Source organism: Ipomoea nil, unplaced genomic scaffold (assembly GCF_001879475.1).
Source record: "Ipomoea nil cultivar Tokyo-kokei standard unplaced genomic scaffold, Asagao_1.1 scaffold2387, whole genome shotgun sequence".
In the NCBI taxonomy this organism is placed as follows: domain Eukaryota; kingdom Viridiplantae; phylum Streptophyta; class Magnoliopsida; order Solanales; family Convolvulaceae; genus Ipomoea; species Ipomoea nil.
Window position 1 is genome coordinate 483,259 of NW_017618815.1, and position 72,089 is coordinate 555,347.

Genomic DNA, 72,089 nt, shown 5'->3' on the forward strand with positions numbered 1-72,089 from the left:
GTAATCTTTGTTTCACTGAGCCAGAAGATGATGAAGAATCTCGATCCCTATTTTGTTTCCTCCCTTGTAACGACAATCTTCGTGGAGAACTTTTGGCAATGGCCAGTGGGGCAAAGCTAGGGCTAAGGATATGGTTGCTCTGTAATCGAACTAGAGAAAAAAAAAGGGGATGATTCCGCGACAAAAAGCTAAAAAAGAGGTATTAGAACATAGATTGACGTGTTTACCCTTCAAATTAACAGTATTTGGATGACTTTTGTAACATATGACTAAATTAAGTGTGATTTTATCAGTCAGATAACTAAATTGAATAATTTTTAAAATCTAAGACTAAATTACAAAATACTTAATAGGCTAGTGACCAAAATGGACCGTTCGGGCAAGTGATCGCTGTCAAATTATCATGCCACGACCACTGATGATACTGCTGACATGAGTGAGGGCGCAAAAACAAGAAAGCAGCTTCTCCTAACCCTACGCCTAAACGTAGCAATTGTAGTTCATCCAACTACATTGAAAAATATCAAGATTTTTAGCCAATATTCACTACTAGAAATTATGAAATTTCCGACCACTTGAAAATGATCTTAAATCAAGTTAAAAGCCTTGTTCTGACCATTTTTGGTATTCAGAAAAACCTTTGTTACTATTTTCGATCACATTTTACTTTCAACTTGATTTAAGATCATTTTCAGGTGATCAGAAATTTCATAATTTCCAGCAGTGATTAATGGTCTCTGATAAGAGATTGAAGCTGAGGCACATGTTTGTTCGGCTGTCAATTTCATAAAATATGACATGATGACAAAGACAACATTATTGTATAGTGTTAATTACCAAAATAGTCCTTTGATTATAGTGAAATTATTAATTTGGTCCTCGATTATTTTTTTTTACCAATTAAGTCCCCAACTTTAAAAATCTTAACAAATTTGGTCCTCCGTTAGTTTTGTCGTTAGACTTCCGTTAACTCGGGACCAAATTGGTAATTTTTCCATAGTCAAGGGACCATTTCAATAAATAAGTTTAGGTGTGGGCAATTCGGTTCGGTTTTTCCGAACTAAACCGTACCGAACATTAAAATAATTAACCGTACCGAACGATTCGGTTAAAAATTGATTGAAAATACTGTTTAATTTTATTTAAAATATAATAATAATAATAATAATAATAATAATAATAATAATAATAATAATAATAATAATAATAATAAAGCAAATCCAAGTCCCTTAATGCCTCCTTTATCGTTATTGGTAATTAACTCTTATTTGTATATATGTACTAGTTTTTTACGCGCTTTGCGCGAATGGGATAATGCCCAATGATTATTTTTAAATAAGTATTTCAAAGTATAAGGGATTCATCATGCAATGAGATGAAAGTGTAAGAAGCTTTAGATTTGTCTTGCTGTTTATATGACTGAGATTTTACTTATAATATGAACTCTTTATCTTATAAACACCTATTGATATTTAGTAGTGGTAGTTTTTCCCCTACATGTTTCATGTGTTGTGAGATGTGTGTCGTAGGTTATCATGTGAAAGTATTGAACAAAATATTAATATTTATTATATTTGTATAAAATACTTGGTAAATACATATATATAACATGTTTTGTATTATAACTTTGATATTTAATTACAAGATAATGTAAAAAGAAGTGAATATAATAAATTAATAAATTTGAAGGTAAGGAATCTTTGAATTGTAGAAAATAGAGATAATATAACTAATGAAATGATATTTGTTTTAATTTTTTTTATAAATAAAGCATTATAATCTAATTCTAAATTAATTAAATGATATGTATTATTTTCTGTTGTAGCTACTAATTTTTTTTTTTTAATTTAATAAGAGTAATAAAGTGTCGTACATACTTTTCATCAACACTAATGAAATTAATGTTTTTTTTTTTTTTAATTTTCATTCCTTGTTGAGACAAATTGTTTTGAGAGTTTGTCAATGGCAATTGCTACAATTGCTGTCAATAGAGGATGATAATAAATAATTCAAAATATATGGTTACAATATATATTGTTATAATGATATAGTAAAAATTAACTTAATTTTTTTTTTAGAAGTTTTCATGTATTGATAAAATTATGATGTGTAAACTTGTTCAATTGGAGCTAGTAGGATGTTAACATTGTCAATTATTTGTATTTATGATCAACAATTTTGTAGTTAGGCCGCGCAGGTCTGACAATGATGTATGAACAATTTTGTCTGATAAAAAAAATAATAGTATAATATTTTTAAAGTAATGTACAATTGTACCATTATAAAAAATACAAAAAATATTAATATCATAATGACCTAAATCATTCCAATAATGCAAAAGCATAATTGAAATATTAAGTTTTGTTCTAAATAATCAAAAGATGATTAATTAAACATTAAAAAAAAAAAAACTTAACCTAAATTTGTTTTTTTTTTTTTTAAAGAAATTTCAAGATAATCAAATGATTTTTAAAGTTCCTAATTTATAATCTTTGATGCTCAACTTTGAATGCAATGTATTTAGTCGGGCTAATGTAAAGATTATGAATGATTATATTTATTGATGTAAAGCACAACCTATATATAGTACATAGAGGAGTGAAGATAGCAACAAGTTACAACCAAACACAACTAGTCTATAGGAGTACAAATAGGATAAATAACAACTAAAGAATACTAGCCACATATTGGCTTAACACGCCCCCGCAAGATGGAGGATCCGTCGTCGGAGACTCCAATCTTGGACCGAAGGCTTAACGAAACGGATTTGCGTCTCGTGGACTTCCAGGAAATGCGATTGTCGCCCAGATACACCAAATATCCGGTGGTAGAACGGCTATCGGTGGTGCAACCTCCCCAATCAGAGTCAGTGAACACTCGTAGAGACAACGGCTGACCCGCCCGTAGAAATAGGCCATGGCAAACCGTACCTTTGAGATAGCGAAGAAGCCATTTTGCAGCTTGCCAGTGATGATCCGTAAGCGGCCTGGGATTGGGACGATGCTCTCGGGTAGTCCGGCGTAAATCATTTTGCGTTTGGGAACCTCCGGAGGTGGTGACAGGCAAGGATCCAGACTGGTTGGTGTGACGACTATGTTCTGGAACAGCGGAAGACGAACAACCAGGGGGTGACAAACTAGACGCAGCTGAAGGTAAACCAGTGGGGATGTCCAAACCATTATCGCCGGATTGTGTTGAAACATGAGTTTGAACATCTACTGGTGCAGGTTGCGGGTAGTCGGCTACGCTAGAGAGAGACCTAGCCGGGGAAGACACAGAAGGTAGAGTAGGAGTCAGAGTGGGGATCGGAACAACTCCAGGCTGGGTGGACACAGGGGACGATGGTGTGACAGCAGTAGAAACTGGAATTGTGCAGTGTTGCAACACGAGTTGTAACACCATATTTGACGGATGCCCCAACCGGTGGTGCCATTCAGACACAGATGGCAGGTGCGTGGCATTCATTTGAGGCTCATAAGAGAGAGTATTGTGGTACACACCATTAATGTTCGGCCCCCGTAACAATGCCATCCCGGTTTGAAGATCGTTCACGACAAACTGAGACGCAAAGAGCTCAATAGACACACGATTAGCTTTACAAGGTTGTGAAACAGAAATTAAACTTTTGTGCAGCTGTGGAGCATGCAAGACATTTTCTAGACTAAGGGCAGAAGAAGGGGTGGGAATTGCAGCATGACCAATGTGAGACATGTGTAAAGAGTTACCGTCACCCAAGCGTATTTGGTCTGGACCATTGTACTCGGAGAATGACCGCAAAGGAGCAGTAGTAGGAGTGATATTGGCAGTAGCCAGCACGGTTTGGCGTGCTCGGTCATCGGCTTGTAACTGACGTTCATGATCAATGAGAACATCGGCTAGTTCCGCTAAGGAAATAGGCTTCTGTCGGACGCAAACAGCGGAGAAGATTGAATGATATTCATCCCCGAGCTGCGTTAGAATGTACATGACAAGGTCTTCATCAGAGACCAGGGACTGCGCCAACGCGAGTGCATCAGCGATGGATCGCATGTCATTCAAAAATACAGAAATCGACCGAGTACCTCTCGGATTTTGAGTGAGCTCGATTTTGAGGGAAAGTATACGAGCTCGGCTTTGAGACGCACTAGCGTAAGTAGTGGCTAGGCATTGCCAAGCATCATAGGTTGTCGAAGCCGAAGACACGAGAGGTCGAATCGAGTCAGAACAACTCTCTAAGAGTGGACTGACGATGACTTGGTCTTGACGGGCCCAATGTAAATAATCTGGGTTTGTGGCTGTTGGAGCCGAACCAGAAAACTTAGGCGGTTCTTGGACAGAACCATCAACATAGCCATGGAGGTTGAGGCCAATGAGTGTAGAGTGAACCTGGCGCCTCCAGATTGGGAAATTCGTAGGTGTGAGTTTGATAGGGAAGTGTGTAGTAGCGTGAAGCTGGATGACTTCAGTGGTGGCCGGAGTAGTTTGGGTGGTGGACGCCATTGAATAGGCAGGAAGCAAGGAAAAAAAAAAAATTCTTTCGTAGGAGATTTTAGGCTCTGGATACCATGTAAAGATTATGAATGGTTATATTTATTTATGTAAAGCACACCCTATATATAGTACATAGAAGAGTGAAGATAGCAACAAGTTACAACCAAACACAACTAGTCTATAGGAGTACAAATAAGATAAATAACAACTAAAGAATACTAGCCACATATTGGCTTAACAGCTAATTGTTTGATCAAAATTTATGTTAAATTTTATATTATCTATTTTTTAATACATTTTAACATATTCATAATATATGTTTAACAATTATGCCAACTCTAATTGGGATGAGGTCCGAACCTAAGACATTTCTTATATAAATTAATGAGTATGTTAAGAATAATAAATATTTAACGGAATATTATGTTACTAAAGTTTATATTAACAAAATTTAAGGTTATTTAAGAGAAGAAAATAATATAATAGAAGATAAATAAAAAAAATCATTAAAAAAATACTAAAATAAAAATGATATGAACGATTCATTTTAAGAAATAAGTACTACCAACATTTTTTTGTTTCAGTTATGAGCCTAACATAATTAGCTCTTATTAGATTTGTAGATTTGAAGCAATCTATAAAGATCTATAAGGTTCAAACTTGGATTCAAATTAAACCATGGATTTCACTGTGCCAGCTATTGTAGCAGCTTTGGTTGCCACTTTGCTATCATTCACCTTTCTCTACAACCTGTTATTTCACCAGGGATCAAACCAAAAACCACCGGAAGCCAGCGGCGCATGGCCTATAATCGGCCATCTCCACCTCCTCACTGGCCATCGTTCCCCCTTCAAAGTCTTGACCGACATGGCAGACAAATACGGGCCTATATTCCAATTAAGGCTCGGGGCACATCAAGTCTTGGTGGTTAGCGACTCCCAAATCGCCAAAGAATGCTTTACCAAAAGCGATAGACTGCTCGCTGGCTGGCCCAAGGCCATAGCTTCGGAGATCATGGGATACAACAACTCCATGTTTGGGCTGAGTCCGTACGGTCAGTATTGGCGCCATGTCCGCAAGGTTGTCATGCTCGAGCTGCTGGTCAACCGCCGTCTCGACGGGCTCAGGCGGGTTTGGGAGTCGGGAGTAAGATCATTTACCCAAGACATCCACCGATGTTGGCTGAGGGACAAGAACAATGAATCCGAGGATGTGAAGCTGGAGATGAAGGAGTGGTTTGGGAAACTAATCATGGGTGTCATGATGCAGATGCTTTTCGGGCAGCGGTACGAGGAAGAAGGGAACCGGACAGTAGTGACGACAGTGAGGAGATTCATTGATCTGTTGGGGGAGCCTGTTGTGGGTGATTATCTGCCATGGCTAAGATGGTTGGACATAGGAGGACATGAGAAGGCCATGAAGGAGACAGCCAAAGAAATGGACAGTTTAATGGAAGGTTGGCTACAAGAACATAAAAGGAAAAGAAATACGAAATCTAAAGAGGAAGAAGACTTCATGGACGGATTGCTTTCCAGTTTTCATGGTGATGGAGATGACAAAGATAGTCCTGACCATTTTGACGCCGACACAGTTGTGAAAGCTACTTGCATGGTATGTGGCTCTGATCTTTTGTTGTTACATCATTTCATTTCATTTTGATATGTGAACCAAATTCAATCTAAAAACATAATAAGTCTCAATCAAAGTTATATCTCTCATTTATGTCCATATTTTTAATGCTAATCATTTTGTATATTATGCTTTTAGAGTTGTACTATATAATTTTTTTTGGCCAAAAGTACACCTATCGTTATAACTTCCGTTATATTTTTCATCATTGTAATTTTTTTTTTTCAATTGGGTCTTAAATTTGGGAGCAGAATTGTAAAAAAATAAAAAATAAAAAATTGTATACTTATATACATGGTTGAAAAAATTGATAGGCACTTTTCGAGTGCTCGGGGGAGCCTAGTGCCTAGGGCGCCTAGACGGCGATTAATCGATTCCTAGGCGTCTGTGTATTTTTTATTTTATTTTTTAAAAATTTGTTTAAATTTTTAAAATTTTTTAAGACTTGATAATTATAAACTATTTAATACTTTAATAGTTAATACTAAAATATTAAATATTAACTTATAAAACATGTAGAGTTTGAACAATTTACGGTTATTTCGCTCAAAACGATGTCGTTTTTAGTGTAATAACCCATTTAAAAAAGAAAGGAATAATAGATAATTGACCAACTAGGCGATTTTGTCGGCACATTAGAGCCCTAGGCGGCCTAGTCAGTCGCCTAGACCACCGATTATGGTGATATTGCAAATATTTGTGGCAAAGTAAGGGATTCGATCATTTGGAGTGTGCAACATATTTATACAATTGAACAACTATTATTTATATATATGAAATAGGTGAAAATGGGTCCAAATTAATTAACGATGTCACACAATAGACCTTCATTTTTATTAGAACGGCCTGATTAGCTTTTATTATATGTGTATACATACATAGTGACACGATAATTATTGGAAACTCAATAGAACACATTATTTACACGAAATAATTATCTAAATTATGTGTTGTTATTTATTTTATTATGTAATCTTTATGGTAGGGGGTGCTATCAGCGGCCACAGATACAATTATAACAACGTTAACTTGGGCAGTATCTTTAGTATTGAACAATTATAGTGTGTTGAAGAATATTCGAGTAGAGCTAGACACTTATGTCGGAAAGGAAAGACACGTGAACCAATTCGATCTAAACAATTTGCTTTATCTTCGAGCAGTAGTGAAAGAAACTTTACGTTTATATCCTGCTGCTCCTCTCTTATTACCACATGAATCTACAGACGATTGTGTGGTGAATGGTTATAACATCCGAAAGGGTACACGAATATTGGTGAATGTTTCTAAGATTCATCGAGATCCAGAAATTTGGCCAGATCCCAATACATTTAGGCCAGAGAGATTCTTGATGAGTGAACACAAGGAGATTGATGTAAGGGGCAATCATTATGAACTTATTCCATTCGGCAGCGGAAGGAGAATATGTCCGGGAATTTCTTTAGCATTACAAGTTGTGGAATTGACCTTGGCTAGCCTTATTCATGGCTTTGATTTAAAAAGGATTTCGGATGAGCTTATTGACATGACAGAGAGTGGTGGAATAGTGAATATGAAGGCAACTCCACTCCATGTTTTCCTTAGTCCAAGCTTGCCTTCACATCTCTATAATTAAGCTGCAATAAACTAGTGATATACCAAAAGTGCGAGCATTAATGTATTGCCGTACGTGTTGGTGTGTGATGAATATTGTGCTTTCGCTATATGAATATTATATTGTTGTGGACATCAATTCAATTCAGTTCATTTCTATATGATAAAATAAACACAATATCCATGCTAGTAGATTAATTAACTACTAAGCTTTAATTTTGATAATACTAATTTCTGCAATAGATTAATAAGTGTAATATCTAAAACAAAAATTCATGTGATATTGTATGATTAGATGTGCCAGATGCCAAATGATGTGTAGATCAAAAGTAAAGTGAAACAAGTTCTTTACACAGGTCTTTTTAGTGCAATTTATATTTTTGGAGTTATTATATATTAACTTTTGTGTTTCTCACCTTTCTCTACAACCTGTTATTTCACAAAGGATCAACCCGAAAACCACCTGAAGCCGGTGGCGCATGGCCTATAATAGGCCATCTCCACCTCCTTGCTTGCCTGGGCCGCCCTTCAAAATCTTGGGCGACATGGCAGACAAATACGGGCCTATATTCTGAATAAGGCTCGGATCGGAGCACATCAAGTCATGGTGGTCAGCGACTCACGAATCGTGAACAAATGCTTTACCACCAATGACAGAGCGCTGGCTGGCCGGCCCAAGGCCTTAGCTACGGAGATCATGGGATACAACTACGCCATGTTTGGGCTGGTCCCGTACCGTCAGTACTGGCGCCATGTCCGCAAGGTTGTCATTCTCGAGCTGCGGTCAAACCGCCGTCTAGAGGGGTTTGGGAATCGGGAGTAAGATCGTTTACCCAAGACATCCACCGGAGCTGGCTGAGGGACAAGCTGGAGATGAAGGAGTAGTTTGGGAAACTAATCATGGGCGTCACGATGCAGATGCTTTTCGGGGAGCGCTACGAGGAAGAAGGGAGCAAGACAGCAGTGACAGTGAGGAGTTTCGTTGAACTGTTGGGGGTGTCTGTTGTGGGTGATTACCTGCCATGGCTAAGATGGTTGGACATAGGAGGACATGAGAAGGCCATGAAGGAAACAGCTAAAAAGATGGATAGTGTACTGGAATGTTGGCTTCAAGAGCATAAAAGGAAAAGAAATACGAAATCTAAACTAGAAGAAGACTTCATGGATGGATTGCTGTCCAGATTTCAGGATGAGAAAGATATTCCTAAAGATTTTGATGCTGAGACAATGTGAAAGCTACTTCCATGGTATGTGACTATTTTAGTCTATATATCCATTATATAAAGTTTAGATGATTCTTAGAAACACACAAAACTTTGGACCCAAATCAAGTACTCTATAATTATCTAAATTTAATTTTGTCTTCATTTGTGTTAGTGTACAATTTTTTTTCCAGGCTGTGTTATTAGCTACTACAGATACAACTACAATAACATTAACATGGGCAGTACTCTTGTGAATATTGAACAATTATGGAGTGCTAGAGAATATCCGAGCTGAGCTAGACATCAATGATGTTGGGAGGGAAAGGCATGTGAACCCATCTGACCTAAACAATTTGACTTATCTTCAAGCAGTTGCATGTGAAAGAAACTTCGTGTTTATATCCTTCTAGTCCTCTCTTACTGCCCCATAAATCTATAGACGATTGCATGGTCAATGGCTACAACATTCAAAAGGGTACACGCATATTGGTGAATGTCTCTAAGATTCATCGAGACGATCCAGATTTTTGGCCGAATCCTAATGTGTTTAGGCTAAAGAGATTCTTGAGTGAACACAAAGAGATTGATGTTAGGGGCAATCATTTCGAGCTAATTCCATTTGGTAGTGGAAGGAGAATGTGCCCAGGAATTTCTTTAGGACTACAAGTTGTGGAGTTAACATTGGCTAGCCTTATTCATAGCTTTGACTTAATTAAAAACGATTCAGATGAACCTATTGACATGACAGAGAAGATAGGGCTAACGAATATGAAGGCAACTCCACTCTATACTCTCTTTACAACATGCCTCCCTACACATCTCTATAATTGAGTTGCTTAATTGTGGAAATTAAACCTAAGTACTTTATTCCCTTTATGTAAACACAAATTTGGTTTCCTTTGAAAATATAGAATGAAATTGGTGCCAATCTAATGCCAATATGCCATTCCTAAGGTAAGGAAGAATGGTGTACTGTTGTCCATCCCATCATGAATATATCCATAAGAGATGGAGTAATATATAATCCTAAAACTTATGAGCTACTATACAGTTGGAGGTTATGTGATTTCTCTTCTTTTGAATCAATACTATGACAGAATATAATTATTGCAAACTCAATAGTAAATATTATGGTTTTCGCTTGAGTAACCAAATATTATATAAGTTGTCTTTGGCATTCATGGTATTTTTTTATGGCAGAATGTATTATTAGCTGCGATGGATACGACTACGTACGATAACTTTAACATGGGCACTCTCTTTAGTATTGAGTAATTATAGTGTGTTGGAGAAGATCAGAGCGGAGCTAGATATTCATGTTGGAATGGAAAGGCATGTCAACCAATCCGACCTAAGCAACTTCACTTATCTTCAAGCAGTTCTGAAAGAAACCTTAGGTTTATATCCTGCTAGTCCTCTTTTAGTGCCACATGAATCTATATATGATTGCATGGTCAATGGCTACACCATTCTAAAAGGTACACGCTTATTGGTCAATGTTGTTAAGATTCATCGAGATCCGAATTTTTGGTTAGATTCATCGGAACGGCGATAAACGGATTCCATTTCTTTTCATTAAATAAAAAGACGTCGTTTCGATACACGGTGCATAATCGATTATGCACCACGGTACACGATATAATTTGCCTATTCAATCTTGGTCGGCCGGCCGTCCGTCCATCACTATGCTATATATTCCTCTTTTTTTTTTTTCTTTCTTTTTTTTTTTTGGTCGACAGCCCCAACTTCATTGTTGTTGTTGCTTTTCTTCGATTCCGCGTAAGCTTTGCTCTATTTCTTCTTCTTCCCTCTTCTATTATTACGTTAACAAATATACACGTGTCTTGTTCTTGCATATGCCACCATCAGGGCCGTTCCAATAAAAAATGGGGTCATGTGCAATGTTGGGTAATAATGTGGAAAAATCTTAAAATAATAATTTTACGGAGAGATTATTATTATATGGGAAAACAGAAAAACTGGGATGGAAAATGTGAAATATTTGGGTAGAGGTTAGCACGAATTTGAACAAATTGTTTTTTTCCTTAAAACCTTATTTGTACGGGCAACACGAGCTCGGGATTGAATCAAGCCTTTTCGATCTCGTTTCTAGTTGGAATTCGAAACCCCCCACCCCCCGACGCGCGAGAGAGCCTCTATGCTATACAATTCTACAACCTCCAAAAGAGCTCTTGTATAAAAGGGGGGGGGGGGGGGTGCAAATCCTCTTTCTAAACCAATGTAGAACAAAAGCTCACTTTTTTCCTTCATTTTCCAACTCAAATGGGTCTACTTTGAGAATCAATATCTCATTCACCCATTATCCGTTTTGAGCGTACAATATATCAATCTCTTCGTCTCACTACGAAGAATCCGAATCCACTTTGACCCGACCCAAATCAGAAGTGGACCCCACTAATAATTGTACTACAAAATTGCCACTTAATATGTCATTTTATGTCATTTTAAGCTATTTTTTCTAACAATCCCCCACATGAATGAAAATTGATTTTCGGGGTATTTTAAAATCGGAAACAACTGTGTTCAACGGTTGATCCCTGCATAGGATAGGTAGGGTCACACCCTTTGACCCTTCCCTCGTGAAGATACATTTACTCTACTGGCTGTACGGTTGAACGCAATGTCTTTGAACCAACCGCCGTTTGTGTAGACGATGACATATCTCACACATAAACCTCCCAACCATGCTTTGTTCTCATGACTGTGCCCATTTTGGTCGTGGGTCACCATTCCTAGTTCTGCAAGAGTTTTTGAAGAATTGTGCCCATCAATTTTCCTTTGAAGCGAACCTTACTTCTCTCTCACACAGGTGATTCTTTTTCGAGTATCCCGCGTACTCACACATATCAACCGACATTCGAATCACTAAAGCATTTAACATGATAAACTTGTGCGAGAGCCACTGTTTCTAACGAGGAGTGGTAGGGAATCCGAGACCCCCACAGTGACACGCTCCGTTCCATAATTTAGTTGTCCCATTGAACCTAGGTGCTAGCTAGGTTAGGTGTCCACTATAGAACTTTATACCAAGGGCTTTAGACCCATTCCTCGTCTCAACTTCTCCACAGCTACTCTACATAACCCTTTGGTTAGCGGATCCGTTATATTGTCATTTGACTTTACGTAGTCAATCGAGACAACACCAGTTGTGAGAAGTTGTCTAATGGTATTATGTCTACGACGCACATGTCTAGACTTACCATTATACATATGATTCTGTACTCTTCCAATTGTGACTTGACTATCACAATGGACACACATTGGAGGTACAGGTCTTTCCCAATTAGGAATATCCTCTAAAAAATGGCATAGCCATTCAGCCTCTTCACAACATTTGTCCAAGGCTATCAGCTCAGATTCCATCGTGGATCTAGCTATCACGGTATGTTTAGAGGATTTCCATGCAACGGCTGCACTAGCTAGTGTAAACACGTAGCCACTCGTGGACTTGGAGTCCTTAATATCAGATATCCAGCTAACGTTGCTATACCCTTCAAGTACAACAGGATATCTCCCATAGTGCAGTCCAAGGTCTCGAGTATACCTTAAGTATCTCATAACCTTCATTATTGCTGTCCAGTGCATGGCACCGGGGTTACTCGTATATCTAGCTACTGAGTTTACTAACCGCAAAGGCAATATCTGGCCTAGTACAGCTCATAAGATACATCAAACTAACAATAACCTGAGCATATTCTACTTGAGAAATACACTCCCCGTGATTCTTGGTTAGATGAACGCTTCTATCTAATGGCGTCCTAGTCCTTTGATGATTATCCTTGTTAAATTTTTCAAGGATTTTATCAATATAATGTGATTGGCTCAACACAAGACCATGAGGTCTTCTAATGATTCTAATCCCGAGGATTAAATCAGCCAAACTCATATCTTTCATGTCAAATCTCGCATTTAACATGTTTTTGGTAGACTTGATCATCCGATCGTTACTACCAACGATGAGCATATCATTACGTATAAACAAAGAATGACATAGCCGTCTATCGTTTCCTTAACCTAGACACATTTGTCACTTTTGTTTATTTTAAACCCGTTAGTTAACATCGCATGGTCAAACTTTTCGTGCCATTGCTTAGGCGCTTGTTTTAAACCATATAGCGATTTAACCAACTTACACACTTTCCTTTCTTGGCCCGGAACCACGAACCCTTCAGGTTGTTCTATATAGATCTCCTCATCTAATTCGCCATTTAGGAAAGCGGTTTTAACGTCCATTGATGACCTTCCAGATTCCGCAACACGGCTATGGCAAGTATCATCCTATTGGAGTTTATTCTCATCACAGGAGAATATGTGTCGAAGTAATCAAGGCCCTCACGTTGCCTGATTCTCGATAGAACCATCGGGTTTCATCTCCCTTTTAAAGACCCACTTGGATCCTAAGGGTTTACTACCCGGAGGAAGATCAACAAGTTCTCAAATGTGATTCTGTAAAATAGAATCCACTTCACTTTTAATAGCCTCTTTCCACATTGGTTCTTCTGTAGAAATCACGACTTCTACATACGTTCGAGGCTCGTTCTGTAACACCCCGTGTTACGACCTTCAAATCCGAATTAATTATTAAATTAATCCCGCTAATTAAAATAATTAAAAGGAATTTAATCCAACTATAATACCCTTAATACTTGTCCTTCTTAATGATGCAGTGGGATATTTAGGCATTGCTCCTGAACTGGAAACATGCTCATTTTATCAACTTGCATAGAAGTTTTAACATATAACACAGCTCATCAGCGGACTCCAAAGCCACTTTTATCTTTCTCTTGAGTGATAAGTTTCCCTATTTCAATTCTAAGGACTAGACTTCATGGATTCTGCTGTCCAGTTTTCATGGTGCCGATAATGGGGATGGCAATGATATTCCAAAGGATTTTGGAGCCGACACAATTGTGAAAGCTATTTGCATATAGTATGCAATGTCACTCTTCTGTTGTTAAGTACAAATTAAGTACTCACTATATGTGTTAATATATATATTAAAATTTTATGTACATGTTGTATTTTTAAAATCTAGACTAGATTATATCACGACATTTTGTCATCAATTATGTTATTCTTTAATTTTTATGGCAGGTTATACTATCAGTCAGTACAGATACAACTACGATAACATTAATATGGACCCTATCTTTAGTATTGAACAATTATACTGTGTTAGAGAAGATCCAAGCTGAGCTAGACATCCATATCCGGAGGGAAAGGCACATCAACCATTCCGACTTAAACAACTTAACTTATCTTCAAGCAGTTGTGAAAGAAACTTTACGTTTATATCCCGCTGGTCCTCTAACATTGCCACACGAATCTATAGATGATAGCGTTATAAATGGCTACCAGATCCCAAAGGGCACACACATATTTGTGAAGGGTTAATTCCATCAGAGGTCCCTTATCTTTGGTGGCAATTCCAAATTTAGTTCCAGACTGTCGTTTTTTGGACACTTATAGTCCTTCTTATGACTTTTTCTATTTTTAGTAAGGGCGTTTTTGTCTCTTCATATTTTTCTTTTGTTATTTTTCCAGTTGTAACCGGTTTAATTGGTTTAGGACTTTACTAAAAATCAGTTGAAAAATATGGTTACTAAAAATCAGAGGTTACCTAAAGTTCTAAGAAACAATTAAACCGGTTGAAACCGGAAAAATAACAAAAGAAAAATATGAAGAGACAAAAAGGCCCTTACTAAAAATAGAGAAAGTCATGAGAAGGACTAAAAGTGTCCAAAAAAGAATAGTTTGCAATGCAAAATGGCAAAAACAATAGTATGTGACTAAATTTGGAATTGCCACCAAAGACAAGGGACCTCTAGTGGAATTAACTCTATTTGTGAATGTTTCTAAGGTACATCAAGATCCAGATTTTTGGTCGGAGCTGAGTGCTTTTATGCCAGAGAGATTCTTGAGTGAGCATAAGGCCGGAGGTCGATGTTAAGTGCAATGATTTTGAGTTAATTCCATTTAGTAGTGGAAGGAGAATGTGTCCCTGAGCTTCTTTAGCACTACAAGATGTGGAGTTTGTTTTACCTAGTGTTATTCAAGGTTTTGATTTAAAAAGGATTCTCATAAGCCTATTGACATGACAAATGGTGTGGGAATAATGAATATGAAAGCAACCCCACTCTTTGCTTCTCTAACCCCATGCCTGCCTTCACACCTTTATAATTGACTTGCTTACTATATAGGTTCTCTCATTTTATTTATGTAAGCACAAGTTTAGTATTCTTGAGAGGATGTAAAATACCGTGGCTCAAAAGTTTAGCAGACATGATCAAATATCGATACGCAGAAGAAATCTGTCTAGTATATATATGGTTGTTGTTGTGGCTTTGAATTCAGTAGTGTTGAGTTATCTTTTTCTCCTAGAGAGCATATTCGCCAAGGTGGAGATTTGTTGTGTTTGTCTCATATAAGGATTAGGAATATGAGTTTGTCTCATATAAGGAATAGGAGTGAAAGGGAGATTATATGCCGTTGTGTTTGTCTCATATAAGGATTAGGAATATGAGTTTGTCTCATATAAGGAATAGGAGTGAAAGGGAGATTATATGCCTATAAATATAATCAATGTATCTCATCACCTTGTACACCATCACAAATAATAAGAGAATACTTTCACTCCCGTGGATGTAGGCACATTGCCGAACCACGTAAATCTTGTCTTCTTTATCCTTTACTGCCATTATTATTTTTCTTGTTCTTATTAATCTCAACAAATTGGTATCAGAGCACTGTTGAGATGACCAGTTCAAGCACAAAATTCGAGGTATCAAAATTTGATGGTACAGGAAATTTTGGGTTATGGCAATCTAGGGTAAAGGATTTGTTGGCACAACAGGGTCTTCTGAAAACTTTGAAGGCGGATAAGCCAGCTAATCTGGAAGAGGATGATTGGGAAGATTTGAAGGAGCGTGCGGCAGGAACCATTCGGTTATGCCTAGACGATGGAATTGTGTATCACGTTATGGCCCTGGAAGCCCCAAAAGAAATTTGGGATAAATTGGAAACTCAGTTCATGGAAAAATCTCTAACGAACAAACTGTATCTAAAGCAAAGGCTTTATGGGCTTAAGATGCAGGAGGGTTCAGACTTGGTGCATCATATTAATGTCTTCAATCAGATAATTTCAGATCTGGCCAGGCTTGATGTCAAGATTGAAGATGAAGACAAGGCGATGATCTTGCTATGTTCATTACCTTTTTCCTTTGAACATCTGGTGACTACTCTAACATACGGGAAAAGCACGGTTAAATACAGCGAGATCTCTGCGGCCCTGCAGGCTCATAATAAGCGCTTGCAGAGTGTAGGAGATGGATCGTCTGTTGGTGAAAGTTTGTATGCTAAAGAGGGTCAGGATCGTGGAAGGAAACAAGAGAAGGGTAATTCTGGGAGGAGAAACTCTAGGTCTAAGTCCAGAAATAGCAGGAAAATCCGGTGCTACAAGTGTTATGAGATTGGGCACATAAAGAGATATTGTCCAAAGTTGAAAAAACAACAAGAGGCGGTGAACGTGGTGCATGCTGATGACTCAGATTATAGTGAAGGTGATGTTCTAGCAGTTTCATCGAGTAAGTTGTCAGATGCTTGGATTCTAGACTCAGGATGCTCTTATCATATTACACCTAACAGGGAGTGGTTCACAACCTATAAGTCAGGTACTTTCGGTTCTGTTTTTCTGGGTGATGATAGATGTCATAATATCATAGGTATTGGTGATGTTAACATCCAGATGTATGATGGTATTGTCAGAACTTTGCATGATGTCAGACATATACCGGGATTAACTAAGAACCTGATTTCTCTTGGCAGTTTGCATGCTAATGGTTTTATTCATAAGTCTGAGAGTGATAAGGAAACCATTAAAATTAGTAAGGGTGCTTTAACTGTGATGAAAGGGAAAAGGACCGCAGGGAACATTTATAGGTTGTTGGGTAGTACTGTTGTAGGTGGAGCACATTCTGTTGAGTCTAGTGATGATACTACTAGGTTGTGGCATTTACGTTTGGGTCACCTTGGTGAACGTGGTCTGTTTGATTTGCACAAAAGGAATTTGTTAAAAGGAGTTAAATGTTGTAAGCTAGATTTCTGTGAGTTCTGTGTCCTTGGGAAACAGACTAGAGTCAGTTTTTCTACTGGGCAGCATAAAACTAAAGGGATTCTGGATTATGTGCATTCTGATGTTTGGGGACCTACCAGGGAACCTTCAATGGGTGGCTCTCGATATTATGTTACATTTACTGACGATTTTTCTAGGAAAGTCTGGGTGTATTTCTTGAAACATAAATCTGAAGTGTTTGAGAAATTTAAGTTGTGGAAAGCCGAGGTTGAGAACCAGACTGGAAAAAAAATCAAGTACATGAGGTCTGACAACGGGACAGAATATACTGAGAAAGAATTTCAGAAATTCTGTGCAGAACATGGAATTCAAAGGCACTATACAGTGCGTAAGACACCACAACAGAATGGTGTTGCTGAGCGGCTGAATAGAACCATTGCTGAGAGAGCAAGGTGTCTCAGATTGAATGCTGGGCTCTCTAAGTGTTTTTGGGCAGAAGCAGTGAACATGGCATGTTACTTGATCAATAGATCACCACGGACATCACTTGGTGGCAAGGTTCCTGAGGAGGTTTGGTTAGGTAATCCTGTAAGTTTTGATCACTTACGAGTTTTTGGTTGTCCTAGCTATGTTCTTATTCCAGGTGATGAGAGATCAAAGTTAGATCCCAAGTCGAAGAAGTGCATCTTTTTGGGTTATAAGAAAGGTGTAAAAGGATATAAGTTTTGGGATCCTGTAACCAAAAATGTGGTGATTAGCAGAGATGTAGTGTTTGATGAGAATTTCATGTTCCAGTCAAAGAAAGAAGATATACTAGTTGATGGTTCTAGCACAGTAGAAGTGGATATGGATCGTGTACCTTTGAGTGAGAAAGTAGTTAATCCACCTACGGTTGAGACTCAAGAAGTTGCAGATTCTACATCTGCAGCAGGTTCGGGTTCAGAAAATTTACAAGATTACCGTTTGGCTAGAGATAGACCGAGACGCACCAATGTCAAACCACCTAGTAGGTATGGGTTTGAGGATATGGTTTCTTTTTCACTTCTTGTTTCTAATAATGATCCAGTTACCTTTCAAGAGGCTATTTCTAGCCAGGAGAAAGATAAATGGATGACAGGTATGATTGAGGAGATGGAGTCTTTACATCATAATCATACTTGGGAGTTAGCTCAACTTCCTCAAGGAAAGAAGGCTATAGGGTGCAAGTGGGTCTATAGGAAGAAGCCACCAGTATCAGAAAAAGAAGGGGAAAGGTTTAAGGCTAGGTTAGTTGCGAAGGGGTTTTCTCAACAGAAGGGGATAGATTATGATGAGGTTTTCTCTCATGTTGTTAGACATACTTCTATCAGATTAGTACTTGCTTTGGTAGCCATTTGGGATTTGCATTTGGAACAAATGGATGTGAAAACTGCTTTTCTACATGGTGATCTAGATGAGCAAATTTACATGAAGCAACCTGAAGGGTTTGTTAAAACCGGAGGTGAGCATCTGGTTTGTCGACTCAAGAGGTCTTTGTATGGGCTGAAACAGGCTCCACGGCAGTGGTACAAGCGGTTCGATGCTTACATGATTCAAATTGGCTATACTCGTGAGTATGATTGTTGTGTCTATGTTAAAAGCCTTGGTGATGGTTCTTTTATTTTTCTGTTACTGTATGTGGATGATATGTTGATTGCTGCTAAGAGTATGAATGATATTACTGCATTGAAAGTGTTGTTGGGTCAGGAATTTGATATGAAAGACTTAGGAGTTGCACAGAAAATTCTTGGCATGGAAATTCACAGGGATAGAGGTGCAAGAAAGTTGTGGCTAACTCAACAGAGTTATATAGAGAAAATTCTTGACAGGTTTGGGATGAGTAAGTCTAAACCGGTTAGTACGCCTTTGGCTAATCATTTTAAACTCTCATCCAGTCAGTGTCCCCAAACAGTTAGTGAGATTGAAAATATGGCAAAGGTTCCTTATGCTAGTGCAGTTGGCTGTTTAATGTATGCAATGGTTTGTACTCGACCTGATTTGGCTCATGCTGTTAGCCAAGTTAGTAAGTACATGTCTAAACCTGGGAAGCAGCATTGGGAAGCAGTTAAATGGATTCTCCGGTACTTAAGGGGCACTATGGAGCATGGTATTGTATTTGGAAGTCAACAGAATGAGCATGTACTCATGGGATATGTGGATTCTGATTATGCTGGTGACATGGATAATAGACGTTCTACAACAGGGTATGTTTTTACTCTTGGGGGTGGTCCTATTTGCTGGAGATCATCAGTTCAGTCTATTGTAGCTTTGTCTACAACTGAAGCAGAATACATGGCTGTGACTGAGGCAGCTAAAGAGGCTTTGTGGCTTTCAGGTTTGATTAAGGAGTTGGGTATTGAGCAAGATGGAGTTCAATTACACTGTGACAATCAAAGTGCCATTTTCTTAGCTAAAAATCAAGTATACCATGCCAGAACCAAACATATTGATGTAAGGTTTCATAAGGTCAGAGAGTTGGTTGCTTCTGGTGAGATTTTGTTGCAGAAAATTCATACAAGTGAGAATGCAGCAGACATGTTGACAAAGGCAGTTACTAGTGACAAGTTCAAACATTGTTTGGACTTGTTGGGTGTTTCCAGATGTTAAATGAACATGGTGGTCCTAATCCAGGGAGACTATGAGATGAGTTTTTTCTCCTAAAGGGCTTATTTGCGAAGGTGGAGATGGTTAGATAAGTATTTTCTCCTAAAGGGCTTATTCGCCAAGGTGGAGATTTGTTGAGTTATCTTTTTCTCCTAGAGAGCATATTCGCCAAGGTGGAGATTTGTTGTGTTTGTCTCATATAAGGATTAGGAATATGAGTTTGTCTCATATAAGGAATAGGAGTGAAAGGGAGATTATATGCCTATAAATATAATCAATGTATCTCATCACCTTGTACATCACCACAAATAATAAGAGAATACTTTCACTCCCATGGATGTAGGCACATTGCCGAACCACGTAAATCTTGTCTTCTTTATCCTTTACTGCCATTATTATTTTTCTTGTTCTTATTAATCTCAACAAGTAGCAATGTATTGATGAACATATAACATATAATAGAGAACCATCAAAGTTAAAATCTTTAAATTACCCCTTTTTGTCTTGACAATCAAATCTATATGCAACACTCAAACTCTCAATAAATTTATTTTATATGATGAGAAATGTTTCAAATTTTCGATTGCGTTGAAGAATTGGTGATGGTGAAGTAGGAAATCTATTGATGAGGTTGTAGTACTACTGTACTAGTAATAATATTAAAAATTGATGAATGTAAAACAAGTCTTAAAAGAAATATTTATGAAAATTTCCATGATACTTTAGTTTGCAAAAGTAGTCAAATAATGCAGTTGCAGCACTTTACAATGGACGGTAGTACTGTCGGCAAATTATGTTGTGGAACGTTGTCCACCTTACAAGGTAGACACGGTTCCAAAACTGTTTATAATTGTAAATATAGAGTTTAAAAATTATGAACATAGAATTCTATAATTATGAACATATAGAATTTTGTAATTGTGAACATAGAGTTCAGTAATTGTGAATACTGAATATAGAGTTCAATAATTGTGAACATAGAATTTTATAATTATGAACATAGAGTTCAGTAATGCCTTCATTCTGACTTAAATTTTTCTTTTATTTACTTAATTTTATTTTGTTAATTTATGCTTATGTGGCGAAAAAAACATTAAAAAAAACTGACGTGGCGCCACGTGCTCAATTACCGACTCTTACCGAAAAAGTTATCGGTTAATGGGGTCAGATGATTCAAAATCATGTATTTATATGTTCAAATGACATTTTTAAAAGTTTGTGAGGTTAATTGACCTTTAGTGAAATGTTTAAGGACTTATTTGACCATTTTCTCTATTTTAAAATAATGCTAATTACTTATGTTGATACCAACACAATTTCAAAACCTACGATTAGGATTAGCAGAACTCCATGAGACTTGAAATGTTAACTGATTATTACCACAATTATTATAATGAAGAATAGAAATTACTTCTTCAAAGTGTAATCTTTGTTTCATTGAGTCAGAAGATGATAAAGAATCTCCCTATTTTGTTTCCTCCCTTGTAACGACATTCTTCGTAGAGAACTTCTAGCAATGGCCAATGGGGCAAAGCTAGGGCTAAGGATATGGTTGCTCTGTAATCGAAATAGAGAAAAAAAGGCGACAAAAAGCTGAAAAAGGGGTATTAGAACATAGATTGACGTGTCTGTCCTTCAAATTAACGGTATTTGGATGGCTTTTGTAACGGATAACTAAATTGAGTGTGATTTTACCAGTTAAGTGACTAAATTGGATAATTTTTAAAGTCGAAGACTAAATTACAGAATACTTTATAGGCAAGGGAACAAAATGGACCGTTCGGGCAAGTGATCGCTGTCAAATTATCTTGCCATGACCACTGATGATACTGCTGACATGAGCGAAGGGCGCAAAAACAAGAAAGCAGCTTCTCCTAACCCTACGCCTAAACGTAGCAATTGTAGTTCATCCAACTACATTTAAAAATATCAAAGATTTTTAGCCAATATTAATCGTCTCTGATAAGAGATTGAAGCTGAGGCACATGTTTGTTCGGCTGTCAATTTAATAAAATATGACATGATGACAAAGACAACATTATTTATACAGTTAATTATCAAAATGGTCCCTTGACTATAATAAAATTACCAATTTGGTCCTCGATTAATTTTTTTTGATCAATTAAGTTCTTAACTTTAAAAATCTTAACAAATTTGATCCTCCGTTAGTTTTGCCGTTAGACTTCCGTTAACTCGGGACCAAATTGGTAATTTTTTCATAGTCAAAGGACCATTTTAGTAAATAACTTTAGGTATAGACAATTCAGTTCAGTTTTTCCGAACTAAATCGTACCAAACATTAAAGTAATTAATCGTACCGAACAATTCGATTAAAAACTGATTGGAAATACCGTTTGATTTTATTTAAAATATAATAACAATAATAATAATAATAATAATAATAATAATAATAATAATAATAATAATAATAATAATAATAATAATAATAATAAAAAATCTAAGTCCATCAATGCCTCCTTTACCGTTATTGGTAATTAACTCTTATTTGTATATATGTATTTGAAGCAATCTATAAAGTGGGGCGATATGGTGACAGTACAAAATCTATAAGGTTCAAACTTCAATTCAAATAATAAAACCATGGATTTCACTGTGCCAGCCATTTTAGCAGCTTTGGCTGCCACTTTGCTATCACTCACCTTTCTCTACAACCTGCTATTTTACCAGGGATCAAACCAAAAATCACCGGAAGCCAACGGCGCATGGCCTATAATCGGCCATCTCCACCTCCTCACTGGCCATGTTCCCCCTTCAAAGTCTTGACCGACATGGCAGACAAATACAGGCCTATATTCCAATTAAGGCTCGAGGATGATGATTGTCTAAAATTAATACTTTTTCCTTGTATATTTTTGGTACTTTTTGCTTGTTACTTATTATATTATGAAGTCATTTTGGTCACTTAAGAAATTGTTACGTGTGTTTGGTGATTTGACAAAGAAACAATGTTTTGAGGCATTTAATGAAGTATTTGATCAAGTTTTTGGAGTCACCTTAACACGAGAGCACAATTAGATGACCAAAGTAGATTTTTGAAGTTTTGGGATGGACCATGGCGAGACCCGCGGCCGAGGAGGGCACCGAAGCATTCCCGAAGACCTTACAGGCCTCCCCGACTAACCAAGGATGTGCCCACACCCGTGGCTAGCAGACAGTGGGCACTGTCTTGTGGCCACGGGTCTGGGCAGACCCTTGCCTGCACCTGTGACTGTACAGTGTGCATTGTTTTGTGGGCACAGGTTTGGGCACATCCTTGCCCGCACCTGTGCCCAGCCTCTACAACTTTTTGAAGACACTTTATCCCTTGTTTTAAATAGAACTCTTTCCACCCCAAAAACTCACATTTCATTTTCTTTTTCACTTCATAGCTAGGGTTAACTTTAGAATAACTTAGATTAGTGTAGATCTCTTATTCATTTCCATTTTCCAAGCTCAAGAACATTGCAAATCTTGGATTTCAAAGCTTCAATAGAGAAGTTTCCTTATTATCTCTACTCTTTACTTTTCATCTATGCTTTTAACAGGGCCGGTCCTATCATTTTATAGGCCCGGGGCAGGATTAAAAAAAAAAAAAAAAAAAAAAAAAAAAAAAAAAAAAAAAGGCCCCCGGTTAATATATATATTTCATGCCTAAAATTTAAATTGAATAACGAAAAAATTATTAATATCAATAATTTTAAATAAGATTAACGTACAAGTTTTTAACGATTTTACATACACAACAATAATCATGAAAAAAATTCTAGATGCTTTTCTTAATGCAAAATAATAAATAATCGTATAAGTGCCTTTATAAATAAATAATAGTATAGTTTATTAAAATGAATGAATAATTTAAAATCCAGTAAACTTATAAACAATAACATTGTTATCCTAATAATAATAAATTAATTATTATTAAAAAATTTATAAAACAATAATTACAAACATATGTGAAGCTAAAAATCTTTTTTTGACTAGGAGCAAGAAATTAAAATATTTCAAAACGCAAAAAGATATGAAACATAATTACCTAGATAAAATAGTTTGAACATGAAACATATTATAAATCACAAATCTTCTATATTATTTATATGATTTTTATAAATACTTTTTCTTTTAAGTAGATAAATTTCAAACTTTTTTAGAATAATTTGAATACAATGACACATGATAGAAGCTTGCATATTATATTGATTAGATATTCATAAAAAGGTACGGAGTAAATTATCTTTAATTTTTTTTATAATTCAATCTCAAAATATATCATATAACCCCCTCCGTCCTATTTTTACGTGTGTTGTTTGGTTAACATGAGTTGATTGAAGTTTTTTTAATTCAATTTTTCATAATATGGTTAGTATAAGTATATAAAAATTTATAAATTTAGAAACTCCATTAAAAATCTAATATAAAAATTTATATATTTAATATAAAAAATTTTCATTATATGTTTAGTATAAATATATGAAAATTTATATATTTAAAAACTACATTAAAAATACTTCTCCGTATTAAACACCAAAAATTAATAAAAATAAATTTTTAAAATATACATTAGAATATAAGCAAAGAAGTAAAGTTGAGGAATTCTAAAAATCAATAAAAATAAATTTTTAAAATATACATTAGAATATATCAATATAAGCAAAGAAGTAAAGTTGAGGAATTCTAAAAGTCAATAAAAATAAATTTTTAAAATATACATTAGAATATAAGCAAAGAATTCTAAAATGTGAGGGGAAGGGTTGGATCACTGGCCTTTTGTTAAATTAGGTTAAAATTCAAGTATCTTACCAACCAAGTTAATTCATCTTAATACAAAATATATGTATATAAATTACTTATACTCAATACATAGATACTATATATATAAGAAATAGGATGAGGCCCTCCCCCAAGCATGGGCCCTGGGCAAGGGCCCAACCTGCCCTTGCCCTAGGGCCGGCCCTAGCTTTCAATTACTCTTTCAGTATTGTGTATCTATTGTTATATTATGAATAACTAAGTGTTTTGGCACTAGGATTTGGTTTGATTTCTTGCTATTGATGCCTATTTGAGTTGTATTGCATAAAGGGGATTATTTGGGTGTTCTAGGGTTAGTTGCGTGAATTGGGTTTGTTGTGAAATTGTGTATAATTGTTGGATCCCAATTATATGCTTGATTTGGAGTGTGTTTGTTGCTACGAGAGTAGAGCTTGTAGACTAGGCACACATTCACACACTTAACGCCCAATATGAGACTATTTCGGGTATCAAGGAGAGTTTTTTGCCTTGTGCTCTTGCTTGGACAACCTTAGATTTAATAAAATTATTTTTTGCCCATATCCAACAATATTTATACCTATATTTCTTGGGTAATTTTTTTTTAAATTATCTCTTTTGTTTTAATGTTTCGCTTTCACTCGAAAAAATTGATGGATCCATCCTTGCTTCTTCGCATCCTCTCAACAAAATTCCTAGCTCCGTCCCTGCATACGTACTATAATTTACATATCCATATAATATGATGTTTCAGTAAGATATGTAACAAGCCATTGATTTGCATCATCATATATGAAAAAACATATGTTCTTCAACTAGGCTCTAATACCAAATGTAAGATAAATCCTAAGCACACAAGATCTTCAGAACACAATGAATTTCACATATAATGCTTAATTGACGTTTAAAGAACATACATGGGTCCATGCATTTTTCCGTGAGTTACTTAAACTAGAAACTTGATTTCTCCTTCCAGATTTTTTGCATTTTTTTAGACTAAGAATTTCGATGGAGTGAGCTTTTAGTTATGCGGAAGATAAGAGAAAAGACCAGAGTCTCATAATAATAACCTTTTATTCTCATGTTCCATCAACGTGAGAGATAAACTGATGAATGGTTAGAATCAATATGATATTATCTCTTAATTAACCAATAATAAAATTAGCACATTATTAAATTTAAAGATAAATATTTATCTTAATTGAGAAACATTAAAATAATTAATTAGTGAGCAATATCATAATTATTCTAACACTTATATATATATATATATATATATATATATATATATATATATATATATATATATATATATATATATATATATATATATATATATATATATATATAGTGAAAGGTTCCTGTGTGGTGAATGCTTCCCGTGCGGATGATTAATGTATGCGAGATTTGTACTCAATGCGCGTGAGTGTTGTGCTTAATGTGCCTGAGATTTGTACTTAATGTGCATGAATGTGTAAAATGCAGTAGAAAATATTGATGTCAGCTTCTTTCCCATCCCCAGTAGCCATTTGCCCCCTCCCTGATGATGATGATGCGGAGGCGAGCTATGGTGGTTAAAAATTATAGGAATAATACAACAGAAATCCACACCTAGCTGTTGTGCAAATTTTACTGTGCGTACGTCATTTATATAAACATTCAACTGCACTGAAGGTAGCTGATAATCCATAATCCATGGCCAAATTGAAGGAAGAAGTAACAAGAAGCTTGGGCGTTAATGTGCGTGAGTTTCTGTTCTGCTTCCTTCTGAGCTCGTAATTCTGAAATAGGCACGCATATTAAGCACAAATCTCACGCACATTAAACACAATACTCAGGCACATTAAGTACAAAGCTCACGCATATTAACATGACGCACATTAAGTACAAATCTCAGGCACATTGAGTACAAATCTCACGCACATTAAGTATAAACCTCACACACATTAATCCATCGCACATCCACACTGGAAGCAACAAATGCACCTGATCCCTTCCATATATATATATATATATATATATATATATATATATATATATATATATATATATATATATATATATATATATATATATATATATATATATATATATATATATATATATATATATATATATATATATATATATATATAGAGAGAGAATCCGGATCAGGTGAGGACCTAATCTTAGGTGAGGACGTGAGGACTAATCTTGTGCGTTTGTTTTTTATTTGGATGGTCCATATTTGAGTTCTTGAGATGACATGGATTGATCTTTTTTGTTAAAGTGGGATAATAGTGTCTTTTTCTATTTTTTTTTAAGTGTGAACGCATGTATTATTCTGGGCCAAATTGGTTTCCTATTTTCTTGGATCATCACCGTTGCAATTTGGAGCCGCGATTTCTTCATCATTGATTGAGTGTTCGCCCATGCAAACTAATCAGTATTTTTTATTTTTTTTCGCTTGTTCTTTTGAGTATAATATTGTCTATATTTGGATTGTCGTGTATATGTATAAATGCCTGGGTAGTACAATTGTGCATTCGTGTGTGCTGATTGTGCAACCTAGTGTTGTAAGTTGTGCACTATAGGCTAGGGAGTTGTGCATTATAGCACATAGTTCAATACATCGTAGAACATTGGATGTTCACTGTATGATTTTTTAGCGGGGTTTGAATGCACAACAATGAAGTTATTGATGCACAACACTCAGTATAGGAATGCACAACACTCAGTATAGGAATGCACAACATTTTGTATAGGAATGCACATCTTTTAATAAGACTGATTTACCCTAAATTTATATATTTTAATATTTTAAAGGGATTTGTTTTCTTAATCCGTGTGATTTGTTTCTTTTAATCTCAATCATACATCATTCTAATTTAATGGTCTAGATTAGTCCTCACGTCCTCACCTAAGATTAGGTCCTCACCTGATCCGGATCCTATATATATATATATATATATATATATATATATATATATATATATATATATATATATATATATATATATATATATATATATATATATATATATATATATATATATATATATATATATATATATATATATATATATATATATTTGGTGATTTAAAGTACATGCCTTGATGGTTGGTAAAATATAAACACGAAACACCATATATATGTAGCCATTAGGTAGCATAAAATTTTCGAATAAAACATTATATATAGTACGGGGTAATTAATATTATCTAAAGGACTAGCAGTGACCATTCATGCATATATATATATGATGATTGGTTCCCTCGCCCTCCTATTGAAGTGTTAGATATTTTCTCTTTGATATTTTGTTTTTTTTGGGAGAAGATATTCTCTTTGATATGCGTAACAACTAACAACTAAAATAAATTGGGTTAATTGTTGTTTAGAAATCTTAAATTTCTAATTATACATTGTTTAAGAGTTGAATTAAAATTTTATTTGTATTTTAATTCTATTTATTAGGATTTCTATGTATAATGAAATGGTAAGTTTATTAGTTTTATTATATGAAGATTGGTTTTATTTTAATTTATTTTGTGTATTGAAAAGGATATACTAGAGAATATTAATTAATCTTTGATGTAATTATTGATGACAATTTTGCATTAAGTAAAGCACGCATGAATTTTTTGTCATGATTATTTTTATATTTAAAAAATTGTTGAATTTTTTTTACATCTTAATTATTTCATGTTATTTGATATTTTTTTAGTATTATTAAATTTAAATTTTAATTTTTCAGGGTTTTTTTTTTTTTTTTTTTTTTTTAAATTTGACCTCGGACCTATAAAATGTTTAGACCGACCTGCTAGGAGAAGCAATGAAAGATGCATCCTAATTGCTGATCAAACGTCAGGGCCTCGCAACTCCAAAAATATTCTCATTGAGATTCTTTGAAGCACTTTATTGAGATCTCGGTATACTTCAACAGTCTCTCATACAAAAATGATTTTTTAGTTAAATATCTGCCACCCTCTAAACCAAACAATCTTCAAACCTTGAACAATTTGCCCACAGTTTGGATTTTTAAATGGAGCATATACCCACATTAAAGGTTAATCCCGAAGATCCATCTTCTTCATCTTTAAAAACGTTGCTACATACTTTCGAATTAGATACAACTTTTAAAAGAAGGAAACAATAGCTAATCGACTAACTATGCAACCTAATCGGTGTCTAGGCAGCCTAATCGATGCCTAGGAGGCCTAGTACTAGGATGCCTAGGCGGCCTATGCAGCGCTTAGATGGCCTAGTCAGTGGCATAGCCAGCTAGCCGACTAGACCACCGATTATGGTGATACCGTAGGCGGTCGGCCAATGCCTAGTGCCTATTAATCGGTGCCTAGGCCTGATTTTTGAACCAATGTTAAGACGCAATGAACAACTACTTCTAATTTTCTTATTTTTCCTTACATGTGTATATAATCGTATGCAATCTACAACGTGGGCAAATGAAAATATCTAGGTGAGCTCACGGTTCAAACCATGGATTTCACTCTGATAGCAGCCATTGTAGCAGCTTTGGCTACCACTTCTCTACTACTCATCACTTTTATCTACAACATCTTAATATTTCACAAAGGATCGAGCCAAAAAGTACCCGAAGCAGACGGAGCGTGGCCTATAATCGGACATCTACACCTCCTCTGCGCCCCTGGAGCCACCTTCAAGATCTTAGCCGACATGGCGGACAAATACGGCCCTATATTCCGGTTAAAGCTCGGTGCGCATCAAGTCCTGGTGGTCAGCGACTCACGAATCGCCAAAGAATGCTTTACCACCAACGACAGAGCGCTCGCTGGCCGGCCCAAGACCTTAGCTTCGGAGATCATGGGGTACAACAACGTCATGTTAGGCCTGGGTCCGTACGATCAGAACTGGCGCGATGCCCGCAAGGCTGTCGTGCTCAACCTACTGTCCAACCGTCATCTCCAGACGCTCAGGCGGTTTTGGGAATTGGGAGTAACATCGTTTACCCAAGATATCTACAGAAGCTGGCTGAGGGACAAGAATGAAGAATCCGAGGATGTAAAGCTGGACATGAAGGAGTTGTTCGGGAAACTAATCATGGACATCATGATGCAAATCCTTTTCGGGCAGCGGTACGAGGAAGAAGGGAAACGGACAGTGGTGACGGTTAGGAGATTCTTCGATCTGTTGGGAACGTCAGTTGTGGGTGATTACCTGCCATGGCTAAGATGGTTGGATATAGGAGGACATGAGAAAGCCATGAAGGAGACAGCCAAAGAGATGGACACCATAATGGAAGGTTGGCTACAAGAACATAAAAAGAAAAGAAATACGAAATCTCAAGAAGAAGAGGAAGAAGACTTCATGGATGGATTGCTGTCCACTTTTCATGGCAAAGATGATGGGGATCACAATAAAGATTTTGATGCTGACACAATTGTTAAAGCCACTTCCATGGTATGCATGTCACTCTTTTGTTCTTTAATTAATTTGGTTTCATCTCATTCATCTTTTCTCAAACCCAAATAATTATTTAAATTTACATGGCAGTCTGTGTTGTCAGCGGCCACCGATACAACTACAGTAACATTAACATGGGCGCTTTCTTTAGTATTAAACAATTATTGTGTGCTAGAGAAGATCCAAGCTGAACTAGACATCCATGTTGGGAGGGAAAGACGCCTTAATCATTCCGACCTAAGTAAATTGACTTATCTTCAAGCGGTGATCAAAGAAACTTTACGTTTATATCCTCCCGGTCCTCTTTTACTACCTCATCAATCAATAGACAATTGCACTGTCAATGGCTATCACATCCCAAATGGTACACGTGTAGTGGTGAATGTCTTCAAGGTTCAACGAGATCCGAATTTTTGGTCAGATCCTGATGTGTTTAGGCCTGAGAGATTCTTGGGTGAGCACAAAGAGATCGATTTAAGGGGTAATCATTTTGAGCTAATTCCATTTGGCAGTGGGAGGAGAATGTGTCCTGGATTTTCTCTTGGACTAGAATTAGTAGAGTTGGTCTTGGCTAATCTTATTCATGGCTTTGATTTAAAAAGAATTTCGAATGAGCTAATCGACATGACAGAGACCGGAGGGCTAACAAGTGTCAAGGCAACTCCACTCTGTACTCTCCTTACTCCACGTTTGCCTTTACATCTCTACGGTTAGATTAATTGCTTAATTGTGGAATCACATATATGTTCTTTCCTTGATGTAAGCACAAAATTGTTGTCCTTTGAATTAGAATGAAGTTAATTGGGGGCAACTTAATAAAGAAAAAGAAGAAGATGAATCTAGATAGAAGATGGAGTCAGATATAATCATAGAACCTATGAGCTATAGTTGTGTATATCTTGCAAACATTAATGTATGTATTGCCGTATTGGTGTGTGATCATATTGTGCATATGCGGGGCTATATGAATAATATTGTGGACATCATTCCAATTATGTTCATTACTATATGGTACGATGGAATTAACATAATTGTTAGCGTTACGTTAATCTAAACATTATGGTCCTAACATGTAACCATAGATTGATTTTGGATCGATCTGGTATATCTAAATGCAATAGAATTGAAAATTGTGAATAATAAGTGAATGAACTTTTGAGGAGTTCGGAACATTCAAAGTTAAGAATAATAATGGGGATGTTTGGTAAATAGATGTTAGCTGATTGGGTTAGTGGGGTTTACTAGTTGATAAAATTAGCTGATTGTAAAAAAGTATTTGGTAAATTAGCTATTAGCTGATATCTTATTACATGCAAAATTACTTTCTCAAAAAACTTCTCAAAAAGCTTATCCAAAAAGCTTCTTTGAACAATTTTTTGAATTTTAGCATTTTGAACAATAAGCGCTATTATAAAAAGTTAATTAATTAAACATTCATATTAATTGTTTAACCAAGTCAGATAAGTCAAAATAGACTGATAAGCTAACTATGTTACCAAACAGGATCAATGTATTCCAATTGTTATCCTTTTGCCAAGTTACAAAAAATAGTTTCTATAGTTATTATAATTAAATGTCAGAATATTCAAATGGTTACAAATGTAATGACATTGTTATTCATGTCTTTTGTATTCGTAGCCTACTCTGACACTGCCTTAGCACAAAATATAGAGTTTATGAACTTGATGTTTATTAATGTAAGCTCATGCAGCTATAAATAGTGTACAGAGGAGGAAAGCTAGAGAAGTAGTTACAACAACTAATCTAACCTACAGAGCTAATCAACAGGAGCTAAAATAGAGAGATAAATAATGTGAGCCTCAAATGTTCTTAATACGCCCCCGCAAGATGGAGGACCCATCGGAGACTCCAATTTTGGACCGAAAGAGAAGAAACGTGGAGCGACCCAAGGGTTTAGTAAGGAAGTCAGCGAGATGATTCTTTGAAGGGATGTGCTGAACCACCATCGAACCATTAGCAACCAAGTCACGAACAAAGAAGTAATCGAGTGCCAGATGCTTCATACGTGAATGGAACACCGGGTTCTTGCACACATATGTTGCGCTAAGATTGTCGCAGAACAAAAGCGGAGGTTTCACCAGCTGCAATCGAAGCTCACGAAGCAAACTTTTCACCCACAGGACTTCTGCAGCAACATTCGCCAAAGCCCGGTATTCAGACTCCGTGGAAGAGCGCGACACAGACTTCTGGCGAGCAGACTTCCAAGATATGAGATTGGAACCAAGATACACCAAGTACGCCGTGGTGGAACGACCATCAGTAGTGCAGCCACCCCAATCAGCATCTATATACACTCTGAGTGACAAGGGTTGCCCAGCACGGAGGAACAAGCCATGACAAACCGTACCCTTCAAATAGGGCAGCAGCCGTTTAGCAGCCTGCCAGTGCAGTTCCGTAGGAGAGCGCATGAACTGCGAAAGACGATTGACTGCATAAGATACATCTGGCCGAGTGACAACCAGGTACTGCAACAAGCCAAGGAGACGCCGAAACTGAGTGACATCAACCGGCGTTGCACCAGACGGCGCAGGCAGCAACTTGTCCGAGGTAGCTAGTGGTGTTGAAACAGCCTTTGCACCATCCATTTTAAATCGAACCAGAATATCAGTGACATATTGACTCTGAGTCAGAAATAGACCAGCAGGTGTTGGAACCACCTCAACACCTAAGAAGTGATGTAAAGGGCCAAGATCTTTGAGAGCAAACCGGGCTGACAGAGTGCCAACAAAGCGATCAAGCCAAGCAACATCATTACCTGTTAAGATAATATCATCCACGTACACCAGGAAATAAACGATGACAGTATTAGCAGAATAGACAAACAAAGAAGCATCTGCTTGTGACTTAACAAAGCCACAGCGTAACAAAAACTGTGAAAGCTCCAAGTACCAAGCTCTAGGCGCCTGCTTGAGACCATATAGAGCTTTAGTGAGTTTACAAACATGGGACTGAAACGAAGGATCCACATAGCCCTGTGGTTGTTCCATAAACACCTCCTCATGCAGCGTCCCATGAAGGAACGCATTATTAATATCTAACTGGCGCAAAGTCCAGCGATTACTCAAGGCAATAGTCAAAACCACACGGATGGTCACTGGTTTCATAACCGGGCTATAGGTTTCAAAATAATCCCGGCCAGCAGTCTGCAAGAAACCTTTAGCCACAAGTCGTGCTTTGTACCGATCGACCGACCCATCCGGTTTACGCTTGACACGATAGACCCACTTGCAGCCAATCGGGACAGCTGCACAGCGGGGAACCAATTGCCATGTTTTGTTACGTTGGAGCGCTTCAAACTCCTCATCCATCGCCTTCCTCCATCGAGCGTCTTTAAGAGCCTGGGCGACGGTAGAAGGTTCTAAAGTGGGTGGCAAGGGATGTGAAGTGACTTGGTTAATGACATAGTCAGAATACCTAGGATTAGGACGACGCTCCCGGGAAGAACGACGAAGATTATTCTATGGTTGAGAAGTTTCGGAGGTTGTGACGGGCTGGGAGTCAGACACGGATTGGCCTGCATGTTGACCACTTTGTGGAACAGTGGTGGACGATGAACTGGACGCAGCTGACTGTGTTGGAACTGGAGTTGGAATTGGTGTTGGAACTGGAGTTGTAACTGGTATTGGAACGGGTTTTGAAACTGGAGTTGGAACACCCACCAGAGCAGGTTGCGGGTAGTCAGCTACGTTAGACTGAGACGTACTTGGAGAAGGCACAAAGGTTGGCACAGGTGATTGTGCAGCCGGGGGAACGTTCTCAACCTGTGTAGACAAAGGGGATGATTTGAACACAATATTGCGTGATTCAGAACCATGTAAAGCAGATGGTGAGTTGGTAGATGCTTCCTGCAAATCTTTATAAGGAAATACATGAGGCACAAACCTAACATGCCTAGATACATAAATCCGATTGGAACTGGGATCCAGACATCTATAACCCGATTGAGTGTTGGAGTAGCCAAGAAAGACACATGGACGCGACTTCAGTTGTAGCTTTTTGGTGTTATAAGGGCGCAAACATGGGAAACATAAACAGCCAAAAGGTTGTAACTTACTATAGTTAGGCGACTGATGAAACAGGATGTCAACCAGAGACTGATTACCCAAGACCGGTGTGGGGAGCCGATTGATGAGATAGACGGCTGCCTGAAAAGCGTAGGTCCAGAACGAAGACGGCAAGGATGCGGAGTGAAGGAGGGCCATACCGGTTTCAACCACATGCCTGTGTCGTCGCTCTGCGACACCATTATGCTCAGGAGTGTGTGGTGGTGTGGTGAAATGAGAGATACCATGGGTGTTCAGGAATGGTATAAGTTTTACAAATTCTCCCCCATTATCTGAGTAAATAGAGACAATCGGAAAACTAAAATATTTTTCCACTAATTTTTTGAACTAAGTAAATATTGTAAAGACATCTGACTTACGTTTCATGGGGTACAGCCAAATGTATTTTGAAAAGTGGTCAACAAATATTAGATAATAGTAAAACTCATCAATAGACTTTCCCGTAGGCCCCCATACATTAGTATAGACTAACTGTAGAGGTTTAGTGCTAACTAGAGTATTTTTGGCAAAAGGCAGCTTATGGCTTTTATGAATATTGCAAGAAGAGCAGTAGAATTTTCGTAGAGATGACATAGAAACTGGAACATTACAGCGTTGCAACACCAGTTGCAACACCTTATTGGACGGATGACCAAGCTGTTGGTGCCACTGAGACAAAGAGGACAACTGCGCAGTGTGTACTGTTGGGTGAAACGCAATAGGTCCATAGTAGACACCATTATTGTTCACTCCCTTCAGTAGCGTAGTCCCGGTTTGAAGATCCTTAACAAGAAAATGGGAACCAAAAAATTCCACAGACACACGATTAGTCTTGCACAATTGGGATATGAAACCAAGTTAGTGTGTAACTGAGGAACATGCAAGATATTTTCTAAGTTAAGGACAGAGGATGGAGTAGGGATAACAGACTGGCCAATATGTGAAATATGTAGGGAATTACCGTCACCCAGGCGAACCTCATCAGGTCCATTGTACTCAGAGATTGACTGCAGTGACTCGAGACTAGAAGTGGCGTGATGCGATGCACCGCTGTCAAACATCCAGGGTGGAGATACTAGCGCAGACTGGGCTGTAGGTGGCATCTGGGTGGTGAGGACATTATGCTCTTTTAGGAACCTAGCCAGCTTGCGGCAAACTTTCGTCTCATGTCCTGCAAAGTTGCAAAACTTGCATATAACAGTGGGCCGATTAGTGTCACCTTGTTTCCAAGTCGATCTATTCGCTCTGTAATTGTTAGTATTGGTATGGGTATTGCGATTGAAGTTCAACTGTCGGTTGTTTCGAGGGGACGAAGTCCGCTGGGTAGCATTGGTAGTTGCTAACAACTGGCGTGAATCATCTGCATCCTTCAACTGAAGTTCATGGTCAGGTAGCACATCGGCTAACTCACCCAACGAGAGAGGTTTCTCACGAACGCGGACTGCAGAAATGATGGAGTTGTACTCTTCTCCTAGCTGAGTCAGAATGTGCACGAGCAAATCTTCCTCAGACACCGGACACTGAGCCAAGGCAAGATCGTCAGCTACGGCTCGCATATCATTGAGATATGCTGAGATAGACCGAGAGCCTCTCGGGTTTCTGGTTAGCTTGGCCTTGAGGGAGATAATACGTCCTCGGGAGGCACTAGCATAATCTGCAACAAGGCGTTGCCACGCATCATGAGCCGTCGTGACCTACGAGATGAGCGGCTGAATTGTATCAGTACAGCTTCCTAGAAGCGCACTAACAATAATTTGGTCTTGTCGGTACCAAATTAAGTGATTAGGATTGGGGACGGATTGAGCATCGTCCGAGAATTTCGCCGGTTCCTTGGTGGAACCTTCAACGTAGCCCATGAGATTGAGGCCAACAAGAGTGGCGTGAACCTGCCGGCGCCAAACTGGGAAGTTGGTGGTGGTGAGTTTGATAGGAAAGTGAGTGGAGCATTTAGCTGGATGATCTCATTGGTGTTGGTGGAAGCCATTGATTAGAAAAAAAAAAAAAAGAATTCTTTCGTAGGAGATTTCAGGCTCTGGATACCATATAGAGTTTATGAACTTGATGTTTATTAATGTAAGCTCATGCAGCTATAAATAGTGTACAGAGGAGGAAAGCTAGAGAAGTAGTTACAACAACTAATCTAACCTACAGAGCTAATCAACAGGAGCTAAAATAGAGAGATAAATAATGTGAGCCTCATATGTTCTTAATACAAAATTCGATGAACATATATGCCTATGAGTCTTCATATCAGCTGGGAGTGATGAATAGATCCGACCGAGCTTCCAATCCAGTCGGGGATTGCTCTTAACTTGGGTTTATTGTTCCATAATTAATTTAACTTACGCAATTCGAGCACATTCCACCCATCTTTAATAAAATTGTAATTCACTTAGAATGTTTTATACTCGAGAGGTAAAGAATTAAAGATAAATTGTACAACAAAATTATCACTCAAGTCCATGGACCTTAATCTTGTTGCTAAGCTCAACATCTCAGTAACATAATCATGCATGGTATTGTGGTAGGGCCTTATCACCACATTCAGAATGTGAATTTTCCTCCTCATGTTTCAACAAATCCTTACATTGTCAAATTGGGAAATGTAGACTTAATGTTGTTTCCAAGTGTCATTCGCATAAACATTAAGTTGAATCTATTTGATCTTTCCCATGCTTGATGGAAAGCTACATCATTAGTACGGCTAGAATCATCAACAACAGCAGGGTTGTCAATCAAGAGTGCTAGATCAAGATCCAGAACACCGAAGTGAAACTGGATTTGTTCATGCATTCCACTCAGCAAAGTTCAGCCCATTAAACTTTACAAAGGCGGTGCAGCTGACAATGAATTGAAACACAACTAGATGTTGCAATACATATAAAATACTTAAACATTAATACATAAATAGATAAACAGATTTAATTAACATACTCATAAACAATCAAATACATTGAATGTCTCCTTTGGGTGATCCAACAACGTATAACATTAAACATATATAAAACGGTGTTCTATTATTATAATTTTTCATATAATTGGCCAGTAAGTATATTACGACTAGACTTGTTTGCTATCTTTGGATATGCTAAACAACCCAAACTAACGAATATAAATAATTCATCACTATTATGTTTATGATTATAAAATTATTGACCAACCTTTAGGCGACTCTTAAATATTTCATAATTATTAAACTTCAATTTACCCAATACAATAAAATCTAGCATCATGTCATTTCTTTATAAGCATCATATCACATAATCACGGGCAATTGATTTTCATTTAAATTTAATATTTGTAAAAAAATCTACCGCAGTACCAAGTTCTTTTATATGAACATATACACCTAAAAATTTATCTCCAGGTGCGTATTGCAGCAGATGCGTACTACAAATGAAGAAAGAGTAAAGAAAGAAAGGAAAGGACCAGGTCCATACTGCAACATAGATTTTATGCAAAAAAAAAAAAAAAAAAAAAAAAAAAAAAAAAAAAAAAAGAAGAAGAAGAAGAAGAAGAAGAAATGAAAAGGAATTTAAAAAAAAAAAAAAAAAGTCAAGTCAACATGCAACCTGCTATATGGACTGTTAACCTGTTATCACGTGAAATTGCTTACATTTGAAGAGTTGAGTGACCTAATTGTACTTTTTGTCGTTCAGTGATCAAATTACACTTTCACATTTTGTTCCGTAGTCAATTTGAACATTATTCCTAAATAAAATCATAAAATCAATACGAAATAACAGTTTAAATGAATTACGTAATTACAATACATACATAATTAACAATCCAATAACCTGTAGACATATAATTAATCCTACGCAGCATATCCACATACATAATTATCACTATTAGTCTCTAAACTTAAGTGGATGAATCAACAACCAAACCTCATAACAATAAAAAACTAATAATACAACACAATAATTATCAGTCAATGAATTTGTCCCTCTATTGAGTTCATTGAAAGGGACGACACAAATGTTGATGTTTCTATTGGAGCATGCAGTCACTCACGTAATTGAAAGGGACGACACAAATATGAATACAATTGGAATCATTCACGTAAATAACATATATGTTTAATCCTTTAAAACATATCCATACGTACTATAATTTACATATCCATATAATATTATGTTTCAGTGAGATACATAACAAGCCATTGATTTGCATAATCATATATGAAAAAACATATGTTCTTCAACTTGTCTCTGATATCAAATATAAGATAAATCCTAACCACACAAGATCTTCAGAACACAATGAATTTTACATATTATATATGCTTAATTAACGTTTAACGAACATTCCTGGTTCCATGTTTTACCTGTGTTGCTTGAACTAGAGACTTGATTTCTCCTTCCAGACCTTTTGCATTTCCTTAAACTAAGAACTTCGATGGAGAGAGCTTTTAGTTATGCGAAAGACGAGAGAGAGAGGACTAGAGTCTCATAATAATAACCCTTTATTCTCACGTTGATAAAGATAAATATTTATCTTAATTGGGAGACATTGAAATAATTAATTAATGAGCCACATATATCATAATTATTCTAACACTTATATATATATATATATATATATATATATATATATATATATATATATATATATATATATATATATATATGGTGATGTAAAGTACATGCCTTAGCTTAATGGCAAATTATTGTGTGGATCATGGTCCACATAATGTTGTGTAAACCATAACAAAAAGTACATTTTTAATATACTAGTTCACGGAATGTTAGATTACCTTAGGAAATGTTACATTACTGTGTTTGGTTAAAAATTGAGGTATGTAATATAATCATGTTTGGTTTAGGGCTATATATATATATATATATATATATATATATATATATATATATATATATATATATATATATAGAGAGAGAGAGAGAGAGAGAGCGAGAGAGAGAGAGTGAGTGAATTCCATTTTTGTCCTACTGTTATATGGGCGTTTCCAATTTCAGTCCACTTTAATTTTTTTTTGCCACTTTACAACCACTATTATTGAATGTGTTTCACTTTTAGTCTACCGTTAATATTTCCGTCAAGAGGCCGTATAATCAAATGGTATTTTGGTCTTTTTATGTTTGTCTCTTCTCTTTTAATCCAGGCGCTTCGTCCTCCTCCTCCGATATTCGAAGATGGCTCTTCGAACAACGAGAATGGGAAGCCAAAGCTACATTGCTTCGTTCGTTCCAACATGGGCCAGCGAGGTTTCTTAGGTTTTAGGTTTAATGTTCTCATTTCTTTAGTCAAACATAGTATTGGATGAAAAGAAAGGTCAAAATACACCTAGATTACACGGCCTCTTGATGGAAATACTAACGGTGGGACTAAAAGTGGAACACATTCAAGCGGGTGGGGCTTCCCGTGCGGTTGTGCGGGTGGGGCTTCCCGTGCGGTTGTGCGGGTGGACGCACGTTAAACATTAATCTGAAGCACTTAAAGTACAAAACACACGCACATTAAGCACACAAACAAAACACCTTAAGAACACAACCCCACGAACGTTAAGCACAAGCCTCGCGCATGTTAAGCACAAGTCAACCGCACCTTAAGCACATAACTCATGCACCATTTAAGTTTCAACAACTACTCACATTAAGCACAAACCCACGTACGTTAAGCACACAAAACTCACACACCTTAAGAATAAGACTCACGCACCTTAAGCACAAAACTCATGCACATTAAGCACAAAACTCATGCACCTTAAAGTTTAAACAACAACTCACATTAAGTACACACTCACGCACATTAAGCACAAAACTCACGCACCTTAAGCACAAGACTCACGCACCTTAAGCACAAGACTCATTCACCTTAAGTACAAAACTCACGCACATTAAGCACAAAACTCAGTACACACTCACGCACATTAAGCACAAACTTCACGCAGCTTAATCACAAGACTCATGCACCTTAAGTACAAAACTCATGCACATTAATCACCCGCACAACTGCACAGGAGACAATTACCCGCACTGGAACTTAATTATATATATATATATATATATATATATATATATATATATATATATATATATATATATATATATAGTCATTTTTCATAAATGGTTGAGATTATAAGAGATTGTGAAAGTAATTAAGGATATATTTAAATCAAAAGGATTAAATAGTAATTGTAGACATATGTTTAATTATGGATATAATTCAATTGGAATCTTAAGCATTATATTAGGGAGATTATGAATGGAAATTGATATTTTAAATTATTAAGGACCATATCAATGGTAATAATTAATTATATTTTGTACATTTGAAATTTTAAATTATGGGAAGTTTTACGGCGGTGTGTGGGTGGGTGTGGAATGGTGTGTGCGTTTTATAGTTTGCCATGGTGTACACCTCCTGTTACAGAAAACCGCACACGCCATTCCACACCCGTGCACACACCATCGTAAAATTCCCCACAATTTAAAAAAAAAAAAAAAACAAAAACACACACACACACACAACAACCCCAATACTATATCTACGTTTCGCATACACCCGAAACTAGTAAAACACAAACCAAAATGTACATGCCTGTATCACGAAACGCACATACCAAAACGCATAATTTTATGAAAAAAACCAGCACGCCATGGTGTACGAGCCCTGTTACAGTAAAGGCACACACCATTCCACACCCACGCACACACCGCCGTAAAATTCCAAAGAAAATTACTAAGAGAGAGAGATAGAAATATTGATTAAGGAGAGCTTAAATAACGCTACAAATCTTTATAAACATGGAAATAAATGAAATGGAAAGTAATAAATATAGTGCTTAAGGACAAATACACCCATGTTTCATCTAAAATCAGTATAACATGGGATCCAAGTGGTAATCAATCTGAATAGTCAAAAAATTAAAATCAACGATCAGGGAGTGTGCTCACGGGCTCAGCTGACTAGGGGGTGTGCACCGGATTCAATATATATATATATATATATATATATATATATATATACATATATATATATACATATATATATATATATATACATATATACATATATATATGTATATATATGTATATATATATATATATATATATATATATGTATATATATATATATATATATATATATATATATATATATATATATATATATATATATATATATATATATATATATATATATATATATATATATATATATATACAGGGTTGCATTCACATGCAAACGCCCTTAAAATACAAACATGTGGACATATATCGTGCACACATCTAAATGCGGGTGTGCACACACCCGTGGACGATAGTGCGCACACCCGTGGACGACAGTGCACACATTTAAATGTGGGTGTGCACACATCCTTAGTATGTATGTGTGAATCCACAGTATTTGGGTCAGTTTGCACATGTCCATGAACAACAGTGCACACATGCGGACACAACACACAAAATCAAAAAAATTAATCACAATCTTAAATATCCAAAATCCAACGATCCAGAAATGTCCACACGTTTATATTTTAAGCCCTGTTTGTACACGAATGTATATATATATATATATATATATATATATATATATATATATATATATATTTTAAATAATAAGAATTAAAATGGCAAAATTTATAAATATCCAAGGTTATCTTACATAACCTAAGAAAGGGAATGGAATCACATTCCCTTCAAAATTCTATGTGGAGGGATTGTTCCATTCCTTGGGAATGTTATATTCCCTCAGATAATATGAACCAAACATATGGATGTAAGCTCTGGAATGTTACATTACAGTAGTTATGTAATAGAATTAATTCCAGCAATGGCCCTCCGACTATAGCGATTTTCCAAAATTGGTCCTCGACTTTTAATTTGGACAAAAAAAGACACTTGACTTTCTAAACCGTTCCACCAAAGGTCCTTCCGTCCAGTAAGCGTTTGTTGGTCGCCAGTGTAGGGGGCAATTCTGTCTTTTCAGTATATTGCTTTCTTCTTCCTAGTATATCAGTACACTTGACGTTGCCTGGCTTATTTGACGCACAGAAGCACGAAGAACTCCACAGTGAAGAAAGCACGAAGAAGTCCACATAGAATTGGAGTGATCGGCCAGCCTTGAAGACCAATCGTGATCGCGATCTAGCCTCGTCTTTGGCAGTTCTGACGGCCGTCCAGGCTGGCGATGGCCTCTCTTAACCTCTCGGAGATGTCGTGGAGGCTCAGCGGAGTGATCGCCGAGACCGTATTGAAGATCGGTTGTGGGCTGCGAAGTCGGGGGTTCCGAGTCGTCCGTCGACTGTGGAGTCTTTTCCAGCGATGAAGGCTGTGCATGGACAATCGGAGGGTGGTAACGGAGAGGGGAGTGCATCGCGATCCTTCCCCCTAATCAATTTGACGATCGCCAACCTCCTGAAATTCTGGGGTCCGAGGAGTCATCAAGGGAATTCCGGCTGGTTGCGGAGTCTGACGTCGTTCGGGATGGTGAGGGGAGTCACTGTATGATTGAAACCAACCACCACGCCGGTCAAGGCTCGAGACGACGGTCATAGGAAAACACCGCCGGTGCGGCCCTGTTAGCGACTGCTGGGGATGACCTCGCCGCGGCCTTACGAATGACGAAGGGGGATGATCTGTGGGACTTGCTGCGAGTAGATTACTTCTCCGGCCAGGATGCACATCAACAGCCTTCGGCTGAGAATGATGGAGGCATGCCGATGGTGGCCGCTGCGGGTGGAACATTTGTGGGCTGGTCGGCGAGAGTCGTCGGTCTTAGAACTCGTAAGCGTAGCCGGAGGAAGAATAAAACCAAAAACGCCATTTATGGAGAAGTTCCACCTACGACCACTGGAGTTCAGATACCTTCGATCGTTGGTGGTGGTGGGGATGCGACATATGGAGCTGAGCCACTGCCTACTACACTCGTGGCTCAGAGTTCGCAGCTTGTGAGGAACTCTGCTCCAACAGTTGTAGAGACACAACATAATGAATATACAAATTTGCCCCTTAAACTGACGGCCAACAAACGCTTATTGGACGGAAGGACCTTTGGTGGAATGGTTTAGAAAGTCAAGTGTCTTTTTCGTCTAAATTAAAAGTCAATGACTAATTTTGGAAAATCGCTATAGTCGGAGGACCATCACTGAAATTAACTCTTATGTACATTATAACCTGCACCAAATTCCCCTAAAAGTATATTATTTGTATATTGAATGTACATTATACAAAATAATGTACTATCAGTACTCAAATAATGTACTTTCCATAAATATAATGCACAGTTTTAATATACTAAAAGCACATTATTTGTGTACTAAATGTACATTATTTGATAGTATAATTCACACAGCTGTGTGGACCAATAATGATTGTGGCCTGATGGTTGGTAAAATATAAACATGAAACACCATATATATGTGGCCTGTGGCCATTATGTAGCTTATAATTTTCGAACAAAACATTATAGTACGTATCGGGGTAATTAATATTATCTAAGGATTAGTACTGACCATGCATGCATATATGATTGGGTCACCCGCCCTCCGATTGAAGTGTTAGCTATTTTGGTTAGATATTTTGCTTTGATATGCGTAACAAGGTCCCCTTTTTTTTTTTTTTTAATTAAAAAAAAAAAAAAGAACTCTTATTATTAATTCTTTATCAAAGTAACATGATAAACTGATCATAACTTCTTCTTCTTTTTTTTTTTTAAAATTTTTTTTATCATAAATAGGAGAGGGGTACCTTCAGGCAGGGTCGGATTTTGGGTTGTGCAATAGTACAAGATCTCAATTTTTACCTAGCTAGTTGAGACAGTAAAACAAAATAAAATTACAATTAATTCTAAAAGACTCCATAGAGGATTGGTAGAAATGCGTTTCTATAGTGTTTCATCTTGGAGGTCATAGGTTTGAATTTTGGCTCCTTTAGCTTCGCGCACATCTTTTCCTTAAAAAAGAAAAAAAAAAAAAAAAAAAAAAACAACTTTTGCCTTTTTAAAAAAAAATTCTTTGCGCACAACAGTATTTTACCACTTTATTATTATTATTACTTTTTTACGCGCATTACGCGATTGGGATAATGCCCAATGTGTTTTTTTAAATAAGTACTTTAAAGTATATTAAGGCAAAATTATATTGGAATTGTTCATGCATAGATAATTGAATGTTGAATTTGGGATAGCGCCGATTGTACTGTGTAATCTTTTGCAATCTGCCCTGCAATTGAAAGTGTATATTTATAGTGGAAAATGCTACATGTATTCCCATTTTGTACTCCAACTTGTACTTTCACACATAAAACTTTGATGTAGACACTTGTATTGGGATCCACATGAAAAAATAACTTATCAGACTGCGCCACGGCAGAGAGTAAAATTTAGGGAATAAGATTAGAGAGTATATATAGATGTAGTAGAACTCATTTATAGTGGACTAAAGGTAAAAGTATATGTGAAAAGTCTTTTCAGGAGACACCTTGAAAATAATAATATACAAATAATGTTTTGGAGAGCTCAAAAGACACCTTGAAAATAAAATTCATAATTATTCATTTGTTTTCTATAGATATGAAAAGCCATATTTGTCTAGAAACTTCTATTCATGGGCGGGAATTAGAGCCAATTTTTTGTGGCAATTCGTGAACTAAAATTGGAACACTTTTAATAATAGTGAACGCAATGTGGCAAAAATAATTATGGTGGACTAAAATTGGAAAAACCCTTATAACAATAGGACCAAAAATGGAATTCACTCAATTAGATATTAGGGTTTTAATTAAAGAAGGGTAAATTGTGTCATTTTTGTAAATCAATAAAAATTGAAAATGAAAAAAAAAATGTTAAAAGCCTATACCTTATTTGAAACACTACTCGGATGAGCGTTTCAAAATAATCTATTATTTTAGGCAAAAATTTGTGTGAGACCGTCTCACATATCTTTGTCCGTGTGATAGGTTGGGTCAAGATGAAATATAATACTTATACTAGCAAATATAATACTAATTTAGGAATAAAATATTCATTACTTATATGAAAAAATGTAATTTTTTTGAGGAAAAATGTAAAAGTATTACATTTTTCATAAAAAATATTACATTTGCTTAAATGTAGCATTACTTACAAGGAAAAGTATAATAAATTTGAAAAAAAAATGTAATGTTTTTATATCAATAACAAATATTTTATTCTTGATTTAACATTACATTTGCTAGTATAAATATTACATTTACATACTGGCCCGACCCGACCCGTCTCATCATGAATAAATTAAAGATTCGTGAGACGATTTACACAAGGATGACCTTACTTTTATAGTGTGATTTTTATGTTTAACATACAAGCTATTTTAATTAACTATTTGCTTTCTTGACTTAACATCTATTACAACACAACATAAAAGCTAAGATACGAATCATAGATGCAATAAAATTAAATTAAAATAGTAGGATAGATTAAATTTAAAAATGTCACCAAAGTAACTTTTATGTTAAAACTATTCTTGATATTTCAAATTATAGGTAATTCTAGTGAAGGTCATTTGTCTTTGGTGACAATTCTAAATTTAGTTTCAGACTATTGTTTTTGTCATTTAACATTTTAGACTATTATTTTTTCGACACTTTTAATCCTTATGACTTTTCCTATTTTTAGTAAGGATATTTTTGTCTTTTCATATTTTTCTTTTGTTATTTTTCTAGTTTCAACCGGTTTAATTGGTTTAGGACTTTAGGTAACGAGTTTTTAGTAAAGGCCTAAATCAATTAAACTGGTTGAGACCGGAAAAATAACAAAAGAAAAATATGAAGATACAAAAATGTCATTACTAAAAATAAGAAAAGTCATGAGAATGACTAAAAGTGTCTAAAAAAATAATTCTGGGATATTAAATGACAAAAATGATAGTATAGGACTAAATTTGAAATTGCCACCAAAGACAATAGATTTCTTGTGGAATTAACTCTTCAATTTATATATCTTGTAAGAGTTTGATTATTATATACTCTGTAGTTAATAATAAATAGCATATGATGGAAATCTTGATAATTTATTTTGTTAATATTATAGTACTGGATTATATTTCGATTAATATTTATCATAGTAACAACCTAAAAAACTCAAAAAAAAAAAAAAATTCAATCAATTTTGTTTTTTTTTTTCTTCATATATTGTTGGTTTTTTTTTTTTTTTTTTTTTTTTTTTTTTTTTTTTTTTTATTACAAACGAAGGGGGATACCCATACAATCTATGCCTACACCAAGGCCCGAAACATAAACCTCCCACATAAGGGAGCAATCCAATACCAGTGGACCACAAGCCACTTGGTTTCATATATTGTTGTTAGTATGTAGAAGATCTATTTTTCTCTCATATTTCACATTCAAAACTCTCTTTTTCATTTTATGTAATAACATCTATGATTACATGTTAGGACCAGTGGACCATAATGATTAGATTAACGTAACACTAACAATTATGTTAATTCCATCATACCATATGGTAATGAACATAATTGGAATGATGTCCACAATATTATTCATATAGCCGCACATATGCACGATATGATCACACACCAATACAGCAATATATACATTAATGTTTGCAAGATATACAACTGTACGGAGCTCATAGGTCCTATGATTATATCTGACTCCATCTTCTATCTAGATTCATGGTGTGAGAGTGACAATGGAACACGTTTATACATTATCAGACAAAAGGAATAAATAGGGAACAATCCATAGAAGAAGAAAAATAATTACACAAAGCCAAAATACTAGGCAAAAGACTAACTAACACTGTTTATACCACGCCGCGTAGGCTGGGCTTAAGGTTTTTCGTGCTGGATCGGCATATTGTGTTGGAGCAGATGTGGTCCCAATAACGTAGCCCATGAGGTCTAGTCCCGTGAGCATAGACTCCACTTGCTTTCTCCAAATGGGAAAATTAGAGGTTGTGAGTTTGATTGGTAGGTGAGATGGGGCATAGATTTGAATAACGCTTGTTTGAGTTGTGGCAGCTATGAGAGAGCGAGGAAGGAAAAAAAAGTCTTGCTAGAGTAATGACTATGATACCATGTGAGAGTGACAATGGAACACGTTTATTCATCATCAGACAAAGGAAATAAATAAGGAACAATTCACAGAAGAAGGAAACTAGTTACACAAAGTCAAAAGACTAACTTAGGTAAAAGACTAACTAACACTAACTAGGTTTCAACACATGGTCAACGCCCTCCTTCTTCTTTATTAAGTTGCCCCAAATTAACTTCATTCTAATTTAAAGGACAACAATTTGTGCTTACATCAAGGAAAGAACATATATGTGATTCCACAGTTAAGCAACCTAACCGTAGAGATGTAAAGGCAAACATGGAGTAAGGAGAGTACAGAGTGGAGTTGCCTTGACATTTGTTAGCCCCCCTGTCTATGTCATGTCGATTAGCTCATTCGAAATTCTTTTTAAATCAAAGCCATGAATAAGATTAGCCAAGACCAACTCTACTAATTGTAGTCCAAGAGAAAATCCAGGGCACATTCTCCTCCCACTGCCAAATGAAATTAGTTCAAAATGATTGTCCCTTAAATCAATCTCTTTGTGCTCACCCAAGAATCTCTCAGGCCTAAACACATCAGGATCGGACCAGAAATTCGGATCTCGTACGTTGAACCTTGAAGACATTCACCACTACACGTGTACCATTTGGGATGTGATAGTCATTGACAGTGCAATTGTCTATTGACTCGTGTGGTAGTAAAAGAGGACCTGAAGTATATAAACCTAATGTTTCTTTGATCACTGCTTGAAGATAAGTCAATTTACTTAAGTCAGAATGATTGAGGCGCCTTTCCCTCCCAACATGGATGTTTAGTTCATCTTCGATCTTCTCTAGCACACAATAATTGTTTAATACTAAAAAAAGAGCCCAGATTAATGTTACTGTAGTTGTATCGGTGCCTGCTGACAACACAGACTGCCATGTAAAATAATAAAAAAGAAAGAACAGATCAGAGGATTTATGTAATTATTTGGGTTTGAGAAAACATGAGATGAAACCAAATTTAAAGAACAAAAGAGTGACATGCATACCATGCAAGTGGCTTTAACAACTGTGTCAGCATCAAAATCATTATTGTGATCCCCATCTTCTTTGCCATGAAAACTGGACAGCAATCCATCCATGAAATCTCCTTCCTCTTCTTCTTGAGATTTCGTATTTCTTTTCTTTTTATGTTCTGGTAGCCAACCTTCCATTATGGTGTCCATATCTTTGGCTGTCTCCTTCATGGCTTTCTCACGTCCTCCTATGTCCAACCATCTTAGCCATGGCAGGTATCACCCAACAGACGTACCCAGCAGATCGAAGAATCTCCTAACCGTCACCACTGTCCGTTTCCTTTCTTCCTCGTACTGCTTCCCGAAAAGGATCTGCATCATGATGTCCATGACTAGTTTCCCGAACAACTCCTTCATCTCCAGCTTTACATCCTCGGATTCTTCATTGTTGTCCCTCAGCCAGCTTCGGTAGATGTCTTGGGTAAACGATGTTACTCCCAATTCCCAAACCCGCCTGAGCATCTGGACGACGGTTGGACAGTAGGTTGAGCACGACAGCCTTGCGGGCATCGCGCCAGTTCTGATCTCCGAAGCTAAGGTCTTGGGCCGGCCAGCGAGCGCTCTATCGTTGGTGGTAAAGCACTCTTTGGCGATTCGTGAGTCGCTGATCACTAGGACTTGATGCGCACCGAGCCTTAACCGGAATATAGGGCTGTATTTGTCCACCATGTCGGCTAAGATCTTGAAGGTGGCTCGAGGAGCGCAGAGGAGGTGGAGATGTCCGATTATAGGCCACGCTCCGTCTGCTTCGGGTACTTTTTGGCTCGATCCTTTGTGAAATATTAAGATGTTGTAGATAAAAGTGATGAGTAGTAGAGAAGTGGTAGCCAAAGATGCTACAATGGCTGCGAGCAGAGTGAAATCCATGGTTTGAAGTTTGAAACGTGAGCTCACCTAGATATTTTCAGTTGCCCAGGTTGTAGATTGCATGCGATTATATAGAGTTGTTATACCATGGACCAGGGTCCTTGGTCCTAGACGACCTATAAATGGTATAATTTTTAGTATTGAAATGGTGAATTTTTAAAATATAAATTGTGTTTCTAAGCCAAAACATATAAAAACTGTGGAAATTTGTAAATATAATATAGAGTCATCAAATCCGATTATTCTGTGAGCCTGGATCCATCTTGCAAGATGGACTAGAGTAAAAAGATACACAATTTAGGTTTGCCAAACAGAGCCAACAGCTCTTCAGTTTTCAGCTCCGAGCTTATAGCTTTTCAGCTTTCAGCTCCTAGCTTATAGCTTTTCAGCTAGGTTTGCCAAACAGAGCCTACATATTAAATGTTCACAACTTATCGGGAATTTATATCGTGGACCAAGGTCCACATAGCATTGTGGACTCTGGATGAAAACGACATCATTTGATGTTTAAGCTTTAACAGACTTCGTAACTTCCCTTTTCTCATATTTGTCCTTATGATTTTAAAGAAATAACATCATTTACCCTTCCAAATTAAAATCATTTTCTATTTTCCTTTATCAACTTCCACCACAATTATTATTATTATTATTATTATTATTATTATTATTATTATTATTATTATTATTATTATTATATTATTATTATTATTATTATTATTATTATTATTATTATTATTATTATTATTATTATTATTAGATGAAGGAGATTCGAAACAATATTGCTACTTCATTAGGTGGTGCTAGATCATGATTATGTTAATAATTTTTTTTTTCAAAATGTTAATTTTTTTGAAGACAAAATGTTAAATTTTAATAGGTAAACAAATTAATTTAAATTTTATGAAGATGTCCTTTTTTTTTTTTTTTCTTTTTACATTTATCAGCTTATCAAAAAGTTAATTTTACCAAACACTTTCAAGCATATAACAGTTAGCTTAATAGCTCTTCAGTTTTTAGCTCCTAACTTATATCTTCTTTTACCTCCTTTTAAGCTTTCAACAACTTTTTTAGCTAGGTTACCAAACATAGCCAATATATATATATATATATATATATATATATATATATATATATATATATATATATATATATATACACCTTGTGTGTTCTTACTTCGTAGTATACAAATTAAAAATTTTTAAAAGATAAATTGTAAACATTTAGTATGTAAATTGTGTTGGAAAAATAGCATTAAAATGACATTTTGAGTGATCATTTTGTGGTACAAATATATGTGGGGTCCACTTCCGATTTGGGGCGGGTCAATGTGGATTCGGGTTCTTCGTAGTGAGACGAAGAATTTGATATAATGTACGCTCAAAATGGGTAATAGGTGAATGAGAAATTGATTCTCAAAGTGAACCTATTTGAGAGAAGTCAAAAACTTAAGTTTAGATGCTAATTAAAATTAGCATTCTAATAACTTTCGTTGCACTGCACGAAAGTTGGTGTTGTGAGCTTAAGTGGATTAAGCTTTGAAAGCTTAATTATAAAGTTTTGGAATTGGGATGCACCTTTCGTGGCTTAATGATGCATGGACGAATGTTATGTGATAAACATTATTTTTAGTGTTATTTTTAATGATCTTTTTATAGTTAATTTGTAATAATTGATTAATTTATATCTATTTTTATTTATTATTGTTATAAGTAGTTTTTATTAATATTGTTAATTTTTAGGGTTATTTTTGTTATTAAATTAATTATGTTATTAAAATTAGTTAGTCCAATTAGTCTAATAATTTCTTAACCCAATTTATTATTATTATTATTATTATTATTATTATTATTATTATTATTATTATTATTATTATTATTATTATTATTTGTAGTTTTAGTTAATAAAATATTGCCAGCCCATCATCTAAAACCAAGTCTAAGAGCCCATTTTCATCCCCTCTTTGCTGATCGCAAGAACTAACTAAAGAAAGAGACCAGCGGCGAGGGCGCAGGAAGAGGATCGTGAACCAAATTCTCCGGACGACGTGGATGGAGGAGCTTCGGTCTGGAGAACGTTCGGATGATTAGCTAAAGTTTGAACAGGCAAGAGAAGCTTCATTGGTGTCCAGTCGTCTGCAGCTACCGGAATCGCGGAGAGACGGTTGAAGATGGGTGTATAAAAGGGAGGCCAATGTTGCTGTTCAAGATCATCAGATACACACCGGATAATTTCCCGTGGCGGTGAACAGAGTCTCCATTGGCAGTAGAAATTCCGGTCGGTACGGCAGGGTCGGCATTCGGCGGCGATCTCTGTTCTCAGTAGCTCCTTTCGTCATCTCCAATTCAATTTTGCACGACAGCGTTAACTTCATTTTGGCAGTAGCAATTTAATTCGGCATCAGCTCATTCCCTGGTCTCTCTGGTTTTCTTTTTCCTTCTTATTTTACTATATTTGTGTTCACCACACTTGTTCTTATTTTATTGTTTTACTATTTTAAATCTTTAATATTCTTTATGCAAGTTTTTAGTGTGTTGAATGATAATGGTTTGCTAAATCTCTTTTCTATGATATTTTACCATGAGCAGTGCGTATTAGTTATTTTGCCAATTAATTATGGTTTATCTTACGATTCGTATTGACATTATTTAAGTTGAATTTGATCAATTTAGCTTGAGTTAATCTAGTCTTTATTCTCTAGTTGTTTCGTTTCGTGGTTAATTTATTATTTTTCATGTCTTTATTCTTGCTTGCGTTTTCATTTAGTTTAATCCATATTAATTGTCGTTTAGTTTAATCTATTTGTTATTCTGCTTTCTGGTTTAATTTTATTGCTTAACTACCTGAGTTTTATTGATCGTTATCTTTGGCATTTGTCTAGCACTTTATGTTATCAAGTCAATTATTTCTTAAATTTAAGTAATTATAATTAAATTGCATCGTACAATTCCCTGTGGGATCGACCCTTGCTAAAAGTACGCTAAAACTACAATTGACTCGTGCACTTGCGAGGATTAATTAAAATTGTCCATCATTATGCAAGGACGAAAGTTTGCATGGACGAAAGTTATGCATTGACGAAAGTTGCTAAATGTAATTAAGCATTGAAAGCTTAATTAGTGAATTAAGTTTTGAGCTCCTTTCGTGTGAGCTCTTTTCGTGCAGCACGAGTTGGTGCTTTATGCATTGATTCGTGCTGCACCGTTTCGGTGCTTACAGATCACTCGGGTATGGTTTTCGGTCCCAATTCGTTAACCTTTTGGGTTTGTACGGACTTCTCGGTCACTCAGATATTTTTTGAAACGGGTCGGTACGAATTAATCGGATATTAAGTTCGTGACCGTTGATATTATTTCGATAATAAGTACGACCGTTTCAAACGTATAATTCAATTTTTAAATTGAATTTATGTTGTTTAATGTGCCATGATGATGTTATTTAGTACTAATCTCCTATATAAACATGTTGTGGGAGCAATTTTTTTAAGAAAAAGTGAGAGTGAGATTCGTGAGAAACAACACAAGAACACACACAAAGAAATTCTACTTTTCTTCTCAAAACTCTGCTCCTACTCCATTCTTGAAGCTGTGTTTTGCCCGTGCTCTTGTTCGACGGGTTCGTTCGTTTGGGTGCTCAAACGTCGAACCGTTGTACGTTTTATCCTGGGAAGCCTAGGCCACAACGCTCCTAGCACTTTTGGGAGGTGGCAAATATGGTTTTAAGGAAAGAAAGGCATCTCGCCTAACTCGTACATTTCTTTCTTCTTCTCCCCCTTTCTTGTTGTTGGATTATGCTTTTAAGCAAAAATCCGTTCTCCCTCTTTTGATATATTCGTTCGATTGGACTTATAATTTGAGGATTATTAGTTTCAATTTTGGTTGATATATATTGGTCTTTTCCGTAGATATACATGTATATATAACCGTTGGTTGCGTTATATATATATTTCGGATAAATATCCAATAATATTTTATATACTTGTGTGTGTATATATAAATATTATTTTTGAGATACTAAATCGATTTTGGTTCATTATCACCAACAAATTGTGAATATTTGAACCCCTTGTGAGTTCGTACTTCGTAGTATACAAATTAAAAATTTTTAAAATATAAATTGTAAACGTTTAGTATGTAAATTGTGAATATTTGAACCTGGGTCTACTGAATAATTTGCGAATTGTATACAAGAAAAAATAAGAAAATTGGAAGTAGTTATCGGAAGCAACATCGGACTTGGTAATAATGGAAAATTTACAAGGGTTTGCCGTCAGAATTAGAAACAACAGCATACAAACGACATAGTGTAGTGGTGGGAGGATTTTCTCTTCGACAAGGAACTCAAAGATGAAGGAACCACGTGAATGAACCAAGGACAAGTCGGTGGCAAGGACAAGATTTCTTACACGACTGAATCTAAAGATTCAATGCGGGATTAGTTTAAGGTTCCGTTTAGAAAGTAGGAAAATGACTTGTGAAAAATAAGTTATTTTTCAAAAAATATTTTTCTTTCCGATGTTTGATTACACAATAGAAAGTTGCCTTTGTATGTTTGATTCATTTTCAAAAAAATGAGCACGAAAATGAAAAGAATTGAATATTTCAAAAATTTTATTATTTGATACTTTTGATAAAATCCTTCTATGAATAACACTCTTTTGATATATATATATATATATATATATATATATATATATATATATATATATATATATATATATATATATATATATATATATATATATATATATGGTCAGGTTCCTGTGAGAACAGGTCTTCCCGTGCGGTCAGTGCGGCATACACCATTAAGTATGCATAAATGCATCATTATGTGTATAGTGTATTTTTTTTTTCTTGTGGTACTTTTTTTGGCATTTCATTCTGATGTATTCTCAAACACTGTATGGTGCACTTATGCATACCTAATGGTGTATGCCGCACGGGAAGACCTGTTTTCACAGGAACCAATATATATATATATATATATATATATATATATATATATATATATATATATAAACTACACAGTTTTAAATAGCACATTAAATACAGAAAGGAATTTTTGGCTCACTTCAATACTTTTCACATAGTTTCACATAGTTATTTTATGCTTGAGACCTCTGAAATTAATAATATTATTATAATTTCTTTTCCAATAATTAAACAATAGAATCAATTGTCCCAGTAATTTTTTTATCATAAAATTTAAATTCCATTCACCCTTAAATATTTTTGTGAACCAAATCGATCCTAATTTCTGCAACTCCGCAAGTAAACTTAAAAATTTATTTTATAATTATTTCAGACAAGCTTCTAGAACATTAATGAGGTGAGCTGTCGTTAAAGTGGTCACTGGCCCCATTATATTTTTAAGGAAATTCTATTCACACCACCTCTTTTACTATTTGCACCACTTATTTAATATGTCAAACCTATTAAATAGGTGGTGCTCATTAAAAATTGCTATTTGCACCACCATCATTTAATGTGATCAAAGACTAATATTTATTTTATATAATCAAATTATTAATTAAAAAAAAAAAAAACTAAACATCACCTTGTCCGGTGAGAAAGCAACACTGTCTTCTCACCGGAGAAGACAACTGGGCTGCCTTCTCTGGTGAGAAGGCAGCCCAATGGGTCGCCTTCTCACCGGAGAAGGCGACCCAGGTAGATTTCTACCTGGGTTGCCTTCTCCGGTGAGAAGGCAGTCCCTTGCCTTCTCACCGGAGAAGGTGACCATTTTTTTTTTTTAATTTTTAAAAAATCAAATTTTAAATTAATTTATTATTTCTTAAATTTAATAAATACAGTTTGACTGGGTGGTACAAATAACATTTTGACTACCCATTAGACTATATGCACCACCTATGTATTTATTATAAATTATCACCTTTTTATATTTACAATGTACTTTATACCCTATTTTAGTTAAAGGATGGTGCAAATAGCAACACCCTATTTTTTAACCGAAAATGGTTTGTAATACTCATGAAGTAATAAGGCCTATTCGTGGTTAATAATATTTTAAGAAAGGTTGGTCAGTTGGTTCAGTCAAACAGTAAATAAATAGAATGGAACTGTACTAGAAAAAATAAATAATGATTGGTTATTCAATTTATCAAACTTTATTTATTTTAATTGTTTATAAAGAGTAAATTATGACGCTAATTAAAGACAACAATAAGATTTCCTTGTATGTATATTGTAAGTGTAAAATTATTTACAAATTAAATTTATTGGCTATTTTATTTAGTAATAGTTTTAAATAGTTTTTAATTAAGCAATTAATTAGAGATGGTAGAATTTATTTTATTTTGAACCATGTGATATCTAAGTATGTGGATGGAATGCATTGATGAATGAAGAAGTCAGCAACGCATGAAGTTGTCAAAGAAAGCAAAAGATGTGGTTGTGAATTATTCGAACAAATGAAGGCTATGATTAAGGATCACTAATGAGGTTTATCGTCTAGTATTTAAGGAAGCTGTTCGAAAGAAGAAGATTGCCAACTTTGAGATTAATATTCACGAGCGCATATCTGATTTACAAAGCTTTCCATTTTAATGTGGTTTATTATTTAATTCTTAAGAATATTCAATCTGTACTACTTGATCAGTACGTGGTACTGCTGAAGCATCTTGTGAAGATTGTTCGGGTATTCGTGTGTCAATCCTGGATAGGTGTTAGAAAGAGTGGTAGTGGTAAAGGCTGGAGGCCATCTGTATTTACCTCTTGTAATACTTCTTTTGGTGAACATCTATAGTGGATTGGGCAGACGTGGGTTGCCCCGCAGACGTAGGAGAAGGAGCTCCGAACTGCGTAACAATTCTTTTGTGTTTTTACATTCTTTTATGCTTTCAGCTTTCATTATTTACATTTGCTTAAACAAGTTTAATTAATGAACGTAACTAGTGCATAATTTAATTAACAAGTAAAAATACATTGCTTTTTGTTTTTCAAGTTTCACGGTGCAATTTCAATTGATATCAGAGCAGGTAGACTTAATTTATTAGTCTTTCGATCTGGCGATTCTGTGCCACTTGAATTCATATCTTCAGCGGCTTCTATTATTTATCTGTTTGTTGCTTATTTGTTTGATCTCACGGGGTGTTAAGTGTTACAGAATGGATCGGACAAAAGTTCTTCCCCAACTGACTGGTGACAACTATGCCTATTGGAAGGCTCGCACACGTACACATCTAAAAGCTCAAGGTGATTCAGTGTGGCGGTCTGTGGTAACAGGCTGGACTCACCCAACCAAAGCCAGCTCCAACACCGATGGAACACAAGTTATTAAACCTGAGACTGAGTGGACTCAGACCGAGATAACCAGTGCTGGAAACAATGATAAGGCATTAGATACAATTTACTCTCTTATGCATGAAAGTCAGTTTTCAATTGTTGCAGGTATTGCTTCAGCTAAGGGGGCCTGGGAAGCTCTAGAGTTAACTTACTAATGAACCACCTCTGTGAAACAATCAAAGTTGCAGCTGGTCCAGTCTGATTTCGAAGAGCTTCGAATGAATGAGGATGAAAGTATCATCAACTTTCAGTCACGTGTACAAGAACTTGCAAATCGTGCAATGGTCCTTGGTGAACCATTCTCACAAGCAAAACTTGTAAAGAAAATATTGAGATCCTTACCTCCCAGGTTTAGAATGAAAGTCACAGCGATCCAAGAACATGATGGTTAGGAGAACAAAACGGTTGCTCAATTAATGGGCAATCTAAGAACCTATGAAATGAAAATATTAACTGATCACACGAAAAAACAAAAAAATGTAGCTTTTGCCGCTGAAGAAAATAATGTTATATCTGATGCTGACGAATTAGGTGATGATATAGTTGCCTTTTTGACTAAACAATTTTCCAAAATTCTGAAACAGGTATCCAAGAATTCACGCAACAGAAATGCACAAAGAGGAGCAACGGTGTCCAAAACTGGTCCCAGGACGAGTTCATCAACCTTCAAACAATTTGTCCCTCATCCAGGACAGTTCAAAGAAAAACGAACGAATAAAGGAATCAAGTGCTATTAATGTGAAGGCTTTGGACATGTTCAAGCAGAATGTGCTACCTATCTTAGGCGCAAAAAGTCCATGTCAGCCATTACCTGGAGTGACAATGAGCCCGAAGTGGAGACAATTGGATCAGATATCGAAGAAATCTCGGGTAACTTTGTCGTGTTTACTACACGTGTTGCTGGTTGTTCTGAATCTATTGAAGGAGCTGATTCAGAAGGTGGTGAGTATGTCTCCGCGAAAGATCTAGAATTAAATACATTATCTTTTGAAGTTGAGTATAATAAGTTGTATCCCAAATGGGAATCCCTACGAAAAGCAAACCGTAGACTAGCGAGTGAGATAGAAATTGTAACAAATGCTAGCCAAGTCTATCAAAATCAGATAACTGATAGGAATGTACTGCTTAAAGAAGCAGCTGACCGAGAAGAAAATCTACAAAATGAAGTACAAACTAAAATTGTACTACTTGAAGCAGCAGTTGACCGAGAAGGGAAATTACAACAAGAAGTACATGCCTTGAAGCAGGAGCTAAGCACCTACAAACGACAAATCCAAATGATGGATACCACCTAACACTTGACAAAATTCTTGACTCGGGAAGAAAAACTTCGACGAAATTCGGTTTAGGGTTCATTGGGAGCAACTCAAAAGACAAAACAATTTTTGTCAAGGCATCTGGACCTGATCCACAGGATATCCCTGAATCCATCACAATGAATCGTACTCATGGTATAGTAAGATCAAATAGAATACATTATAAAGTCGATAACCCCGTATGTCATTATTGCAGGTTACGAGGGCATACCAGACCTGAATGTTACTACTTCTACAAGGATCAAAGAATTGAAAAGTTCAGGCACAAGAACATTCAACCCTTTACTAAACAAATTTTGGTTAAAAAGACTGACTACGTTGCATTTGTTTCTTTTCACTCTAAAAGTGCAGGAAGAGAAGAGAAATGGTACTTTGACAGCGGTTGTTCCCGTCATATGACAGGAAATTCAAAATTTCTAAGCAATGTAAATGCCAACAAAGGTGAAGTCACTTTTGGCGACGGCATTAAAGGTCAAGTTACTGGCGTAGGTACACTAAATGTTGCTGGTTTGCCAAAGCTGGACAAAGTATTACTTGTCACTGGCCTACATGCAAACCTTATCAGCATAAGTCAACTATGCGACCAAAACTGGAATGTGTGTTTCACCAAAAACAACTGCAGTGTTATGGACAAAACTAATCAATGCGTTATGGAAGGTAAAAGGTCAACTGATAACTGCTATATTCTAACAAATAATTTACTTTGTTGCAGGTCCCGCATAGATGAAGCCGATCTATGGCATCAAAAACTAGGCCATTTGAGTTATAGACTACTTGATAAACTTTTAAAAATAGAAGGTGTTCGGGGCTTACCCAAGATGAAAGTCGAGTCAACTATCTGTGGTGCCTGTCAAGCCGGGAAACAGACCAGATCATCTCATCGAGCTCAACATACCATAAACACCAGTCGGTGCTTAGGATTGATTCACATGGATCTCGTCGGTCCAACTCAAACAGAAACTTTTGGAGGTAAGAAATACATACTAGTATGTGTCGATGACTTTTCACGTTTTTCGTGGGTAATGTTTCTCAGGGAAAAATCCGAAGCACCTGAAGCATTTAAAACTCTAGGGCTAAAACTCCAAAAGGAAAGAAATGAATCCATCATTCGAATCCGAAGTGATCACGGCAGAGAATTCGAAAACAAGCTGTTAGATGAATTCTGTAACCAATCAGGAATCACTCATGAGTATTCAGCCTCAAAAACTCCACAACAAAATGGAGTTGTGGAACGAAAAAATCGCACCATTCAGGAAATGGGAAGGGTTTTACTCAACGCCAAAGGATTACCTCAAAAGTTCTGGGCTGAAGCGGTCAACACCGCATGTCACATCATCAACCGCGTCTATCTTCGTCCAGGCACAACACAAAAACCTTACGAATTATGGAAAGGTAAAAAGCCTAATATTACATATTTTCATATTTTTGGTTCACGTTGTTTTATTTTGAAGGATAGGAATCCTATTTCTAAATTTGAGCCAAAAAGCGACGAAGGAATCTTTCTCGGTTATTCCACCAGAGCCTACCGAGTATATAATAAAGTAACCAAAACTATCATGGAGTCTACCAATGTCGTAATCGATGATCAACCCAGTGAAATTGTTGAAGTCACTCAACCTGACTCAGTACAAGAATCAGACGAAAACCATCCGAAAACCCCCGAAGATAACAACCCGAAAACTCCTGAAGCTAGTACTCCAGACTCAGACCCCGAGCCATCTACCTCATCACATCAACCTGAACCTGAAAATGAGTCTGAATCAGATCATGATCAAGACGATATTGACGTTCCAACTCGTATCTAGAAAAATCATCCGATTCAAAACGTGATTGGAGATCCCAGTTCAGGTGTGAAAACTAGAGGTAAACCGAAACAAGACTATCTTGAACTAGCCAGATATTCTTGTTACACTTCACAGATTGAACCGAAGAATATCAAAGAAGCCTTAATCGATGAACACTGGATCAAGGCTATGCAAGAATAATTGGGGCAATTCGAAAGAAATAAGGTATGGACCCTAATCCCTAAACCATCTAACGTAAATGTTGTAGGTACCAAGTGGATTTTTCGTAACAAAACTGATGCAGTCGGCAACATTGCCCGAAATAAAGCACGGTTAGTAGCCCAAGGGTATTCTCAAATCGAAGGGAATCGACTACGACGAAACTTTTGCTCCCGTAGCTCGTCTAGAATCAATCCGTCTTCTTCTCTCTATTGCCTGTGCTCTGAAAATCAAGCTGTTTTAGATGTACGTCAAAACAGCCTTTTTAAATGGCTATCTTACAGAAGATATATATGTCGCACAACCAAAAGGGTTTGAAGACCCACATCATCCAGACTATGTATACAAGCTACAAAAAGCCTTATACGGGTTAAAACAGGCCCCGAGAGCCTGGTATGAAAGACTTGCTCAATATTTGCTTCGGAACAATTACAAACGAGGGGGATCTGACAAAACCCTATTTATAAAACGATCAGGTAAACACATAACTATTGCACAAGTTTATGTTGACGATATCGTTTTTGGATCCACGCAAATAAGTGAAACAGACCGACTGGTCAAGGTCATGCAACAAGAGTTTGAAATGAGCATGATTGGTGAGCTGACATACTTCCTCGGATTACAAGTCAATCAGTCAAAAGAAGGGATTTTTATCTCCCAAACAAAATATGCATAAAATATTGTAACTAAATTTGGGCTTGAATCGGCCAAAGATGCCCGAACCCCTATCTCGACAACAACCAAATTATCTAAAGACAACAATGGAATTTCTGTTGACTCCACCTTGTACAGGAGCATGATCGGCAGCTTACTGTACCTAACTGCTAGTAGACCAGACATCATGGTAAGTGTTGGGATGTGTGCACGTTATCAAGCTGATCCAAAAGAATCACACTTGAAGGCCATAAAACGTATTATCAAATATGTTAAAGGTACGCTTAACTATGATATATGGTATTCCACTGACACAAATTTAAGTCTTACAGGTTTTAGTGATGCTGACTGGACCGGGAATGCCGATGACAGAAAAAGCACGTCCAGTGGATGTTTTTTTATCGGAAAAAATCTAGTTGCCTGGCTGAGTAAAAAGCAGAATTCAATATCGCTCAGCACTGCAGAAGCTGAGTACATAGCTGCAGGTAGTTGTTGTACTCAACTACTCTGGATGCGTCGGATGCTCTTCGACTACGGTTTTAATCAGAAAAATATGACCCTCTTCTGTGACAACACCAGTGCAATCAACATATCAAAAAACCCTGTCCAACATTCCCGAACGAAGCACATAGACATTCGTCATCATTTCATTCGTGAACTAGTCGAAGAAAAAGAAATAACATTAGACTATATTTCTACTGACAAAAATCTTGCAGATTTATTCACAAAACCATTAGACAAATCCAGGTTTGAACTACTTCGATCAGCTCTTGGAGTTTGCAATCTTACTGTCTAATTTCCTCGCGCAGGTAAATTTTTTTTATTTTTTTCATTTAAATTTTTTTAACAGTTAAATTTTTTTTTCTACGTGAGTGTTAATGCAGGGATAACAGGGTGGTTCGGTCATTATTTCAAATCCTTAGGTGTTCGGATTTTTTTTTCCTTATAATCCCATCTTATTTCTTTTTTGTGTGTTACATATAGAAGACTAATTCAAGACAAACATTTGTTCTCTCTCCTACTCCTACTCAATAGCCTACATAATCACCTAAGCCTTCTAGCCATCCTATCACTACACGGATTTTTAGAAGCCATCCCCTCACAATTAATTTTTTTTGTCTCTTCCCTTGCCTCCACTAAGCCTAAGCCGAGACCATCATCTTCCCCATCTCTTTCAATCCATCCGTTTCCACCATTGTTGCTCCTTGAAAACTTCCCAAATGGAAAACCCCTTTCTCATCTTTGTTTCATCTTCTGAAAGGCACAATCTCTTTCATCAAATCATAGATGCCGAATCTCCAATTTCACCAGAAGCTACCGATCGCGTTCTTGCCACCATCAAGCAACATTCTGCTCTTCTAGAAGGACTCACGGACAAGGAAAAACGACAGCTACTTGCTCTTGCCCGCCACATCACCGCCACACCATTCCCCATTCCGACTGAGACATCAGTCGCGACTGCCATGCCTGAGCCACTACCAGCGACAGTATCTCAATCTCCATCTAAACCTGTGGTATCTCCCTTGTCTCTCTCTCCTCTAGAACATGCTTTGTCTACTTCTAGAAAAATTGATTTCAATGTCTCCTTACCTGAGCAATTTGTATCTACTATGCCTAGTAGTTCGATAAATGTGCGTTCTTTACCCTTACTTAATGATCCTTATGATCCGGCCTCACACTACTTGTCCAGTAGTCCCACACCTTTGGTTTCTTTCTCTGATTTTGTGAGTTCACTGCCGTCGAATTTCTCCATTAGAAATATTGCACAACATTTATCTGCTCCTGTTTTGACTATGTCATGCTCTGCCTTATCTATACCCATAAACATTCCTGCCTCACTGTCCAAAACCGAACATGCACCTCTGTCCGTGTCACCTACTCAGGACTCTGTCCCACTTATTACTGTGCCTCTGTCTAAGTCTTCCCGGAAGGGAAAAGCAAAATTGTCTGATGCAGGTCATGCCGAGAAGAGAAAATTTTCAACTATAGATGATGTGGATATTCACTCTGAACGTAAACATCATAGGAGGGGGTCCACTCTTCCACCCAGAATTACTCGGTCCCGAGCCCTAGCTGAAACACCTGCCGTACCTGTCCCATCCGGCTCAAAATCAAAGCGGTCGAGCAAAGTTTATAAACCAAGGCTTCTCTCACCCAATTTATTAGCCGATTGGAATACCCATGTCAAACGTGACTTCATCCTCGAAAAGTCTATAAGTGACGAAGAATTGGCTGCAAAATGCAACGTTATCCCACTTTTACGTGATCAGAATTTACTTGCCTCTCTAAGGCATGTTGGTCCATACTCCGCATGGTTGACATCCGAGTTCTATACAAATTTGACCCTGGACACATTTACTGAAGGTTCTGCACGGTTTCATCAAGTCTTCATTCGGGACAAATGGTATCCCTTCGGGCCAACAGAGATCAATGCTTATTTGGGCACACCTAATCATCCTGCTTCTTCGGATCTTAGCCCACACTTGTTGGCTGCCGCACTGACTCATAATAAAGACGTCTCCTAGCCGAGTGAAGGGCTCACAAGCTTGAAACTCACCACTGTCTATTCTGTGCTTCTTCGTCTTGCGTCAGCAAATTGGGTCCCGGCTGTGCGTCGTCATCTTGTTTCGGAATAACTCGCTGGCCTACTCTACAAAATCAGAAACCGTCTCCCTTTCAACATGGGGATGATTATTTTCTCTCACTTAATGTCTTTTTTGCAGAAGAAAGAAGCAAAGGTCCATCTCCCATATCCAAGTTTGATTTTTGGGGTGCTTTAAGAACATGGTTTTAAGCCGTATAAGGAAGAAGTGATTACCGCCCATGACAATGTTTATATATTTGATGATCGCCTCACGCAAAAGGGTCACTATGATGATCGGGCTTCTCTTAATCAGCTTCCCGATATTCCGCCTCCAGCTCCACTGGTTTCTGCTCCAGCTTCGTCCGCTGACACGGCGTCTGCCTCACGTCCGGGTTCCAGACCGGTTCCCAAAGAGCCTCAAACATTGGTTGATCGTAGACAAATCGTTATAACTCTTGAGACCTCAATTGCTCAGATTCGACAATCAGTTGCTTCTCAACAAGCCACCATTTCAGGCTTTGAAAACCTACGTGATGCATAGCTAAAAGAGGTTGCTCGCATGGAGGCCATTCACACTCAAATTTTGGCTGACACTGGTGCTGCTACTTCTGGTTCAGATTCTGAAGATGAAGATGATGATTCCGACTCGGGCACCCCGTCTGCACGGTAAATCTAATCCACTATTATGATGTTCACCTTCCTTTGTCATTTATTTGGCAAACAGGGGGAGTTTTTGGAGTAAGGGGGAGTATTTTTGGATTTTGTGTCAATGGTTCCTTTGGAAGCTTCGTGTTAACTTTGGGATTATTTTGGAAATAATAGGGATTATTATGGAGTGGTATATTTTGGATCATTATGAAGTTATTGGAAGTTTTTATCCCATATTATTGGAAGTTTTGTTCTATCGTTTATGGAATAAATAGGAGTATTATGTTAGGGGGAGTAGTAATCCTTTTTGTGCTCTTAATGACATTATGTATGGGATGTTACTACTACTCACATGAACAAGGTGAATTCGATCCTACTGTGTGCAATCCACGGCTTGAAGTTCTTTTTAATCAGGTACACTATTCACAAATGGTCCAAAAAGAAATTAAGTCTAATTTTTGTTTTTTCTTTTCCATTATTATCTTTGTCTTGTTCAGTACCTATACTAAGGGCTATTAATAAAATTAAATTGATTCTCAAGTTTTGCCCAAAGTATTTAATACTTAAGTTTTACCAAATAAAATGCCAAATGGGGAGATTGTAAGTGTAAAATTATTTACACATTAAATTTATTGGCTATTTTATTTAGTAATAGTTTTAATTAGTTTGTAATTAAGCAATTAATTAGAGATGGTATAATTTATTCTATTTTGGACCATGTGATACCTAAGTATGTGGATGGGATGCATTGATGAATGAAGAAGTCAGCAACGCATGAAGTTGTCAAAGAAAGCAAAAGATGTGGCTGTGAATCATTCGAACAAATGAAGGCTATGATTAAGGATCACTAATGAGGTTTATCATCTAGTATTTAAGGAAGCTGTTCGAAAGAAGAAGATTGCCAACTTTGAGATTAATATTCACGAGCGCATATCTGATTTACAAAGCTTTCCATTTTAATGTGGTTTATTATTTAATTCTTGAGAATATTCAATCTGTACTACTTGATCAGTATGTGGTACTGCTGAAGCATCTTGTGAAGATTGTTCGGGTATTCGTGTGTCAATCCTGGATAGGTGTTAGAAAGAGTGGTAGTGGTAAAGGCTGGAGGCCATCTGTATTTACCTCTTGTAATACTCCTTTTGGTGAACATCTATACTGGATTGGGCAGACGTGGGTTGCCCCGCAGACGTAGGAGAAGGAGCTCCGAACTGCGTAACAATTCTTTTGTGTTTTTACATTCTTTTATGCTTTCGGCTTTCATTATTTACATTTGCTTAAACAAGTTTAATTAATGAATGGAACTAGTGCATAATTTAATTAACAAGTAAAAATACATTGCTTTTTATTTTTCAAGTTTCACAGTGCAATTTGATATATGGTTGAAAGCAATCTAGTTCATCAGGTTACCTCAATGGATTTCACTCTGCCAACCATTGTAGCAACTTTGGCTACCACTTTTCTACTAATCACTTTAATCTACAACCTCGTATTTCACGAAGGTTCGACCCAAGAACCACCGGAAGCCGGCGGTGCATGGCCAATAATTGGCCATCTCCACCACCTCGCTGCCCCTCAAGCCACCTTCAAAATCTTGGCCGACATAGCTAACAAATACGAGCCTATATTTCGAATAAGGCTCAGCTCGAAACAAGTGTTGGTGGTAAGCGACTCGTGAATCGCCAAAGAGTGCTTTACAACTAACGACAGAGCGCTCGCAGGCCGGCCCAAGGCCTTAACTTCGGAGATCATAGGATACAACTACGCCATGTTTGGGCTGAGTCCGTACGGTGAGTACTGGCGCCATGTCCGCAAGGTTGTGGTGCTCCAGCTACTGTCCAAGTTGATGTGGCAGCCCAAACCGTTGAATCTTTTTGCTTTGGCAAAGGAAATGACTCCCCAGTCAAAGTCTTCTCATCTGCATCACATTCCCCTTCCACAACAATTCCATCAATTGGTATTACCTCACCAGCCTTAACAACAAGAATGGTGTCCACTTTGACTTCATTAGCATCAAGTATTTCACCAGTTTCAGCTAAGACAGCTCTTTGTGGGACAACATTTACCAGTGATGACATAACAGCCATGGCCTAAACAGTGAAGTAGTTAATAATGTACTTTTTTTTCCAGAAAAGTAAAAATTTATAGAGGGAATAATATAATGCTGTTGGCCTGTTTGCAAACCTTGTGACTTGCCCTTGACTCCAGCCATTCACCTGTGGTGAAAAGGAAGACGATTGTAGTAGCTTCCCAGTAATCATGTAGAACAATTGAACCTACAACTGGACACACAGAGAAAAACATAAAAATTAATTACAAAAAAACATAAGTTTGGTATATTTCCACCATTTTGCCTTTCATTTTTAGATGCTTTATATCTACACATAAAGGAGATCAGAGAATTCTTTCAAAGCTACTTTTTTCTTTTCCAACATTAAAACTCCACTAGCTAGAGAGTTCCATCAATAATATTATTACCTGAAATTATCATAAGAATGTTAATGTCAAGTGTGAGATTGCGCAACGCCGCCACGACCCTTCTAAAAATGGGAAAGCTGCCGGCGACGGCGGCGGCAACGGCTAACCATTTCAAGGGTGCATACACATTTAAGAAAGGAGAGCAGTAGCAGGATTCCACAAACAACCGCATAAGGACTTGGCAACATTTTTGGGTGATCTTTTGTTTCTCCATTCATGCTTGCCTCCAAACTTGCTTTATTTAGTGCCCTCACTGCTCATAATTAACCACAAGCTAAGGATATTAATAAATTATTATTATTCATTAATCCAATCTACCATACTCAACACCAAATTGAATTGTACACTTTTGCAAAAAAAATTCAACCTAAATTCAACACCCAATGTTCATTATGGTAGCTGTTGCATGAGTAGAATATTACTTACTCTATTACAATGTATTATCTGACCTACTGAAGTACAAAAAATCAACCGATAACTTCCTAGAGAATCACTCCGTGTCACTAAACCACAAGGTCATAAGCTATCTTGGTGACTTGGACTAACTTAATTGTGTGTATTATGTATAGATATAAAAGAGCAAAGACATGTATAATAAGCAGTATTGCAAAAATCCTGCCTAGGCACTGGTCGACTGCCTAGCCTATCACCATAATTGGTGGTCTAAGCGCTCAACTAGGCCGTCTAGGTGCTGATTGCCTAGGCCTCTTAGGCACCAACTAGGTCACCTAGTCGGGCAATTAACTATTGTTCTCTTCTTTTTTAAATGTGTTATTTTACTCAAAATGACATCATTTTGAACGAAATAACCTTAAATTATTCAAACTCTAGATGTTTTTTAAGTTAATATTTAATATTTTAATATTAACTATTAAAGTATTAAATAATTTATAATTATTAAGTCTTAAAAATTGATAGCTAATTAAATAAGGGATGTCAATCTTAGTTCGAAAATGATGAGCTGGGCTGACAAAATTGAAAAATTTTAGAGTTAGAACCAAAATATTTGTAGCTAATAAATAAAAAATGACTTATTAAGTCCAAAACTGATAAGCTTGGTGGCTCACTAGCCCGAAATTTAGTGGGTTAGTCCAATATCTTGAACCACTTAAAACTATTCTTTGTAACAGAAATGATGCCAAATAAAATATACATGCTCGAAATTGAGTGCCTGCTTTTGCCATAAACGAGAAATAAATTACTGGAACACAAAAGTTTTCTTGTAGCTTGCCAGCTTGGAGACATATGTACAGAACTAAAAAAAATTTATCACCAAAAAAGTGATTAAAATTTTCTAAAATCACAATTTTTTAAGGTATTGAATTTTTTTCGATCATATTTAATAGATGGTAGGAACTTCTTATCACCGTCTATAGTGATTGGAAAAGATTTTTTTTTAAAAAAAATTAAAATTTCAATTTACGTACTTTTCTAGATTGCTAAACGACTGTGGCAAGTATCATACTAATGGATTTCATTCTCATCACAAGACAATATATATATTGAAGTAACCGTGGCACTCGCGTTGCATGTAATCTACAATTACAAGCTCGGCCATTTTACTTCAATATAACCAACCGGTTTTATCTTCCGACTAGTGATCCACTTAGGATCCAGAGGTTTTACAACCTGGAGGAAGAACAACCAGTTCCAAGTATGATTCTTTAAGATAGAATCTACTTCACCTCGGTAGCCTCTCTCGGGTTGGTCCACCTCACTACTGGAAATTATAAAATTTCCGACCACCTGAAAGTGATCTTAAATCAAGTTGATACCAAAAAGTGGTCGAAAATAGCAACAAAGGTTTTCCCGGATACCAAAAGTGGTCGAAACAAGGTTTTCGACTTGATTTAAGATCACTTTCAGGTGGTCGGAAATTTCATAATTTCCAGTAGTGACCTGTAGAAGTCATCATTTCTACATACGTTCGAGGCTCATTTTCTAACAACTTTGTCAGAAAATTCAGCTTATTTTCTAGTAAACAAGTTAGAATATGCGCAGCACATTCTAACATGTACGTTAGAAAATATGGACCAAAGGATTTTTCAATCATAGCTCTCTTGCTACGTCTAGCTTTGAGCTCGGGTTCTCTTTCATACACTCTAACCACAGCTACGTCGAAAGTTCATTTCAACGAGCTAGGTCCTTCATTGAACCTTCACAAAAATACATCTTCAAAAGAACGATGAATTTCTTGATTCAATTTATCGTGTTCTTGTGTACATCCAAACTATAGGACTCGTGTACTAAGAACCAATACACCATAAGGGTTGTGGAGTAGGTGGTGTGCATCTTTGATAAGTGGCTTGACTCATGTTGGCACAAAATCCTTGAGTAGGTTGTTGAGGAATATGGTTGGTGGGGTTGAGCATGTAACAATTTTCCGCAAAGTGATTCCCACCACAAAATGAGCACCATTGAGGTTGTGATGTGAATGTTTGATATGAACTTTCTTGAAAATATCCTTGTCTTGAGTTGGCAAAATTTGAGAAAGAGAATTGTTATTCCATTCCTCCATATTCTTGATTCATATTCCAACTCATCTCATAACCCTGAGAAGGAGGGTAGAATAGTGGCATGGTTCCTTGAAATTCATATCCATCCATAAACTAAAAAAAAATAAAATTGTTAATAAAAATAAAGATAAAAATAAAAATAAAAGATAAAAAAAAAAAGATTAGACTCCTAGAATAAAACTTTCACTAATGTTAATACTAAAACCCCACTTCCCCGGCAACGGCACCAATTTGATGCGTAGTATATTTGCAAACAAATAATACTCGGAGTACGAGTTATCGATCCACAGGGAAGTGGTTGTATCAAGCACTAGTTACTAATTTATTCATTAGAGCTAATCCTTACAATTGTTTAGATGATTAATTAGCATAAAATAAATAAAATAAAGCAGAGATTCAGGATTTTGAAAACAATTAGAGAGAAGATGAGATTCCTGAGATTTAAGTATTTAATCACCTAGTGCCAAATCTTAAGGACAATATTAAAATCTGGGTTTAACAAGTGTGAGGATACAAGGTAGTATAGAGCTACTCTCGTAGTCACTAACACTAGTGAATTTCAACTCTCGTGGCTTAAACAACCAATAAAACAAGATCAAGCATCATAAATTCCTAACTACTACCATCTCTCGATGCGCAATAATCAAGAATTAAACTCCCTAACAAAATTACCCTTTTTCAAGGTGCAACAATTAGGTACAATTGTGTGTGCCCAAAGTTATACCCAACTCTCGTTGTGACACAAACAAAGCAAACGAAACAAGTAACTATGGCCACTAATTACAAGCATCAAACAATATTATCATAATTGCAAGACAAGTATTAAACCCCAATAATAATATATTAAAGAAACTGAGAGCTCAGGCACATAGGTTCATAAACACTTTTACCCAAGAATCTCTAAAGAATTTAGTCAAGCATGACTTAATTATAAATAGCAAATATTAATAAAGAAAATACAAAATATCAAAAGAGTACAAGAATGAACCAGACAATTCTCTCGAATCTCCCTAGTCTTCTTCTTGCTTCCCAAGACAACTTGTGGCTCTTGATTTCTCTCTATTTTGTCTCCAAAGATCTTTGAATGTCTGAATTCTATTTAGGGTTGAGGAAGGGTGGATTTTATAGTAGGTACAAAGCTGGGATCAACCCTGGAGAAATTAGGAATATTTCCTATTTAATTTGCTTGGAAAATCATTGCCCTAATTTCACTTTCCATCTTGAAAATTATTTCTTTGATTTGGTATGGGAATCAGCACCAATTATAGCCTTGAAATCCGTGCTTTGACTTTAGGAAAGAAAAGATTAAGAAATCCCACGCCTATGTTGAATTTTGCCCAGCCACGCTACTTTAGGCGTCGGTTTTTATTGAAAAACAGACGGGTTTCGACGCGTCGAAACCTCATGTGCGCGAAATTAATTATTTCGGGAAAATTTCGATACGTCGAGCCTTTGGCTCGACGCGTCGAGTCTCCTGGCCCCGGTCTCGTCCAAAATTGCTCTAAACTCATCATTGAACTCCCCTTGCTTATATCTTTGACCTAAAATGTTCAAAAACACTAACAAACACCGTAAAACATTCAAAACAAGTGTGAACCATAAATAAATGATAAAACAAGGGATTTATGCAATTATATTACCAAAATTATGAGCTCAAGCCTAACAAATATAACTAAATCAATACTAAAAATGTGTACAATTAGGCTCAGATCACTTATCAACATATTGATATTTATGTTCGGCAACAACGTTCGATTGAGGTTAATACCGTGTCGTACGCCCGAGTACGATACTAACGCTTGCGCAGAAATCACCAATAGGTGTTTCATATTCACTACATTGATTGTTCGTATCCACATTAATCAACTATTAATTTGGTTTTTCTCTTTATTCTTATAAAGAATAAACATGTGTTACACGTTAACACATCTCGTGGGTGCTAACATATTAGCCCTCACAAATCCATTCGGAATTTGACCGAAAGGCCAAGACCACTGATAGTGTTAATTCCCACGTAAGCGGTAAATAAAATAACACAAGACTAATTAAAGTAGATAAATGTCTCTTATTGATCAAGGTAAAGGTCCTAAGTACAATCTACACTGGCTACTCTGAGGGCCGACTGACTGCGGTCGAGATGCTCTAGCAATAGCCTTTCGATCGTCCAAAAGTCCCTCACACTGTTGCAACTGCGGGTATTTATAGCCGTTGGGCCGGAGACACAAGTCCGGCCGTTAGGCATGTCTCCCACGTAGCAACCACGTGTCCTCTTCCCGGGAACCCTTGCCTGTCAGTGCGTAATGCCGCCACGTGTCTTTCCGCGGCTCTCTCGCCAAAGGGCTATCGATCGGGGTTAAAGGACGTCGGTCGGGTAATTCCCGGTTGATAACCGACATTCCGACCTGTAACCTGCACAAACAAGAATAAAAAGGCGAAGGCATGTCGGTCGGGGTATTCCCTACTAAGAGCCCCCCAGCCCAGGCCTTTTTGACCGCCCGGGAAAAAACGGGACGGGATGTAGAAGTCCAACTGTCGGCCGCCAAACCGACCGGCCAGCTGTCATTCCCTCACGCCACGTGTCGACCTCTGCCGGCCTCAGCAACCCCATCAGTCACCTCGGAGTCTGGAGCGGTCGCGTCACGCAAGTGGGCCGTTTCCCGCCCAAATGTCTTCCTATAAATAGGCCTTCATGTAGCTCATTTGAACTTTTAGCAATCTTCTGAATCGATCGGAGCATCCAGAGCATCCCGAGCGAATTCTTTAGCAAGCCAGTCAAGCAATAAGCTTTTAGCTTCTTCTCGCCAAGTACTATCACTCGGTAAGCTTTTCTGCCCCTTAGCTCCTTTAACTTCTTGCTTTATATTTTTATTATAGCCGACTATAGGCCTTAGCTGACCATGACCGGGTCGTACCCAACCCTAACAACGTCCCGACCACCCTTTAGGAAGTCAACATGTCGGACACGGATAGCCAGAATGCCTCGGTCGGAGATTACGACGACGTGGTCGAGCAAATAAGCGAGGAAATAGACATCGAAGCATCCTCACCAGAGGTCGTTCAACGACCGCGAAAATCCCCCGAGCAACGAAGGTCTTCAAGCTCGGAAAGGTCAACGAGCTCAAGCGGGTCAAGCAGTCGCAGCGGCGAGACCTCCACAAGCGGGGAAGGCTCCCTGACCGGTGGCGTTCGGGAAACGCCCACCAGGATTGTTGGGGATTACCCCCAGGCCGCACCTCGGGCGGATGATCGGGAGAACACACCGGAGCCGGTCGAGGAAGACCCGGCCGCACCGGCTGCCGATGGATTCGCCTTCCTGAACAGGGATAGCGTAGAGCAGCAGATGAGTAAACTGACGAAAAGAGAACCAGCCAAGATCGCTGCAAGGCTCAATGGTCGGGTAGAGTTCGACACAAGCCGGCAGCTCGGGAATATAATCGACCGACATCGGGGAAATTGGATCGGGATGCATTTTGACTCCCTGATGGCCCGGATCGCCTTCCCCTTCTCGGCCCTCCTGACGGCATTCTTGGGCTATTACCAGGTCGTCCCGGCCCAGATTTGCCCGAACGCCCATAGGATTATCGCATGCTTCGCCCAGATTTGTGCCCGGCATGAAGTGGCCTGCACGATGGAGCTCTTCAACTTCATCTATCAGGTGAAGGTTCTCCCGGCCAACTATGGAGGCGGGTTCCTAATGACTCAATCCCGGGCAGATTTATGTGCAATTGACAACCTGCCCGGGAACAACCGGGGGTGGAAGAATAGGATTTTCTCGGTCAAGT

General features: G+C 36.9%; 5 protein-coding genes across 5 annotated transcripts; 2 read left to right on the forward strand and 3 right to left on the reverse strand.

The window, feature by feature from the left end:
• Window positions 1–2,676: 2,676 nt before the first annotated feature.
• Window positions 2,677–4,479, reverse strand: LOC109152125. Its single transcript, XM_019299700.1, has one exon. It carries the CDS (start codon window positions 4,477–4,479, stop codon window positions 2,677–2,679), a length of 1,803 nt encoding a protein of 600 aa, XP_019155245.1.
• Window positions 4,480–5,099: 620 nt separating this feature from the next.
• On the forward strand, window positions 5,100–7,850 carry LOC109152156 (cytochrome P450 CYP82D47-like). The gene is made up of 2 exons (XM_019299725.1): window positions 5,100–6,081; window positions 7,085–7,850. The coding sequence occupies exons 1-2, from the start codon at window positions 5,149–5,151 to the stop codon at window positions 7,709–7,711; spliced, it is 1,560 nt and encodes a 519-aa protein (XP_019155270.1). The 5' UTR covers window positions 5,100–5,148; the 3' UTR covers window positions 7,712–7,850.
• Window positions 7,851–28,996: 21,146 nt separating this feature from the next.
• On the forward strand, window positions 28,997–30,728 carry LOC109152162 (cytochrome P450 82A3-like). The gene is made up of 2 exons (XM_019299730.1): window positions 28,997–29,791; window positions 29,885–30,728. Exons 1-2 carry the CDS (start codon window positions 29,048–29,050, stop codon window positions 30,506–30,508), a joined length of 1,368 nt encoding a protein of 455 aa, XP_019155275.1. The 5' UTR covers window positions 28,997–29,047; the 3' UTR covers window positions 30,509–30,728.
• Window positions 30,729–34,755: 4,027 nt separating this feature from the next.
• LOC109152126 lies at window positions 34,756–35,842 on the reverse strand. Its single transcript, XM_019299701.1, has 3 exons — window positions 35,699–35,842; window positions 34,820–35,552; window positions 34,756–34,787 (listed from the first exon to the last, which is right to left on the reverse strand). The coding sequence occupies exons 1-3, from the start codon at window positions 35,840–35,842 to the stop codon at window positions 34,756–34,758; spliced, it is 909 nt and encodes a 302-aa protein (XP_019155246.1).
• Window positions 35,843–48,159: 12,317 nt separating this feature from the next.
• Window positions 48,160–48,807, reverse strand: LOC109152128 (cytochrome P450 82A4-like). The gene has a single exon (XM_019299702.1). The coding sequence runs from the start codon at window positions 48,805–48,807 to the stop codon at window positions 48,160–48,162; it is 648 nt and encodes a 215-aa protein (XP_019155247.1).
• Between the last annotated feature and the right edge of the window lie 23,282 nt (window positions 48,808–72,089).

What these genes read in the sequence shown, in the direction of transcription:
- LOC109152125 (XM_019299700.1), bottom strand. Translation starts at nt 4,479, where the DNA reads ATGGCGTCCACCACCCAAACTACTCCGGCCACCACTGAAGTCATCCAG.
- LOC109152156 (XM_019299725.1), top strand. Translation starts at nt 5,149, where the DNA reads ATGGATTTCACTGTGCCAGCTATTGTAGCAGCTTTGGTTGCCACTTTG. An exon ending in TTGTGAAAGCTACTTGCATG is followed by an intron (nt 6,082 to 7,084) that starts GTATGTGGCTCT and finishes TCTTTATGGTAG; the next exon opens with GGGGTGCTATCAGCGGCCAC.
- LOC109152162 (XM_019299730.1), top strand. Translation starts at nt 29,048, where the DNA reads ATGGCGGACAAATACGGCCCTATATTCCGGTTAAAGCTCGGTGCGCAT. An exon ending in TTGTTAAAGCCACTTCCATG is followed by an intron (nt 29,792 to 29,884) that starts GTATGCATGTCA and finishes TTTACATGGCAG; the next exon opens with TCTGTGTTGTCAGCGGCCAC.
- LOC109152126 (XM_019299701.1), bottom strand. Translation starts at nt 35,842, where the DNA reads ATGGCTTCCACCAACACCAATGAGATCATCCAGCTAAATGCTCCACTC. An exon ending in TCTCATGGGCTACGTTGAAG is followed by an intron (nt 35,553 to 35,698) that starts GTTCCACCAAGG and finishes CTCATCTCGTAG; the next exon opens with GTCACGACGGCTCATGATGC. An exon ending in TGAGGTTCGCCTGGGTGACG is followed by an intron (nt 34,788 to 34,819) that starts GTAATTCCCTAC and finishes CATATTGGCCAG; the next exon opens with TCTGTTATCCCTACTCCATC.
- LOC109152128 (XM_019299702.1), bottom strand. Translation starts at nt 48,807, where the DNA reads ATGGATTTCACTCTGCTCGCAGCCATTGTAGCATCTTTGGCTACCACT.